At 42.2% G+C, this 53,885-nt stretch overlaps 1 protein-coding gene across 1 annotated transcript; it reads right to left on the bottom strand.

The window, feature by feature from the left end:
• Positions 1-15,687: 15,687 nt before the first annotated feature.
• LOC142143176 (putative cation-transporting ATPase 13A4) lies at positions 15,688-31,487 on the bottom strand. The gene is made up of 4 exons (XM_075200884.1): positions 31,297-31,487; positions 23,546-23,719; positions 18,050-18,184; positions 15,688-15,699 (listed from the first exon to the last, which is right to left on the bottom strand). Exons 1-4 carry the CDS (start codon positions 31,357-31,359, stop codon positions 15,688-15,690), a joined length of 384 nt encoding a protein of 127 aa, XP_075056985.1. The 5' UTR covers positions 31,360-31,487.
• Positions 31,488-53,885: the final 22,398 nt, after the last annotated feature.

The raw sequence follows: 53,885 nt of genomic DNA, 5'->3' as shown, positions 1-53,885 counted from the left end.
GAAAGTTATGTCTCTGGGAGATATCTGAGGAAAGCTAAGACCGGTCAAAACTTAGGAATAGTTTGAACAAACTTGAGGTGACACCCGGGGGACATTTCCTCCCCCACATTAGCATTCACACTGCCCTTGTGAATGCCGTCCCATTTGAGTTTGCTTAAAAATCTGTGTTCTGGAAGGAAAAATTGTCAGCATCTTGGGGAATCAATCTAATTGAAGGAGTGTCTTTCCTGCCTGCCCCAGGCATACAAATTATTATTTGTAAGTAATGCTCTGTACTTTCATCCCATTTGTTTTATAACGGTTTGCAATTTTTTAATTTGTATGTCAAATCTTTATCCAACTGTTTTTATTATCTGTAAGCATTGTACTTTTTGTATATTAAATCTAAAATTTAATAGTTCTGCCCTTATAGCTGTAAACGAATCCATTGCCTGTTTAGAAGAGATAGATTGCTTGGCTGGATTAATTCGTTAGATACCAGAGTGAGAAGAGTTAACTATTTAGCTACCGGTGCACAGAGTGTGCGCAATTGGGTGATTAAGTCATAGGCTTGCTACGGGCCTTATTCGTAGCTGGTGGCAGTTGCTGAGAGGTGTGAAGCCTGCGTTTGTGTTGGGACGGGATCAGCGAAATCTGTAGCCTTAGAGAAAGAGGTGAGTGTTAGATTTGGGTCTGGAATCCTGTGTTCCCTTACAGTAAGCTTCCAAGTCACAAGTGCGCAGAGTACGGTTTGTGAACGATAAAGGGGTTCAGGAGCAGTTTCCTGACAGAATAGAGGGGATATATTGTATGACTGTTGGAATATAAGATAAGGTATATAGTCAGGGAGTAGCTAGAGTGGCTTATCCCTGACAGGGGAGATAAACACAGGATGTATTGTAAGTGTAGGAGGGGCTTCTGAAGTCTGGCATAAGAATATAATTAATGGTGTTAATTAGGTTAGTGGGCATCATAATGGGTGCAGTAGATGAAAACTCAGAAGTTGCCAACACTGCTTAGTTAGAAAAGTGAGGGACAAATGTAAGGAAACTGCATATATAGCTGGATACACTTAGTTTACACGCTGTAAATTTACTACAAAAGCTTTATAATTAGGTTGTAATGCAATTACCCATGTGTATGATAATAACAGTTTTTTGGTTTTTTTTTCATAAGGACTTAGAAGTTCCAACTACAAGGAAATGGCAGGCTGATATAGACATCCCAATTAAAGTGAATATTGATTTGAATTAGGGATGTGCACCGGCGACTTTTGAGGTCTCGTGTTTTGTGTTTTGGATCCGGATTTTCGTTATTTTTGGGGTTCGGATTTGTCTCGCAAAACACTTGACGAAAGGTCTCGGTTCGGATTTAAGGTTTTGGATTCGGATTTTTTTTGAAAAAAACATAAAAAGTTTAAAAATCAAGTTTTTGGGCTTATTTTCACTCCTAGGCTATTATTAACCTCAATAACATTCAATAACAAGCATTTCCACTAATTTACAGTGTATTCTGAACACCTCACAATATAGTTATTAGTCCAAAACGTTGCAACAAGGTATCTTTCTGGACTGCGTAGAGGAGTGGGTCACCACAATATATATTAAAAACCCTGAACTTTTATGATTCGCACCAATAAATGTACCTGGACTGCGTAGAGGAGTGGGTCACCACAATATATATTAAAAACCCTGAACTTTTATGAATCGCACCAATAAATGTACCTGGACTGCGTAGAGGAGTGGGTCACCACAATATATTAAAAACCCTGAACTTTTATGAATCGCACCAATAAATGTACCTGGACTGCGTAGAGGAGTGGGTCACCACAATATATATAATAAGAAAACCATCAACTTGTTTGATTCGCACCAATAAATGTACCTGGACTGCGTAGAGGAGTGGGTCACCACAATATATATAATAAGAAAACCATCAACTTGTTTGATTCGCACCAATAAATGTACCTGGACTGCCTAGAGAAGTGGGCACCACAATAAAATATATAAAAAACCTTCAACAGGTCTGCATTACACTACACATACGGCTGCTCCTCCATCCTCTCCATCATATACATGTTGGAGTTTTAGCGTGTGACAACCTCTTGTTTTTGATAATGTCAGTGCATTTTGAATATTTTTCAATTTGGCCCACACCACTGAATGTACTTTATCTATGATACGCATCTATCTATCTTGACTGCGTAGTGTGGTGGCCCCGGTACACAATTTGGTACCGAGGCCACAATATAATTAAAAAACCCTCCACGTGTCAGAATTCCACCAAACAAGTATCTGGACTGCGTAGTGGGGTGGCCCCGGTACCCAATTTGATACCGGGGCCACAATAAAATAAATACACCCTCCACGTGTCAGAATTCCACCAAACAAGTATCTGGACTGCGTAGTGGGGTGGCCCTGGTACCCAATTTGATACCGGGGCCACAATAAAATAAATACACCCTCCACGTGTCAGAATTCCACCAAACAAGTATCTGGACTGCGTAGTGGGGTGGCCCCGGTACCCAATTTGATACCGGGGCCACAATACCTCCTCCAAACATGGTACAGACAATTCGTCATTGAGATCCCATCAAGTATGTTAAAGACAGACAGGGTCCAAGTGTTATTGGTTGACTTTGTAAACCAAAAAACTGTCCCTGTTGCACATAGTCGTGCAATGAAGACTGACTTTTTCATTTAAAGGCACCATCTTTCAAGTGTAGTGTTTGTAAGTCTAAGTCATATTATACTTTTGGTAAAATTGGTTTATTTTGTTCCTCTTTATGGTAACTACTAATAGAATTAAAGTATTAAATAGAAGCGGCAGTTCCTCTTTATGGTAATTAGTAATAGAATTAAAGTATTAAATAGAATTAAAGTATTAAATAGAATTAAAGTATGAAATAGAATTAAAGTATTAAATAGAATTAAAGTATGAAATAGAGTGGTATAGAGTTGTAGTGTGGTATAGATAGAGTGGTCCCCACAATATAATAATAAAACTCTCAACTGGTCTGAATTCCACCAAACAAGTATCTGGACTGCGTAGTGTGGTGGCCCCGGTACACAATTTGGTACCGAGGCCACAATATAATTAAAAAATTGGGCATCAACTGTCACCGTTGTTTAATATCTGATACACCTAAATATGGACTGCACAGTGGAGTGGCCCCGGTAGTAAATTTGGTGCCGGGGCCACAATACCTCCTCCAACTTCCAAGTGTAGTGTTTATAAAATATAAACAACAATACAGTAGTTTTAGAGCATGTCAATACCTCTTGTTTTAAATTATGACAGGGCATTTTACTTTTGGTTTAATTTCTTGAATTTTTTAAAATTTGGTTTTACTTTTTGAACATGGCAAACGACTGTTGATTGGTCATATAATGCCAAAAAAAAAGTTCCAAGATGGAATTGTCCTTGGGCCCTCACACCCACCCTGATGTTGTTGAAATAGGACATGCACACTTTAACAAACCAATCATTTCAGCGACAGGGCCTACCAAACAACTTTGGCTGAAATGATTGGTTTGTTTGGGCCCCCACACCAAAAAAGCTATTCATCTCTCCCTGTACAGACTAAACAGGCTCTACTGAGGCAAGATGTCGTCCTCATCCTCAACCTCTGATTCCTCTCCCCCTACAGTGTGTACTTCCTCCTCATCACACATTATCAATTCGTCCCCGCTGGACTCCACAACCACAGGTCCCTCTGTAGTATCTGGAGGGCAGTGCTGTACTTCATTGAGGAATTGATTATTCATTTTTATAAACATCATTTTTTCAACGTTGTGAGGAAGCAACCTCCTTCGCCGCTCACTGACCAGGTTCCCCGCTGCACTAAAAACTCTTTCCGAGTACACACTGGAGGGGGGACAACTCAGGTAAAATAGAGCCAGTTTGTACAGGGGCTTCCAAACTGCCTTTTTTTCCTGCCAGTAACAATATGGACTGTCTGACATGTCTACTTGGATGGTGTCAGCAAAGTAATCATCCACAATTTTTTCTATTGTGACAGCATCCAATGCAGCAAGAGTAGACATGTCTGCAATGGTTGGCAGGTCCTTCAGTCCGGACCAGATGTTATCAGCATCCCCGCCAGTGCCTCTTTTGGGAAAACTGAGCTTTTTCCTCGCAGCCATAGATGTGGAAGAAAATGAGGGTGGAGCTGTTGGCATGTCACGGTCCTCTTCAGAGGACAATCTCCTGACCAGCAGGTCTTTGCACCGCTGTAGACTTGTGTCCGCCGGAAACAGAGACACAACATACGCTTTAAACCGAGGATCGAGCACGGTGGCCAGAATGTATTCCTCCGACTTTAAAAGAGTGACCACCCTCGGATCCTGGCAAAGCGTACGAAGGGCTACATCCACAAGAGCTACATGCTTGGTGTAATCGCAATGGCTTACCAGCTCCTCCCTCACTTTCTCCAGCTGCTTCTGCAACAGCCTGATCAGGGGAATGACCTGACTCAAGCTGGCAGTGTCGGAACTGACTTCTCGTGTGGCAAGTTCAAATGGCTGCAGAACCTTGCACAACACGGAAATCAGTCTCCACTGCGCTTGACTCAGGCGCATCCCCACTCCTTTGCCTATGTCGTAGGTTACTGTGTAGGCCTGAATGGCCTTTTGCTGCTCCTCCATCCTCTGCAGCATATAGAGGGTGGAGTTCCAGCGCGTCACAACCTCTTGTTTGAGGTGATGGCAGGGCAGGTTCATGCTTTTTTGATGTGCCTCTAGTCTGCGGTAGGCACTGGCTGAATGCCGAAAGTGTCCAGCAATTTTGCGCGCCACCGCAAGCATCTCCTGCACACCCCTGTCACTCTTGAGGTAATGCTGCACCACCAAATTAATGGTGTGGGCAAAACATGGGACGTGCTGGAAATTGCCCATATTTAATGCCCGCACAATGTTACTGGCATTGTCCGACACCACAAATCCCCATGAGAGTCTAAGTGGGGTAAGCCACTGGGAGATAATTTCCCTCATTTTCTCTAATATGTTGTCAGCGTTGTGCCTCTTATTAAAGCCTGTAATACACAATGTTGCCTGCCTTTGCATGAGCCGCCATTTTGTAGATGCTGCTACTGATGCAGCTGTTGCTGTTGCTGCGGAAGGGGATGCATCTACCCAGTGGGCTGTCACAGTCATATAGTCCTTCGTTTGCCCAGAACCACTTGTCCACATGTCCGTGGTTAAGTGGACAGTGGGTACAACCGCATTTTTAAGAGCACTGAGGACACTTGATCGTACTTCTCTGTACATTTTTGGTATCGCCTGCCTAGTGAAGTGGAATCTCGAGGGGATTTGGTACCGGGGACACAATACCTCCATCAACCCTCTAAATCCCACTCCACTGATGGCGGACACCGGGCGCACGTCTAACACCAACATTGCAGTTACAGCCGCAGTTATACGCTTTGCAATAGGGTGACTACTATCGTATTTTGTGGTCATGGCAAACGACTGTTGGACGGTCAATTGTTTTGTGAAAGACTTAGCGGTCTTACGACTTCCCCTCTGGGAAGATGACCGACTAACAGCAGCAACAGCAGCAGTGGCAGTAGTAGGCGTACCGCTGCAGGATTCCTCGGATGAATCCCGTATTGAGGAGGACTCAGTCTGGCTGCTGACTTGGGCTGCAGGACTGAATCTGATGGAGATTGTGGAGGAAGTTGACGAGGAGGGTGTTGCTGGTGTGTATCCAACTGGACCACGGGATTTAGGTGTCCCTGTACCGATGAGGGTCCTAGCCCCAGTTCCTGAACTAACCACTGAACTATGAAGGTTATTCAGGTGACGTATAAGGGAGGATGTTCCTAGGTGGGCAAGATCTTACCCCTGCTTATTTGAGCGTTACATAAGCTACATATGGCCATACATTGGTTGTCTGGATTTGGATAAAAATAACTCCAGACCGAAGAGGTGCATTTTTTGGTCTTCTGACCAGGCATGACGATGGGCTTTTTCATCCCATGGACATCAGCTGTTTCCCCCCCTGGTGCCTCATTTACAATAACCACATCACCATCCTCATCATCAAGTTCCTCCACAGCGCCAGCTACATCATCAATAGCCTCCTCCCGAGCCACCTCTTCCCGTACAGTGATGGGAAGGTCAGGCTTGACAACCACCAACATCCTTGGACTTGCCTTGTGGATTTGTGATAATTTCTCTTTAGAAGGCAGAGTTGTTTGCTGTTTTGTTGCTGACAGCATAACTCTCTTCAATTTTTTGTAGGGGGGGGAGGAGGAGGAGGGCTAAGATCCGTGGGTGAAGCTGAACCACTAGTCATGAACACGGGCCAGGGCCTAAGCCGTTCCTTGCCACTCCGTGTCGTAAATGGCATATTGGCAACTTTACGTTTCTCCTCAGATGATTTTAAGTTTCTCTTTTTGCTACTTTTTCTTAACTTGGGCTTTTTGGATTTTACATGCCCGGTACTACGAGATTGGGCATCGGGCTTGGAAGACGACGTTGATGGCATTTCATCGTCTATGTCATGACTAGTGGCAGCAGCTTCAGCATTAGGAGGAAGTGGGTCTTGATCTTTCCCTACTTTATCCTCCAAATTTTTGGTCTCCATTATATGTAGCACAAGATACTGCAGAATGTGTGAACTTGGTAATATTGCAGTACCAATGGACTTATACTGCTGGATTGGTTTTGCAAATTTGGTTATAATTATTATATTTATTTATTTATTTTTTTTTACTTTTTTTTTATTTTTTAAAAACTTGGGAATAATGGGGAAATAACTATGCCCTTAGAAGCACAGAGCACAGGACACAGCACCACTGGACTGAACAGGACACGGCACAGGACCCAGCAGCACTACGGAACTCAGCAGGACAGAGCACAGGACACAGCACCACTGGACTGATACTGCAGAATGTGTGAACTTTGTAATATTGCAGTACCAATGGACTTATACTGCTGGATTGGTTTTGCAAATTTGGTTATAATTATTATATTTATTTATTTTTTTTAAAAAAATTTTTTTACTTTTTTTTATTTTTTAAAAACTTGGGAATAATGGGGAAATAACTATGCCCTTAGAAGCACAGAGCACAGGACACAGCACCACTGGACTGAACAGGACACGGCACAGGACCCAGCAGCACTACGGAACTCAGCAGGACAGAGCACAGGACACAGCACCACTGGACTGATACTGCAGAATGTGTGAACTTTGTAATATTGCAGTACCAATGGACTTATACTGCTGGATTGGTTTTGCAAATTTGGTTATAATTATTATATTTATTTATTTTTTTTAAAAAAATTTTTTTACTTTTTTTTATTTTTTAAAAACTTGGGAATAATGGGGAAATAACTATGCCCTTAGAAGCACAGAGCACAGGACACAGCACCACTGGACTGATACTGCTGAATGTGTGAACTTGGTAATATTGCAGTACCAATGGGCTTATACTGCAGGATTGGTTGTGCAAATTTTGTGGTAATTAAAAAAAATTAAAGTAGTTTTTGGTATTTTTTAAAAAAACTTTTTTTTATTTTTTTAAACACAGGGGAATATTGGGGAAATAACTATGCCCTTAGAAGCACAGAGCACAGGACACAGCACCACTGGACTGAACAGGACACAGCACAGGACCCAGTAGCACCACTGACCTCAGAAGGACAGAGCACAGCACACAGCACCACTGGACTGATACTGCAGAACACAGCACAGCACAGAACTAAACAGCACAGCACAGCACAGCACTAAACAGCACTAAACAGCACAGCACAGAACTAAACAGCACAGCACGAGATCTACCAGGACAGAGGACCACCTAAGACACCCTCCCTCTACCCTGATCAATGCCCGAGTGAAGATGGCGGCGACTAGCGGGGAATTTATAGGATCCGAGTATCGCGAGATCCGACAACGGGATTATGAGTCAGAGCCTCAGTTTCACATTTGAATTTGGCGCCAATACCCGGATCTGTCTCGGATCCGACTCGGATCCGCAACGTTCGGGTGGGCTCGGATTTCATAAATCCGAGTGCGCTCATCCCTAATTTGAATATACTAGATGTCCCTAAATAATGTGCACAAAGTAACCCTACTGTACAGAGCCTACATAATACTTTATAGCTAGCCTCTGTACAATAAAAAGAATGTAAAATACCATTTAGACATATATTAGGTTACAAAGACATTGTTTATAACATGCAGCTCTACATGAAATGTGCCTTTTGGAATATTTAGAGGTGGTCAGAGTAGATAGACTTGTTACACAAGCCATTAGGGTAGTTCAATATTTTAGCTAGAAAAACTAAACAGCTAGGAAACAACTGTATTACAAAACATGGGCTTACAAAGTTAGGCACTTTAAGAAAAAATGTAATTCATCTTTTTACATGTACAAACAAGCACTTAGTCATTTATCTTTTAAACTTTAACAGTCAGCAGAATATTGTAACATGAAAAATAAATTACAGCATAATCCAACACAAAAATGAAGACCTAAAGTCACCCCCCCTCCCCCAGAATTACATGTCAGAATAAGACAAGTAACTTTGTGTACAGTACTAATAACCCTTTAGGTATATGTTATAAAGAGAAAGTATGCATAATGATCAGTTAATTATAATGAAAATTAGTTTACAAAAGCAAAAAGAATTATATTAGGGGCTAATGTGAATAAGGACATGCATTTTTGTAATTATGGTGTAACTATCTTTATGTAGCAATGTTGAATTTCATTCATTCATTGTCTGAAGACACAGTGTAAGGACTGCCTCCACCCTTTGTGTCACTAGACAGGTATCCCTGCATTCTCAAACTAAAAGACATAAGATGGGGGTGGTGCATACACTCCACTTCCCTGCACTAGTGTGTTACACATAGCATTTAGGGGGAAGCAACTCACCAACCATTACGGGAACTGAAAACTAGCTCTCATTTTGGAGCAGCATGACGTTTATTGCATTGTCCATTTATTTAAAACAATTATTAGTAGATTAGCAGAATGGATTAATCTTTAACATTGTACCAAAACATTTTGGTAAAATGTTAAAGATTAATTACAATGTTGAATGTTATAATTTTCAGCCATGAAATATATATATGAGTATAATATATATATATATATATATATATATATATATATATATATATATATATATATATATATATATATATATATATATATATATATATATATATATATATATATATACACACACACACACACACACACACACACACACACACAATACATACACACAATACATACATATACACACACACAAATACAATAATATACATTTTTTTATTTTTTTTAAACTTATTGTCTGATATTCATTTTCAAACCCTGTAATTAAACATGTAGTTTTGTTCTGGCTAACCAATATGTAACCCAGCTTTCTCATACCCCACACACACCCAAACTCATTTGACAACACTTACTAGAAGAAAAGAAACATTTGTAACTAAAGCTGGGTACACACCTATGCTATCATCAGACAGGTAGATCAGATGATTTACAACTGTTTGGTCAGATATTGCAAGAGTGTGTACGCTCCCATGATCATATTCTATGGTACCAAAAACACACATCGCATCTGTTTATAAAACTTCTTAAAAATTATTATTAACGATGCAAGCTAATGTTAAAGTGTTTACGCACTCATGACCAGCAATGTAGGCAGATACCTGTAGACTGTGTACAGAGTCACAATCTTTTCAGCAGATGTTTATGAGAGATAAAGATCACAGATCTAAAAGGTAAATTGTGTAGATGTATGTGCATGAATTGGTATGCTTACTGGGACTTTGAATTGTTGGGGAAATAGTTACAAAAATTGCACCTGAAATAAAATTGCATAGGTCTGTAAGCAGCTTAACAGCTCATTTGCTGTTCTAAGTTTAATGTCCCTTTAAAGAAAAAAAGTGAGTCATTGAGAGTGAGTGTTGTGCAGGGCCGGATTTACCGCTAGGCAACTGCCTAGGGCCCAGCGGTACCCAGGGGGCCCTGCCAGAGCCGACGGTGAGCGGGGTAGGCAAGGCAGAGAGGCGCTCCCCTCCGCCTGCCATCCCCCTTGGGCCGCCGGCATAAATACACGCTGAAAATGGATTTAAACACAAAAAAAAATAAAAAAATAGAAAATAAGTCAGCTGACCGCTCGTCGGGACCCGACATTCTCCTCTCCTTCTCTCCCACTGAAATTGATGTCGGGCATGATGACGTCACACCCGACGTCATTTTCAGTGAGAAGTCGGTGAGGAGCACTGCCGGAGAAGAGAGAAGGAGCAGCGGCAACGCGCCTTAGACAAAAAGTAATCAAGCCAAGAAGACAGACGAGAGCAGAACAGAAAAAAGGAAAAGGAAATTAAAAAGGTAAATTAATTAACGGAGGGCCCATGCAAGAGAAACTTGGAACAGGCATTAAGGGAGGGGGCATGATGATGACAGAAATATGGAACAGAGGGGCATAACGATAGAAATATGGGGCTTGAGGGGCATAACAATAGAAATATGGGGCATGAGGGGCATAACAATAGAAATATGGGGCATGAGGGGCATAACAATAGAAATATGGGGCATGAGGGGCATAATGATAGAAATATGGGGCATGAGGGGCATAATGATAGAAATATGGGGCATGAGGGGCATAATGACAGAAATGTGAAACAGGCAGTGTGAGGGGAAATAAACAAGGGGAGCAAAAATATGGAGGGCACAGTGTGATGATGAAGGGTGCACAGTGTGATGATGAAGGGTGCACAGTGTGATGATAGAAAGGCAAAAGTATGATGATGAAGGGAGTACAGTGTACTAAAGGGGAAACAGTGTGAAGGAAGAGTCTAATTGATGAAGTTGGGGACATTTTTTTCTCTTCTGTACTTCAACTTATTTGCCCAAATACCTTTTTTGTAGGAGGGAGCTGTGAGAGCTTGCGCAGGCACAGTGTGCTTGGACTGGGCGTGCAGGGACTGAAGTGACATCATACGGAGGATCAAGGTACAGTGCGCAGAGTTGGACCAATAATATCAACCTGCAATAACCTCTCTTTTCATCAGCAAACGTAAATAATGAAAAGTAATCATTCTAAAAAAAAAGAAAAAAAAAAAGTAGTGCTATGGATTGTTTCACGGAGGGGAGCCCCAAACCAGTATCTTGCCTAGGGCCCTATGAGGTCTAAATCCTGCTCTGGTGTTGTGTGTTTAAAAATATGGAAAATGTGTTCATTGTAAACATGACAGCATTGCAAAGTCCTATGTAGCAACATTCCAGATTGCAAAACCTTAGAACTCCAGATCTGTTCAAATCTTGCCCACATTTGTTCAAACCATGCCACAATTGGGAGAGGTAAAGGCATAACCATGACCCCTTATGCCACTCTGAACTTGTATGCCATGGAAAACAGGAAAGCCCTGCAGAATTTTAATTTCTTTGCTCAAGATATAAGGTTGCTCAGCACAGACCAGATGACCTAGTGCGGCGGTTCCCAAACTGTGCGCCGCGGCGCTGTCACTGGGGTGCCGCGGGCCAGCCATAAAAAAAAAAAAAGAACACAGAAACTTACCAATCCGTCGGGCGCCGGACCCAGCAGCCTCCTCTTTCCCGCAGCTGTCACTGAATATCGACATCAGTAAGGGTGACACAGCGTGAGAGAGGGGCAGAGGAGTGGGGACACAGCGTGAGAGAGGGGGCAGAGGAGGGGGGACACAGCGTGAGAGAGGGGGCAGAGGAGGGGGGACACAGCGTGAGAGAGGGGGCAGAGGAGGGGGGACACAGCGTGAGAGAGGGGGCAGAGGAGGGGGGACACAGCGTGAGAGAGGGGGCAGAGGAGGGGGGACACAGCGTGAGAGAGGGGGCAGAGGAGGGGGGACACAGCGTGAGAGAGGGGGCAGAGGAGGGGGGACACAGCGTGAGAGAGGGGGCAGAGGAGGAGGGACACAGCGTGAGAGAGGGGGCAGAGGAGGAGGGACACAGCGTGAGAGAGGGGGCAGAGGAGGAGGGACACAGCGTGAGAGAGGGGGCAGAGGAGGAGGGACACAGCGTGAGAGAGGGGGCAGAGGAGGAGGGACACAGCGTGAGAGAGGGGGCAGAGGAGGAGGGACACAGCGTGAGAGAGGGGGCAGAGGAGGAGGGACACAGCGTGAGAGAGGGGGCAGAGGAGGAGGGACACAGCGTGAGAGAGGGGGCAGAGGAGGAGGGACACAGCGTGAGAGAGGGGGCAGAGGAGGAGGGACACAGCGTGAGAGAGGGGGCAGAGGAGGAGGGACACAGCGTGAGAGAGGGGGCAGAGGAGGAGGGACACAGCGTGAGAGAGGGGGCAGAGGAGGAGGGACACAGCGTGAGAGAGGGGGCAGAGGAGGAGGGACACAGCGTGAGAGAGGGGGCAGAGGAGGAGGGACACAGCGTGAGAGGGGGCAGAGGAGGAGGGACACAGCGTGAGAGGGGGCAGAGGAGGAGGGACACAGCGTGAGAGGGGGCAGAGGAGGAGGGACACAGCGTGAGAGGGGGCAGAGGAGGAGGGACACAGCGTGAGAGGGGGCAGAGGAGGAGGGACACAGCGTGAGAGGGGGCAGAGGAGGAGGGACACAGCGTGAGAGGGGGCAGAGGAGGAGGGACACAGCGTGAGAGGGGGCAGAGGAGGAGGGACACAGCGTGAGAGGGGGCAGAGGAGGAGGGACACAGCGTGAGAGGGGGCAGAGGAGGAGGGACACAGCGTGAGAGGGGGCAGAGGAGGAGGGGCAGCGTGAGAGGGGGCAGAGGAGGAGGGGCAGCGTGAGAGGGGGCAGAGGAGGAGGGGCAGCGTGAGAGGGGGCAGAGGAGGAGGGGCAGCGTGAGAGGGGGCAGAGGAGGAGGGGCAGCGTGAGAGGGGGCAGAGGAGGAGGGGCAGCGTGAGAGGGGGCAGAGGAGGAGGGGCAGCGTGAGAGGGGGCAGAGGAGGAGGGGCAGCGTGAGAGGGGGCAGAGGAGGAGGGGCAGCGTGAGAGGGGGCAGAGGAGGGGGGGCAGCGTGAGAGGGGGCAGAGGAGGGGGGGCAGCGTGTCTGGATGCAGAGGAGGGGGGGCAGCGTGTCTGGATGCAGAGGAGGGGGGGCAGCGTGTCTGGATGCAGAGGAGGGGGGGGCAGCGTGTCTGGATGCAGAGGGGGCAGCGTGTCTGGATGCAGAGGGGGCATCGTGTCTGGATGCAGAGGGGGCAGCGTGTCTGGATGCAGAGGGGGCAGCGTGTCTGGATGCAGAGGGGGCAGCGTGTCTGGATGCAGAGGGGGCAGCGTGTCTGGATGCAGAGGGGGCAGCGTGTCTGGATGCAGAGGGGGCAGCGTGTCTGGATGCAGAGGGGGCAGCGTGTCTGGATGCAGAGGGGGCAGCGTGTCTGGATGCAGAGGGGGCAGCGTGTCTGGATGCAGAGGGGGCAGCGTGTCTGGATGCAGAGGGGGCAGCGTGTCTGGATGCAGAGGGGGCAGCGTGTCTGGATGCAGAGGGGGCAGCGTGTCTGGATGCAGAGGGGGCAGCGTGTCTGGATGCAGAGGGGGCAGCGTGTCTGGATGCATAGGGGGCAGTGTGCCTGAGGGCAGAGTGTCTGAATGCAGAGGGGGATTTTTGCATACAACTAAATTAGTATTTCTGTCATTAAGCTTGCCATTTACTGGAGATAAGGGCCTAGCTCAAACCTTTATCCCTCCTCCACCAAACTTCACAGTTGGCATAATGCAGTCAAGCAGGTAACTTTCTCCCGGCATCTGCCAAACCCACACGACTGCCAAACAGAGAAGCGTTATTCGTCACGCCACAACAAACGTTGCCACTGATCCACAGTCGTTACGATGCAGATACCTGTATCAATCCTGAGTAGCACAGGCAGACCAGAGGAGCGGAGTCCAACGGATTCCTCGTGTTCACCAAGAACCGCTGCAAGGTGGGTTGGCTTAGCTGCCAGGAATCCACAGGTCGTGGCCCTCAGGATTGCCTCAGAATGTAACACTGCATCTGAATACTTGAGTCACTAGAGAACAGCAGATCCGGAACGCCCTGACCGTCGCCTCTCTTCTCCCCTGATCACCTCCTCCCATGCGCGTATGCAAGACTTCGCCCGCGCTGCCCCCCTCCACTGGAACAAGCTCCCTCCCTCTATCAGAACCTGCCCTAATCTGTCCAGTTTCAAACGGGCTCTAAAAACCCACCTTTTTCTTAAAGCCTTCCAGTCTCCCACTTAACTCCCTACCAGATCTTCTGCCTCTTCCCCTTCACTCCCCTTCCCTTATCCTCCTTCTCTCCCTCCCTCGTGTCTCTCTGTCTGTATACCCCACCCCTTAGATGTACGCTCCTTTGAGCAGAGTCATCTCTCCTCCTGTCTTCACCACTTTTAACTCTGCTCTCCATCTACCTTGCCCTCCTCCTCCCCGTTCCCTCTTGCTCCCTCCTCTCCACTCTGGGGGTTTCCCTGCTTTCCGTGCCCTCTTGGGCTCCGCCGTATGCGGGACCTTCCCCTCTCCCCTCCCCCGCCCCTCTAGCTGTGCTTTGAGATCTCGGAGTTACTGTGCATTTTGTTTACTGTATCATGCTGTCTCCACCTTTGTATTGTAACTTTGTTTGTCCCTGTACGGCGCTACGGATACCTAGTGGCGCCCTATAAATAAAAATTAATAATAATAATAATAATCCGGAAGGATGCAGTGAAGGTATCAGTGGAGTCAGACACGCTGGGTACTGGTACACGGAGATCAAGTAGCGGGGTACACAAGGAGGTACCAAAGACTTGGTCAGACAGGCGATATGTATATGGTGATCCAATGGTATAGGTAGCGGCTAGTTAGCAGCTGAGGAGAACTGGCACGAGCAAGTATCAGTGCAGGTTTAAATAGGAAGCAGTTCGAAACTCCCGCCCTGGAGACCCGATCATGTGATCGCACTGATCGCATCAGAACACTACAGACGCTGGAAGGAGTGACAGGTGAGTATCCAATCAGTGCAATTCGAGCCTGGCTGTAGAGAAGTGCCGCGAGAGGCACAGAGAGATCATATTGAGGCATAAACAGCGAGTTTCGTTAAAACAGTCCAGTGTCAGTGTACTTTACACCACTCCATCCGATGCTTGCCATTGGTCTTGGTGATGTGAGGCTTGCATGCAGCTGCCCGGCCATGGAAACCCATTCCATTAAGCTCCCGCCGCACAGTTTTTGTGCTTACATAAATGCCAGTGGAAGTTGGTAACTCTTCAGCTATGCAATTAGCAGAGAGTTGGCGACTTTTATGCACCATGCGATTTAGCAGTCGTTGACCCCACTCTGCGAGTTTACATGGTCTTATGCTTCATGGCAGAGATGCTGTGGTTCCTAAACGCTTCCACTTTCTAATAATATTACTTACAGTTGATCGTTGAATATCCAACAGGGATGAAATTTTATGAATCGTCTTATTGCAAAGGTGGCTTCCTATCACAGTACCACGCTTGAAGTCACTGAGCTCTTCAGAACGACCCATTTTGTATCACAAATGTTTGTAAATGGAGACTGCATGGCTAGATACTTGATTTTATACACCTCTGGCAGCGGGTCTGATTGAAACACCTCAATTCAATAATTAACAGGTATGACCAAATACTTTTGTCCATAAAATGTATGTGGATGAAGCATGCATGATTGACACAATGGTGCACAATTGTGGAGTTTGAACTAAAGCCTGCAGTTATAAATACAAAAATGCTACATAAAAACATATTAGATAATCCCAATAAGGGTTAGGGCGCACACTGGAGAAAAAATAGGGGTTACACCGTAGTAAATATGAGGGAAATAGGAGATGGAGAAACCTAATAATAGGCAGACTTTTCCGCTGCTGCAGACCCACAGTGGGCAGCTCAATCCCACTAATAATAGTAGATAGCACAAACAACAATAAATGAGGGTCGCGCTGCTAAAAATTCAAGTCAGTATTAGCTAAATAAACACCACAGTTTGCGGAGAATCTCCTGTCGGGCAAAATGATTCAATTGACAAAATGCCAGGTAAGTATAACACTGCGTTTAATATAATAGTCAGTAATCCACAATCAATTAGACTTAAAAAAATGCTCCTAGGTCATTCAAATAAACCCTATAATAGGGTATGCCTAATTAAAAACACTGTATTAAAAACACACATATAAGAAAAGACACAACCGCGGCTGTAGAAAAAAAGTTGGTGTACACAGAGAAAAAAACATCCAGATATAAGGTAATCAGTCATAAATCCGGAACATCCAAAGCATTCAATATGTGCTAGTAGAATGCACACTGTTTTATAAATAATGTATATAGTAGCTCATAGATACGGCCTCCTTCGAAATCAGACAGTGTGTGTGGCAAGATAAAATCTCAGTCACCTTATTTATGTGATCCGTCAATAAAGCTGATAATCCGTTTCACAGATGATATCGTTCCCTCCAAGGTTAGCTGGTCTCTATAGCGCGGACTCCGCTGTACAACACAGATCCAGTAATAATGTTGTCTCAATTCCGGCTGGAGCGCGCTCAACTCAATAGTAAAGGCTTCTTGTGGACCAGCAGATATAGTATAATACCCAAGAGTATAATATGAATAATTAAAGATGAATCGCCACTTCAATAAACACACTTGAATGGTACAATCGAAGGCACACTCACATCCATGTATAGGACACACAAACCCCGCTGACGCGTTTCGTGCTTCTCAGAGCACTTTCTCAAACATATTAGATATTGTCTCATTATTGTGTGCAAGATGATTGCGCTTATATGATTACATATTGAGCTTTCTTACCATTTTATTATGTAATGGGGAACTTTTTTTTGGTTTAGCTATTAATTTTAATATGGTTTAAAATCCTAACTTATTTCATAATAACATTTTCCAATTTAAAGTAATAAAATAGCACTACATTAATCTAGTTGGCCCATCGATAAAACATTTGTGGAATGCACTTAATGAATTTATCCTTATTTTTCCCATTTGGACTTTTTTCATTTCACTTGAATATACATTAAGGCAATGTCACGAATTCAGAGTCAGGTGGGACCGCTAGGTCTGTTCAGGTGGTAACTACCCCCAGATAGGTGCAGAGTCTAATGGAAAGAGGTGATCACCAGGGATTCCCGCAAGGGAATATGGACATAACAGCTCTCTAACCTCTAGGGGGCAACAAGCAAGAGGGGAGAAACCAGAAACGAAGACTGGAGAGAAGAAATGTCAGAGCGCTGGAGAAGAGTCCAACAGTCGGTAAGGCAGTGTGTCTGCCAAGTCCAGAATGAGAAGAGGGAGAACTAGGTATGCTCAAGAGAGCAACGGTCTGCAGGGCTCCGAGGTCCTTAAAAGGCCGGATAGCCCTTGCATTGGATCAGTGGGATTGCGCAATGGTCTGCAGAGACACAATGGAGTCCTGACTGAGGAGAAGGAGACTCAGGTATACACATAGAAGAGTAATGGTCTGCAGGATGATGGTGCGCTGAGGTCCTGATGAGCTGGATACCCATGGGCAGGATTAGTAGTAAACGAAGCGGTCTGCAGAGAAATTGCTGAATCCAGAGTACAGTGATGATGGCACCGTAACAAACAGGAGCCAGAGGAGGAAGCATCCTAACAGGTAAAGAGACCTGGACATCTGGCACCTTAGGCTTGAAGGAGGTGCTTTATATAGAGGGAACCAGCCAGAGGACAGCCAAAGCGAATCCAGCGAGAAGTTATAAAAGCCGATCCCGCGTATGCGCAGAACTGCCGGCGGAGGAGCACTGCGCTGCCAGGGAGAGAGAAACTGACAAACGGAACAGGTAGACCCCAAGTGGGGGGGTTAGCTGGTACGATGGGTGACGGGCAAAGCAAACATGTATTTTTATATTTATTTAAAAAAACAAATATTAAAATGTTCTCCTTTTCATTTCAAGTGATTGGAGATATGGTTGTGCGACAAATGTATTTTGTGATGTTTGTAAGCAAATAGTACATTTAAAAGTACTAAATCTATTTCATTGTTGTAGCAATGGGCTGGCACATTTACTATTCCTTACTGCATTTAGTCCTCTTTTACAATACATGATGTATATACAGCATTTTGACACACAAAAAAAAAAAAAAGTGGTTCCAAACTTACACAATGTTCTGGCTCTATCACGGCTTTTTTAATGACTGAATCACCAGCTTTTGCAATGGAATTGAGGGACTTGTACTCAGATCCCGATAACTGGATTGTCAGCACGTTCTTCCATGCATGCTCTTTAAAAGCATCCTAGAGGGAAACACAAAGGATGAATTTACATGGAAAGATTTCAAGGGAAATAATAGTTAACACAGAAATCCATAATCCTCACAGCAGTACATAAGCTCAGTGGCAGCAACAAAGTTCAAATAAATGGTGATGTTGTGCCCCCCCCCCCCCCTCAGGCTTTGCATAATTAGATATTTCACACATTGAAACCAACTTTGTTAAATATTATGAATTTAAAGCAATGCTTAAATAAGGCCTCTATACAGTAGCTCCATCCCCAGACTAGGCCTGTGAACTGCATATTATAGCCTATAGGTGCAGGAAACGTTATGAAGTATACAGTCTTAGGGGCACACTCAATTAGCTTTTCGGTCCGTGGCTGCGCTTGTAAAGTAACAATACGGTACCGCAACAACGCAGATTTCCCTTCCCTGTGCAAGGAAATCCGCAATGTTACAGTATCAGGACTCGTGCAGCCGTGCGTAACTGCGGACCGAAAAGCTAATTAAATATGTCCCTTATTGTCCAAACATTAGGTGCCTTTAACCGTTCCTGGTCTGAGCTTGTCTTTATATTTTACTGGTCACAAAAAAAAGCTTCCCTTATGGATAGAAAAGGTGGCCAGTAAATTGTAAGCTCTGCCATGCAAGAGAGATCCTAAACTACTATGGTGCTATCAGCACTTTGTATTCAATGTATCCAACAAATGCGATAGGACTAAATAAATATTCAAGTCAGTCTGAGTCCAACCAGAGGGAAGAGCTGGAGAGACAGTTTACACAGAATTGCTAAGTGCGTTCATTAGGAGGAACATGTTCTACAGGGGACCTGTGCCAGTGAATATCTGGGTGAGCTCTGTGAATATTTCAAAGCTGGTACGTGGCCAAAGAGGGCGTCTCCTGACCTGGTTGAATTGTGGGTGAGCAGACATTACTGCAAGTAAGAGGAGGGTTGAACCGCGATGATTGATGCTGAGCCCAGCTCAGTGTGCCTGCACAGTGACAGATAAGTGTGCTCACAGTTGATACACATATACACACACCAAGCAGAGACTGAGTATTCTGAATTGTGCAATTGCAACATTACGTATGTTCACTATCTAAAGACTCAAACAAATCTACTAGAGAGATATACATTCACATATTTAAATTAGAGATGTGCACAAACTCCCATATTTTGGTTTTGGATCTGGGTTTGGATTAAAATAAGTATAATCATGTGATTTAGCAGTTTTGTTCCAAAATTACTATTTATAGCATTAACATTCATTTACAGTATACTATAATCTATTTGCTAATGATCTCATCACAATTGTCAATTTTCAACAATTTTGATCAAAGCCTGCAGCGAGCTGGCTGGCTAAAATCAGTGACAGGCCAGCGGTACAAATAATAAAAGACACAATCCCTATGAAACACAGTGGCACAAATATGCAAATATGTGCATAAACAGTGGAATTCCATCTCTTTGCCACTATTTTTTCGGAAGCTGTTGCAATGATCTACAAGCGCTTGCAGAATGCCGAAAATGCACAGTAATTTAGGGCGACAAACAGCATTTTCTGCAAGTGGCCTGTCAGTTTTAAAGAAATTCTGCATCACCAAGTTTATTTTGTATGCAAAGCATGGTATGTGTTGAAATTCACCCACCCGTAATGCACACAAAATGTACGCTGCATATCAGCAATGAGAGATCCTGAGCAGAGTCTTAGTGGGGTGAGCCATTGTTTGACACCAGTATGTTTGTTTGTGAAACAAGAGTTACTGAAAGTAGCTTGCCTGTAAATGACCTGGCATTTTGTGCTAGCACCACCATGCTGAAAGGACGAGCAGGATGATGATGCTAAAGGCTCTGCTGACGATACAGCTACCCAGCAGGCTGCTATGGTCATGTAGTCTTGTTTGACCAGTACCGCTTGTCCACATATCCGTAGTTAAGCGTACAGCTGGTACAATGCTATTTTTTAGAGACCAAATTACTTTTGTTTAACTTTCCGGTACAACTGAGGAATTGCTGTTCAGGAGAAATGGAAAGGAGATTGAATTTGGTAGCATGGACACATGTCCGCAACTAACCTGCTAAATACTGAGCATTGATGGCGGAAATTGGACCCACATTCAAAGTTAACATATCAGTCATGGCTTTAGTGATCCACTGTGCAATAGTGGATGCTCTCATACTTGGTTTCTCATTCAACACCTGCTTTACATTTACAGACAATTGTGTAAAATTATGCTTACTCTTCTTGGTCCCCTTCTGTATAGATTTATCACCCCAAATGTAGTAGCTTTATCATGCAAGAATGTCTATTGGTTATCATGGATTGCATTAGGAGAGTCAGCTGGAATTGGAAAATTCTGGACTATGTACTAATAATGAGTAAGTGGATGATGAAGGTGTTGACTGAAGATTTCATGAGGTGTCCATCCATTCAGCTGCTAGCTGATACTGGGCTGCATGTTACTGTACACAATTTGCCACCTTTTGAAAACCACTTAAAAGAACTAGCTGCATTTGATGTAACAGAGAGGAGGTGCCTAGATGATCAACATCCCTACTTCTACTGATTGTGGGGTCACAAAGGCTACAGATGACTTAAATGTTGGGATACAAATATATCCAAACACAAGAGGTCCTTTTTTGGTTTTAAGCCGTGAAATGACAATGGGCATGAGGTGGTACCACTGGAAGCTGCCTTAAGTCAACACTATCATCATTAACATTTTCAAATCCACAATTACCCCCTTCATCCTCTTGCACATTCGCAATTTCTCAATCATCATTACTACTCATCCTCACTTTTCCAAATGGTTGAAAAATTTGGGAAGGAGGCTGCTCTATAATGTCAATGTCGGAATCTGAAATGTCAGACTCACATAGAGAGCTCTTGGATACCATTAAGCTCTCCTGAGGATTCTGAGTGCCCAAGTTGTTCTTCACCCTCAGTGTTCTTTTCATGCACTGATGTGGCTGTTTTGGAGGTGACAGACCTACACTCTGAGCGAGAAGGTGGTGCATGGGTGGTTAAGGAAGATGCATGACTGTTTTGCAATAGGCATTCTAGAATGTTTACCAGCTGTAGCAGGGCCCCTACTAGCAAAAAAGGGCATGGTCTGAATCTTTTCTTTCCACTGCGGGTGATGTATGAAATGTTAACCATTTTAATTTTTTGGGACAAATCGCCACATTCATCAGAAACTTCTCTCTGAAACCTTACATCAAGCACTGATGTTTTCTTTGAGATTGACAAACAGTATTTGGATTTTGAGCATGTTTTCTTAAACTACCCGCATGACCTTTATAAAAATTAGAGGACATAAAAGTACTACTACCACTGCCAGTACTGGGATGCGCCTGATGCGTAGGCTGATCCATGGTTGACAGGAAGAGTAATGCTACTTGAAGTTGGAGCTACTTGTAGCTGCCACACCAGGTGAACGCCCAATGAGACAGGAAAAGAAGGGAATTTTTACCTTACAATTCTTCTGATAACGCTAGACAATATAATTAAAATTTAGAAAATGGTTTCTAAAAAAAAAAATAAAAAAAAAAATAAATATAAAAAAAAAATGCTGTTCAGAGTCAAACAGCACTGTTTTTTTTCTCCACTAAACAGCTATACTATAACAACCAGTGGCCACTACTCTTCTCTCAGCAATCAAATTGATCAGCACACAATTCTAGCAGACTGATCTCTAAATAAACTGCAGTAAGAATCACAGCTATATAAAATTGCCTCTTTCACCCTGTCTAACCCTCTACACAAGTGATTTTCGTAGCACAGAGATGCAGTCACCCACCTCCCTACATGCAATCACTCTAAAATAACAGATGAGAACAGGGAGGGTGGGAGATAGAGATATATATATATATATAGAGAGCTGTACAGAGAACTCATTCACATCAGTCCCTGCCCCATTGGAGCTTACAGTCTAAATTCACAGAGAGAGCGAGAGCCAGAGAGAGCGAGAGAGACTAGAGTCAATTTTGATGACAGCCAATTAACCTACTAGTATGTTTTTGGAGTGTGGGAGGAAACTGGAGCACCCGGAGGAAACCCACGCAAACACGGGGAGAACATACAAACTCCACACAGATAAGGCCATTGTTGGGAATTGAACTTATGACCCCAGTGCTGTGAGGCAGAAGTGCTAACCAATGTGCCGCCCTTATCTTATATATATAAGATATTGATCCAAAACTCACCAGATCTGACATTTCACTGGAAATTATGTTGTACCTCATTTTTAGATTAAAATTTGGCGCAAGGAACAGTCATGAATATTAACCTGGAACCCCAAAAACTGGATTTGTCAGATTTCTCTGAATCCAAACCACTGATCTCTAGTTTAAATAATCTGTTTATTCACCAAGTGTGCCAACAGAAGTCAATAATTTATAACCGTGATCATATTTACATTAAATAGTCAGTCTGCAAGGCTTGATGCAAGTGTAAGTGTGGTGCTATTGACAACCTATATTCTAATTTACTACTTCAGTATTTACTTTTTATGTTTCAGCGTTTATTGACTGGGCTGTGATGACTAATTAGCCCCTTGCGTTTTCCACATGCATTGCTATAGTTATCTTAAAGGGTTATCCTGAACAAGTTTACCCAATTAAAGTATTTTCTAATATCATCAAATGTATTCTGTCCTATTGATTCACTGTTCTTTTATCCAATCTTATTCTAAGTGAGCAGTGATTCCTGACAACCAACCAGATTTAGTTTAGGTGCGGCAGGACTGTAGGAATATTTCATCTGTATAGTGAAATGTGTCTCAGAATAGTGAGGTGATTAACAATTTACATTATTACAGTGACTGTTAGTTGTATTTGATATTAAACTCTATATTACATTTTGTACATTGCAACCTGTGCCAACAGTGCCACCAGTTAAATTCCATTTTCCAGTTGACCCTCCCATTTAATAAATGTACTACAGCGATTTTTATTTATATGCTGTATTTATTATTTTCAAGAAGTCTGTGTGAATTCAAGAGTCACATATACTAATTAGATTTGTTAAAATAACTTGTACCTAGTTTTGGTGGCCTACATTCTTTAAAGAGATTAATATCATAAGTAAAATAAAAAATACCCCAGTTATGTCCCTCTTTTATGCAGTGGCAAAAAATTAACATTATTATGCTTTTATCTCCCCTTCTGAATCACCTATACAAAAAGACCACCTTTTAAGAGCAATGTAAGATCCATTTACATTTAACACATCATACAAAGTTAGATTATAATTTCCATTTGCACATCACGGTATATGATTCGTTGTACTATGGACTAGGCTCTATGGGCTAAGATTTGTAATTGTTTTTTCACATTAATGCTGCTTAACAAAATTTTTAAAACATTAATAAGAAATCTCACTGTGGTCCTGAGCAACACAACGTTGGCTTCTCGCAAGGAACATGGGATACAATTGGCCCACACATGCCATTCTGGTTTCCAGTAGAACAGAAGCAACAGAAATCCAAGGGAGAATATATATCCAATAATGCACACAACTGTACGGCAGGTACTGGTCCTATAGCCAAAGATGTCCTATTAAAAAAACAAGAAAAAAAATATATATATACACGTTATTCATATTAATATGCCTGTGCATGTAGAAATTTTCTGACCCCATTTACAAACATTTATAATGATCCTTTTCATTTCAATAGGATTGCTTTTTGACATCATGGTCATATTAAGGCTATATAAACTGCTGTAATCAGGTCAATTGCCCAATATCAACTGCAACAGTGGGTCCAAGGCACAGCTAGATCCTTATGTACATAGTTAGTTAGTCATAGGAGTCAGCTCTGCAAGTGCTGTGGGTGAGCACCCGCAAAATTTGTGCTACCATCATCCGTGTTTTTGCAAAGCATTTTTCATCTGAATGGAAGAGTACCACAAATCATTTAAAATTTTGCTCCTATGGTTCCAGCTTGCTGTTCTAGCTCATACCTGTATTGGAGGCAGTGTAGTTTTGCACTAAAATGCATCTATGAAAAGGTATTGCCTTCTAATAGAACAAGTAGAGATGTGTGCTGACCCCCATGTTTTGGTTTTGCTACAGGATTTGGCCAAAAATCCTGAAAGGTTCTGGATTTATTGAACATTGTGAAAAATAGGCAAAATGATATGACCATAAAGAGGTCAAAATCACATTACTAATTATAGCATTAACATTCATTTACAGTCTATTTTCTAATGATCTCTTCACAACTGTCCAAATTTTCATTAATTTCGGCCAAAGCCTGCAGTGAGCTGGCTGGCAAAAATTAGTGACATAGTAGCGACAACAATACATGACAGTTTACTGACAGATACAATAACCACTTTCTTTTAATTCAATTCCATACCTCACATAATAATTCAACGTTTCTGTCCTACCTTTGGACCTTTGTCAAGACAACCACATAGAACAACAGAAAACACATATATTAAAAAACAAATGTAGTTACATACTTGGCTTCTTATGCAATCCCAGACTGTCCTTCGTTGCAAATCATGATTTATCAAAAAGGTCACAGTCTGCATTTCATTGTAAAATATATGAGACAATGACTTCCATGTATTCTCCAAGAGGCACTCCAAATAATATGCATTCCACCCAGAAATGCATAAACTGGAAGTGCATAAACCGGTTTTTACTAGAACAACTAAACACAGCGATTCCTAGGGATGTCACTGGGACACCTGCCTAGCAGGTATGTATTCCAAATGAGTACCTAAGACATGTACCAAGAAGGTGCAATAACGTTCCTCCACTATCAAATGCAGCGTCGGACTGGCCCACCGGGATACTGGACGAATTACCGTTAGGCCCCAACGCTTTAAGGCCACGCCCCCTTTTTGAAGAGGGAGGGGCCAGCGACTTCCTTCCCTTCTCTCCCCCCGTGCGTAACTTATTTCATTCAGGAGTCACATGGGACGCGCACCATGTGACAGGTGCCGTCCCATGTGTGCACTGCAGGAAGCGCGACAATGTAAGTGTTTGTTTAATGTGTGATACAGTCATCATAACTGAGTAAGAGGAAACCTATATTCTGCTGCAGTGTTTACTTGGTTGTCAGCAACAACAAAAGCTTCTGTCATTTAATTTTTATTCTAATCACCTGTCACATAGTAGTGGTTTGTTCATTAGCATAGATTTTGAGCTTTATATAATGATACATCTTTTCATAGTGCCATATGGAATGACATATAATCAAATTATTTCCATTTTTGAGCAGGGCTGTATTATATGTAATAACTAAATATTATATATGGCATCACTTTGCTCTCATTTTTTTCTTTGGTAAAAGATATTTAATTTACATAGTAATATATCCACTGGTATGTATAAAAAAAATCATGTATAGTGAGTATTGAATGTATGTGGAAATAAATATAAGACCTATAAAAATTATCAGGTGAGCACTGGCGTTTCCAATTCTCCTGGGACCAGCCACCTTACTGCATGCAGACATGGGTTGGCCTGACCCATTCCTCTCCTCTCACTGTTGACAGCATGTAAAAATACTTTTCACATTATCTCTATCACTGAATTCCGCAGTTTATGTTACACGTGAAATACAGCTTGTAAAGTTTGCTAACAATGGTACTCTAAAAGTGACATAAATCTGCATATTTTTTTTTCGAGGGCCACTTTAAGTTCATAATCTGCCCCTGCCCTTTTCTATGTCGGTGGGGCCCCCCTGAATCAAAAATTTGCAAAGCGCAAGGCACCTGCACCTTTAAGAGTAGCACACGTCATGACGTTGGACCGTGCCCAACCGACCAGAGTGGAGATGAAGCAGAGGTAAGTCACGTTTATTTTATTGTAATTTTTTTATTTGTTTTTTGTTTTTGTTTTTTTTAACTTTACAATGTTCCCTATTTACCTGGGGGTGGGTAGCATGTTCTTGGCATAATATGGATTGGGGGCAGTACTCTGTGAAATAATTTGAATTGTGTCATAAATTGAACAATGTGGTATAAATTGAACTGGGGCACTACTGTGTGGCATAAAATGAACATTTATTTGTTCCATTATTACTAATATATATATATATATATATATATATATATATAATCTCTCGTCTATCTAAATGCACAACTGGAACACCTGGGCTTGACTAGATTTTAGCCAACCGCTAAACGTAGTGAACGCTGCAAGAACAGGTAGGAGAGAGCAGGACAGTCTGCCAACTGTTCTGATTCTAGTAGAGCAAGACTTTGTCCTGATCTAAGAAGCGGGCCTAGGCTATGCACTCTTTATATACACTACATTTCTTGATATACTACATTATGTTCGCTGTGTCTGTAATGGGCTGACCACTCCCCCTCTAGTGTCTGGTCTCGTCTCTATGGTGATTGACCACACCCCCTTTGGTGGGCCCCTACCTTTGCAGTCCCCTGGTGGGCCCCTCATGCCCCAGTCCGACACTGATCAAATGCACACTCTGGCGGTATGCATTTCAGCTTGGAACGCATTAAACGAAAGTGCAATGACATATTTTCTGTATAACATGCGCTTTGGTTCTATATTGTCCTGGAGATGATGTTTTGCCTCGTTTTCAGATCCCATTTTGACATGAAGAATAAAGGCTTGTTTTGCATCTACTCGGATCTGTTTGATTTCTCTGAATCTTAACCGCTCATTTCTAGAAGCAAGTAGGCCTTTAGTCAATGAGAGGTATTTACAACCATTGCTTAAAGGTACAAATTTTCGTTAACCCATGGCAAACAGCCAGCTTTTTTTGCATACCTCCCAACTTTTGAAGACTTGTTAGCTCTCACAATATGTAGCATGGCCACACATCTCAGGGTGTCCAGCACTTCTGAAAGCACTGTAACCCACCAGCCACTTTTCCATCCCCTAAAAACAACCCTTCCGTGTGCATGCAAGACATGTTCACCACTACGCAGAATAGCACTGAACAGGACATACCTCCCAAACTTCAGGAACACGGGTCAAAGCTGTCCCAATTGGGATGGAGGAAAGAGTCATCTAATTGGGACAATTAAGAGGTATGTTTGTGTTTAGAGCAAGTTACACAATTAAAGTAAAACTCTTGATTGCTATGATTCCCTGCAGATTTGCACCATTAAGCAATGGCAGCACGGTGGCTAAGTGGTAAGCACTTCTGCCTTACAGCACCAGGGTCATGAGTTCAATTCCCGACCATGGCCTTATCTGTGTGGAGTTTGTATGTTCTCCCTGTGTTTGCGTAAGTTTCCTCCGGGTGCTCCAGTTTCCTCCCACACTCCAAAAACATACTAGTAGGTTAATTGGCTGCTAAAAAAATTGACGTGTGTGTTAGCGAATTTACACTGTAAGCCCCAATGGGGCAGGGACTGATGTGAGCTCTCTGTACAGCTCTGCTGAATTAGTGACGCTATATAAATAAATGGTGATCATGATGATGAATGTTAGTAAAAAATAAAACAGAAAACATTAGCTTGTAAAAAGAATTGCTGTTGCTTTCCCTTAATCTAGACGGGATGCTATGGAATTATAATGATTGCCTGAGTCTTTTCTTAGGAGTAGGTAAATATCTCCAGACAATAAAAAAGTAGGATGTTCATGTCCTATCTTGTGAAAGGAGAATACTTGTACCAGTATTCTCAGTGTATCATGTTTACAAGCTGCCTGGGGCAAACATTGATCACTCCAAATTGAAGTCTCAAGGAGTACTAACCAGACCTCATTCTTAACCTCTGGGTATACCAGTCTTTCATCAGCATACAGTCATGGCTAAAAGTTTTGAGAATGACACAAGTATTGGTTTTTACAATGTTTGCTGCTTCAGTGTTTTTAGACAGTTTTGTCAGATGGTGTGATGGTATACTGAAGTAAAATTACAACCATAAGTGTCAAAGGCTTTTATTGACAATTACATTAAGTTTATGCAAAGAGTCAATATTTACAGTGTTGACCCTTTTTGAAGACCTCTGCAATTCACCCTGGCATGCTGTTTCCTGACCATGGACCCAAAATGTCAATGTTTTGATCCACAAGACACTTAGTTATCACTTTTGCCTTATAGCAAGGTGCTCCATCATGCTGGAAAAGATATTGTTCGTCACCAAACTATTCTTGGATGATTGGGAGAAGTTGCTCATTGGAGGATGTTTTGGTACCATTCTTTATTCATGGCTGTGTTCTTAGGCAAAATTGTGAGCAAGTCCACTCCCTTGGCTGAGAAGCAACCCCACACATGAATGGTCTCAGGATGCTTCACGGTTGGAATGACACAGGACTGATGGTAGCGGCCAACTTTCCTTCTCCGGTCAAGCATTTTTCCAGATGCCCCAAACAATCTGAAAGGGGATTCATCAGAGAAAATGATTTTACCCTAGTCCTCAGCAGTCCATTCCCTGTCCCTTATGTTTTTCCTGGAGAGAAGTGGCTTCTTTGCTGGCCTTCTTGACACCAGGCCATCCTCAAAAAGTCTTCGCCCCTCTGTGCGTGCAGATGCACTCACACCTGCCTGCTGCCATTCTTGAGCAAGCTCTGCACTGGTCGTGCCCTGATCCCGCAGCTGAACGAACTTTAGGAGATGGTCCTGGCGCTTACTGGACATTCTTGGGCACCCTGAAGCTTTCTTCACCACTACTGAACCTTTCTCCTTGAAGTTCTTGATGATCAGATAAATGGTTGATTTAGGTGCAATTTTACTAGCAGCAATATCCTTGCCTATAAAGCCCTTTTTGTTCGAAGCAAAGATGACTGCATGCATTTCCTTGCAGGTAACCATGGTTAACAGAGGAAGAACAATGCTTTCAAGTACCACCCTCCTTTTAAAGCTTCCTGTCTGTTATTCTAACTCACTCGGCATGACAGTGATCTCCAGCCTTGTCCTTGTCAACACTCTCACCTGTGCCAACGAGAGAATCACTGACCTGAAGTCAGCTGGTCATTTTGTGTCAGGGCTGAAATGCAGTGGAAATGTTTTTGGGATAAAGTTCATTGTCATGGCAAAGAGGGACTTTGAAATTAATTGCAATTCATCTGATCACTCTTCATGACATTCTGGAGTATATGCAAATTGCCATAATAAAAACTGAGGCAGCCTTTGTGAAAAATATAATTTGTGTCATTCTCAAAACTTTTGGCCATTACTATACACTTAATAAGGCAGGCAGCTTAGTATATAAAATCTGAACACAAGTTAATTGCCTAGTCAGAATTCTAAAGCTAGGATGCTGCATGGGTTTATAGTACAATGTGATTTTCTTCTTTGGGTTATTATAGAATGACCAAATTGAAAAGTGTATTATAATACATGAGTGCTCTGAACACATATCTGTAAATAAAAAAAATATATCCTTATCTTTGTGGACTTGTGATAGCAAATATATTATCTTTAACTACGGTGGTCATGTCATACTTTATTCATGCCAGAGGTGTGACAAAGATAATAGTTCACATGTTTTTACACAGTTAATAACAATAATATTTGCAGTCTAGCAGCTTTCATTCTACCTCAGCCAGATAGGACACTGTTCACCGAAGGCATAGCATATGGTAGCTGATGCCGAAGGAACTAGTGTCTATAGGTCCTCTGTGGTACCACGGCTGCAAATAGGTTTGTGAATATTACAAGACGTTCACACATTGGGTCAATTTCTATATTGTTTAATGAGTATTTCAAATTGAGCAGGGCTTTATTTGCCTCTACATGCATACTGAAGTGCACCTGTTTTTATTGATGTTCAGCTAGTTGGAAGAGGAGTGAACAAAAGGAGTGAACAAAGTAATTGCAAGTTCAATAACAGTGATAATTAAAACCTTTGCAGGAGATAAGGCGATAGGATGCAGTATGCATTATTTTTGAATTAGAAAATATCAGAAAACATCTCAAATCAAATATCAAGAAACGTCAACCTAAATTATTCGATTTGGGAAAGATTTGTCTGCTTCAGAATTTAGCAATGACATTTTCTTGAATAAATCTGGGCTCAATTATTCAATCTAAAACAAGCCTTTCACCTTACATAATAAATGAGACCAGCTTAAGGTTCTGTCAAGAGAGCGTTGTAGCACAAGACAGACTGAAAATTTCTCAGTCTAATAAAGGAGTAAATGGGGAATGCTGTATCACACCATAAAGATTTCACTAACGAAGCCTACAGTGCTTTCATACAAGAATTGCTATAGTGAGACAAGAGATCAGCATTCCTCATTTACTTCAATGCTATGCAGAGTCAGCGTACATAAATGTCTTGCCCAGTAAACAATAGCAGTGTGTCACACAGCAACAACAATTTTCCTGAATTAGGTCTAAGCTTGGGAGCTGACAAATACCACCTGTACGGAATGGGCCAAGTTGAGTTCTACTAAGGAAGAAAGGTTTTGCAAGTGCATAGATGGGGATAATTATTTTCTAACAATTCCATCAGTACAGAGCTGCTGGAACTGAACAAGTGTACCTGGCCACGCTGACAAAATAATATGGTTAAAAGGACTGTAGAGACTGATTAATCTTAAACTGGTCTACGGTGTTTCTGCACAGGTAAACAGAAAGAAAGTAATTCAAATAAACAAAAAACACAAAAAAAATTTCAAGTACAAAGTCTACTCCAAAAATGCTGTTTCTATAGCAATGGCTAATAGGTTTAAATACTTAATAAAATCAGTGTTTTCATAGCAGTAACAAACATTAGACTGTAGGTCAAGTATGAGATATTTGGATAACCTTAACCCAGCTTTCACATTTACCAGCAAGCAAGATCACTCGTCCTAGTCAACCTCCTCAAGCAGACTTGGATCATGACAGGGTCAAAATGCCCAGTGGTGAGTGAATATATTGAAGGAAATATGTAATTATTTTAAAATGCAGTAACATATTGTTGATTTGAAAGGGAAACAACTTTTAACCAATATTTTACAGTGTTCAGCATAATATGCAAGTTGATAAAAAAAAAATCATTCCATACTGGAAATTACAAGTATATTCCTGCATTAAAAGAACCATTAGTCAGCTGTAAATGTAAAGAGCAAAGTCTAATATATTTCCAAAGCTATACTCCACTAAACATATATAAATGTAACTCTTACAAGTGTTGCCAACAAGGTTTGTTTTATCCTACAAAGGATTGGGGAATCCTCTGAGTAAGTGACTCTGTAAACACTTCTAACTTACCATCTCATTTTCTTCCCCTTGATTAAGCAAAGCATGATTTTCTTTCTTCAGTGTTTCACCCATAAATCCTAAGAAAGTTTTCTTATTGTGCACTCAGAAAACCCCCCTTATGTAGTTTTAAAATCTCTACACACCTTGCTGAATAGCTACAGAGGCACATACACATTTATCCTGTGAAGGAACTGCCTGCTGGCTCCTCCTTCTGGATCAGCCAGGTGATGTAACCCTTTACATGTCAGGTAATTTTGTGGTCATGTGAAAAAAAAAAGTTGCTATGTACAAAGTGAATTACATGAACTGAATGCAAAACCAGCAATCATAATCACTACTTTTAAAAGATAATTCAATCCTTATAATTATGTAATACCACTAATGTTTGTCTAAGAAATGTGTATGTGTTTTTTATTTTTTGTGACCCCATTTGTATAGAATAGACCTGGACAACATGCAGCTCTCTAGGTGTTGTGATACTCAAGGCCTGATTAAGGGTTCAGGCCGCCCTAATACGCTAATAGCGCCCCCCTCGCCTTCCAAGCCAGGCTAAAAACTAACTTGTCCTTCATTTAAAATACGGATGCCTTCACCCCACCACTAGTGTTTACATTTGCATGTTTTTGAAACTCACTCCACTTGCTTTTTAAATGGGTCACAGAAATCTTTGTCGCTCATTTCATTTAAATTAGAACTGAATAGCAGAACGGAGGCATGAACGAGAGCTAATGAGGGTGATAATGTAAAGGTGGAGGGAGGGACCTGTCTCTTGCATCTGTCGCTGTCCTTGACTCTCCAACTCACTTATCCTCAAGCACCCATCTGAGGATGGCTCATTATCTTTAGTCTTTCCCATGGGAATATGCCAATATTAAACACTTACTACATTTTTTTTTCATGTTTTCTTTTTACTTTGGAGAACAACTACTCTCTTATATTTTATAATTAATTTCAGTTTATACCTCTCCCTGCCACAATTTTGCAGCCCCAAATATGTTGTGTCCTCCAAAACCTTGCGCCCAAGGCTGCAGCCTAGTCAGCCTATTGGATAATCAGGGACTGGTTAAACTACAAGTACCAGCATGCTTTGCCAGCCAATAGCTGGCACGGTACATTGGGACTTGTTGGTTCACAACATATGATGAGCCACAGGTTGTCCAGGCCTGGTATAGGTGTTTCTATGACTCCCAGTAATAGTCTTCTAGTTTTGTATTTTATACAAATGTGTGTGGCCCTGACCCCATGTAGCATAGGTACTAGCGATGAGTCAAATTGAAACTGTTCTGCAAAATGTACCCTTTTTCCACATCTACCAGGTTCACTTTGAATATTTCATGGAGGAATATGGTCTTAACTGTTCCCACTCCTACTCCACCCATATCAAACAGCAGAATGATAAGAATGTAGTCGTCCCAGCTCTCTTCATAGACTATAAATTATGTGAAGTACGAATCTACCAGTATAGTGTAAAATAGAATTCTGTGGAGTGGCAAAGGAAAAGCGGAAATCAAAGATTGTAGAGCTGGAGATTCGCACCTCAACAAAATGGCCTGTCCCACCATAAAACTCACTTTATGTGAAATGTTGGCAAAAATTCACTTATCTATACTATATGTCAATCTATATCATAGCTATTTTTTGTATTATCTAGATGCGGGCTGTATCCAAATTTATTGTTTTTGGTGAAATTAGGAAGTAGGCTGTAGGATATGAAAAACAGGCATTAATGAAGTGGGCAAGGAAAGGCCTTGATGATACAAATTGGAAATCCCAGGGGAAAGGCTAAAAAATTAGACAAGTATTCTATAAGACAAATATTGTCCCTTTAACTTATGGCTGACCCAAAATAAAAATGAATTCACCACATAATACCAATGTACCAATAATGCCGATCAATAATGCAACATATGTAGAAACCTGCGGTTCTGCCAAAAGTGGAGAGGGGATTAATTTTTAAAAAAATGTCTGAACCGCTTCTTCAAAAACTACTGTCTTAATTAGGGAATTTGTACTAATCAACAATACCTACTACATGTAAAGTGCTGTTGGGATTTCCTAGCATAGCAATGCAGACTGTGAACAATCCTGATTCTAATCTCACTTATAATTATATGTAACCTGATCCACTGACCATATATGATTGTATTGGCAATCTCATGGGCTGCTGGCCTGGAAGGGAGTCCTTCTACTTTTGCTGGTAAATATATTAGACGTTTCTTTAGAAGCACTAAAATATATTTTATAACAATACCTTACTTAAGGTGGACCCTTCATCTACATACTGTTAATGCAGCCATTGTGTGGGCTGATCAAATATAAATACTGTACTACCAAGTTAGCTAATGGGATGTATTGAAATCTCATGTATCACCTGGTTAGTGCTAAAATGTGATGTGTGTGGAGATTTCTTTTGTACTGTTCTGTTCCCTCTAGGATGTGTTCTCTGGTAATGAAAGTGATCAATGTTATTTAAATAAGAACACTACTTTAAGGGGTTGCATTTTGAAACTATTAGAGTTTTCATAAAATTGTAGCAGTCATTTTCTTAACGCACAGATTCCTGAAAAGCAAATTGTATCACTATTCATAAAGCACTGTCCATAGAGCTAGACAAATCCCCCACTTGTTTCTCTCAGTCTGTGGAATACAAACAAAGGTTAATTGTTTTTCCATTTCAAACACTTTAAGATTGATTTAATATCAAGCTGATACAGACAATGGGGCCTGTTTATTCATGTTTGCATTTTTTCCCTTTAAACTAGCATCTCTTAATGTAGCTTTACATAGCAATTTATCATAAAAGCCATGTCTCAGCGAAGACTGTACACTGAAGTGTTAGCGTTTGCTGATCACACTGACAAAAGACTTTGTTTCCAGCTGAGCTAACCTCGCCTACATGCCCCCCAATTCATAGATTCATTCATAGACAGATGCCCTGAGTAGAATAGATCAATATATGCCAACATAAAGAGGGTTTTTAGCATAAATAATAGATGCCCATATAAAAATAAATATATACAAGTCAAATCAAAGGTGATTTGGGGGATTCAGCAGTAGTTTGCTTACCCCAGAAGATATCTACAATATCTCCTGCGTTAGACATTTGTTAAATTACTCTGATACTTGCAGACATTTCCAGATGATTTAAGGATTAAATACAGTTGGTGAAATACTTCTTGTTGCTGCTTAAACTAAATGCAAGTATCTACTGTAAACCACACCTATGGTCTAAAACATCCATGTAGGTACTTTAAAAAAGTCCACTAATTTTAATGGGAACACACTGCGAACATAACCGCTTGTATTTCAACATGCATTTGGCTAAAGGAAGGTGAAAACTTCCTGCTTCATTCCATGTGCATGTTAAAAAAACACAGAATGAACACATATGAAATCACATGTCAACCACATATGAACACTATTAAAAAAAAATAATCACAATTTTACTTTTGTAAACGCAAAGAAACGCTATCTCTACTATCCAGACTCCTCTGTCATCAACAACTTGCTGTACGGGTAAATACTAGTGTCAAATATTTTTATTGTACTTGGGATATCCATTTCCATATTTGGAAAATATTTAGAGATTAGAAGATATTTATATATGGAGTGTATTTGTTCATTAAATAACAGACTTTGCCAAAACAAAGTCTTTAATGAAGTATGCTGTTTTTGCGGTGAAGCAGGTCATTGGAAGGCTGAGTGACTGAGTGTTCTTACTGGAAAACCCAGTACTGAGAAAACTCTTATTCTAACTCGTCCCTTCCCCCTCCACCCCAACAAAAATACTGACTAAATTCTGATGAATGTGAAATCTTCACAGCCCTACTAATCCACGTGTATCAGTCAGGTTCCATGGTAACTTGCACAGTGCCTATTAAATCAATTTAATACCTCTGCCTTGAATACATCAGATTTTTCCTCTCTCACCCTCTCTTAGATCAGACTGTTACAGCAGTGGGTGTTTTTAAATTTACAAATTGATTTCGTCCAGATGACAAAATGTTGAAACTTTGGAATATGTTTTGGCAAATGTGTGTATGTATTTGGTACAGATTGAGGTCTACCTGTGTGCCAAAGCAGACACTACCAAAGTAAGTAAAAATTTACTCCTAGGGCTAGATTTACTAAACTGCAGGTTTGAAAAAGTGAAGATGTTGCCTATAGCAACCAATCGGATTCTAGCTGTCATTTATTTAGTGCATTCTACAAAATGATAGCTAGAATCTGTGCAGAAATAGCGTTGAAATGGCCTAATGCTTTATGATAGCGTTAATGAGCATGAGATCTTCTATTACTAGAAAGACTGGACTGAGCCTTTATGACTTACAACTGACTGATTAACTTATCCTGGACTATTTAAGGTACTAGTGAAATGTATTAAGTATTTTCACACAGACTCAAGGAAAGGAACCAGATCAGTTGTGTCACTCAATAGAGTCTGGAGACCAGGTCTACATCAAGGTGCATCAAAGAAAGTCTTCTCTACAGCCAAGGTGGACATCCACCTTGGCTTCTGACCACACACAGAGTAAAGTACAAGGGACATAATACTTGGATACATGCATCACACTGTAGAAAGACCACTGTTCCCTTCCCAGACAAGGCTCCTTTTCAAGGGGGTAAATGTATCAAGCAGAGAATTTTCCGTCGGGTTTGAAAAGTGGAGATGTTGCCTATAGCAACCAATCAGATTCTTGCTATCATTTTGTAGAATGTACTAAATAAATTATAGCTAGAATCGGATTGGCTTTTCAAACCAGCCGGAAAACTCTCAACTCTCAGCATTTATCCCCAGGAGTGTAAAGTACCATCTTCCTGACTGCTACCAGTACTTGGGGATTCACTTCCGCTCAGGCATCTGCTTTCTTAATGTGCACTGGTAATGAGGTGAGAAACGTCCGTGCATAGAGCAGTAGGCAGCACTAGACACAGTTGGGCTCACTAAGACTCTTTTTTAATTTCTACCAAACACATTGTAATCTTAGGAATCAAAGTGTGAATAGGACATGTATCTTACATACTTTCTGCAGGTAATTTCATCAGGTATTGCTCATGCCTATGCTCAAAAATCTTTATGGACACTATGTTTCAATATACCAAAGACTTTAATCAGACAAAATGCTGGATCTGTGTTCATGTTCCCAATCACTCCAAATGTGGCATACAACTGTTACCCCAGCCTTTTTCAAAGACAAACTCCTTTCCCAAGAGGACAACTAGTTGGCATATAAACACAATCTAGAATGGAAAGGGAATCCTGGACAAAAGCCAACTACTTCACTGGCATAGTATGTCTTCAGTTAGCTACTATTGCCATGGGTTTAATTTGCGTTCATGTGAATAATGGCACACAGTCACTGAAATGTCTCAGTAGGTACTCATCTTAATGTTACACTTTACAATATCAAGATACATATTAATTTTAATTTGATACATAGGTTAAGCACTTACCAAGGAATTATTTTGTGTGTGGAGTCAAAGCATATGTCTACATAAAGACTAGTCAGTAAGTTGTTATTTGGGATATATGCTGCCTACCATAAGAAAAATTAAAAATTTAAACCCTGCCTTCTGAGAGGATCAAAAATGTTTAAAGGTCATTTACATGCTGGGAACAGGCTTTGTCTTATCTAAAAATAGTTTATGGTCCATATCATACCATTGTAGAGTTGCATCAGCTGTCTGGTATATTAGAGAGGGTCCGTAATAAAATGGATTTTTCCCTGTCAAATATCAGGGAAGAACACAATCAGAATGGTTGGGTTACAAAAGAGAATGACTATAGATTCTCTGCTGGCAAGCAGGGGAGGGACCTGTGTAATTATAGGTAAGGATTATTGCAGATTTCTCAACAAATCTTTGATTGCGCAAAACACATTTTGAACATCGCTGCCGTATTGTACCAGCTTCTAGAGCCTAATGGCGCGGTTTGGAGCAACATGAACGCAAATATTATACTGTTGTCACACGCCAGCCTCCCATAACCACCACTCGAGGACCGGTGCGCCTACACTCCATCCTGATCCTTCACTTTCCTCGTTGGCTGTCATGTCAACGGCGGTCCTGCGCAGACCGTCTCACCTGTTCTACCTGTCCTGTTCTCCCATTGGTTGTACTTTCCTGACATCCCTTTATAAGGCTCCTCCCCTCACCTATCAGTGCTGGTTCTTCGTGTCAACTTCAGGCCTGGAAGCAGCTCTCTTTCCTCCGCAATGTGGATCATCACCCGCTACCTATCCAGTGTTCTGCCGCTGATCTCCGCTTACCTGGTCCACTCGTTAGTGGTAATTTCTGTGGTTCATCACCTGCTACCTATCCAGTGTACTGTCGCTGATCTCCACTTACCTGTTGCATTTGTTATTGGTAATTGCTGTGGAACATAACCCGCTACCTATCCAGTGTACTGCCGCTGATCTCCGCTTACCTGTTCCACTCAGTGGTAATTTCTGTGGTTCATCACCTGCTACCTATCCAGTGTACTGCCGCTGATCTCTGCTTCCCTGTTCCACTTGTTAGTGGCAACTGCTGTGGATCATTGCTCTCTCCTCTCTAGTGTGCTGCCGCAGATTGTAATTCACCTGCTCCACTTGTTAGTGGTAACTGCCGCAGATTCCTGCTTCCTACTTCTCCTAGTATATTGTCTCCAAGCATCATCTCATCCTGCCCCTAGTACTACTTGGGAATTACCCTCATCTCTCATGCCAGTTCTCTATCACGTCTCACTGGGAACTTCCCCAGAGGGCAGCGACCTGCAGGGTGGAAGCTGGAAAGCCCAAATTCCCTTGCGGGGATCCCTGGTGAAAACCTTCCACTCTGTTCGACTCTGCACCTCTGGGTGGAGTCTAGCCAATCCCAGTCGAGAGCAGCAGGATCTCACTCATCCTAGCGGATACCTGACAACTGTGTTATGTTTTTTGTTTGCACTGTAGTATATATATATATATATATATATATATATATATATATATATATATATTAATAGCATTCTTAAAGAGTTGCTTTAAAATGATAGGCAATAAACTCAAAGTCTGAAAGAAAAAAATACAGTGCTGGGAACAGATCGCCTATATATTAAAAAAAAAATCAAATTTACCGTGGTAGTCCCCTCATTATAACCAATTTTATTTTACAGGGTTGAAAACATTCGAACATATAAATATATGGTTGTTTTCTATCGTGCAAAATAAAAAAATGTTTTAATTAGATGACTACTACGGTAATTTGGATGTTTTATTACAACTGGTGGGTCTATTCCCAGCTTTGTATTTTTTTCTTTTATATTTTGTCTATATTAGGAAAGTAACAGATTTCTTTTACAGCTGTGGGACTCAGGGCCGTCTTTCCCATAGGGCACAATGGGCAGGTGCCCGGGGGCCCTGCAGCAAAGGGGGGCCCGTCGGAGGAAGCCCAAAAAAAAAAAAACCTGTAAAAAGAAAAGAAAAAAATACTTACCCTGCTGTCAGCTTGCGATCTGGCTCCCTCACTGGTCTCCTCCTCCGTCGCGCTCCGCAATGGATGTCGGGCGGGCGTGATGCCAGATCGCAAGCTGACAGCAGGGTAAGTATTTTTTTCTTTTCTTTTTACAGGTTTTTTTTTTTTTGGGCTTCCTCCAACGGGCCTATATATATAATCTTTTTTTTTTTTTTTTTTGTATCTATAGGGGCCCCGGTGCACTGCTGTGCCCGGGAGCCCAAGATGGTCTTAAGAGGGCCCTGGTGGGACTACAAACACCTATTGTTTTGAACAACCTTTACACCACAAAGAGTTTTCCCTTTTGTGCCTTTATAATAAAATCAGTCATTAGACTGATGTAGATTTGATATCTCATACTAAGTATCAAGTAGCTGTGATTTACATGTTTATGCAAAAGAATAAAGAGTTGAAAGAGTTGAATGAAAGTGAAATAAATGAACATGAATAGGATATGTTATAGTATATTGTGCTTTGAAAAGTTACAATAGGAGGAAGTGTAAAGGATAATCACATATATCCATTGATTTTATATATTTGTATTAGCTGAATGAAAACACACTTTTAATATTATATGTATTGGAGTGTGTTGAATTGCAAATGTCAAGGAGAGATACATATGATCTTGCTTCACACAGACACTAGATTTAGGTTAGCATGCAACTGTTCATTATTCAAATTGTTCATATTATTAGCAAAATATAGATATATACCGATATTGGCACTTACACAGCACCTTTAAAATGTTTTGTTGCACAATTTATATCTATACTATTTTCATCATTTGATCTGTTATAACTGCATATTGTAATTTTAGGTACCCTTAAAAAGTGTTCTGTTTCAATGTACATCAACTAAAGTGAGCCTGTCTCATCTTTTATTTGCATTTTATTTTATTTTTATATATTCCTTTTCCCTAGCTCCATTCACATACATGGCTAACTATTATGCGGTACATTATGATATCACATTATAGTAATAGCTTATATTTAGCTACTCATGAGAACCCAGGAAAGCTTTAACGTGGGAGCTCTGTCAAATACAGTAAAATCCCACTACTTACAGCCAGTACTATACTTTACTATTAGGATAGGTTAAAATACATTTTGGGTGGAGAAACTTAAATATTTTCAAAGGTAACTTTTAGTAATTTTTTTTTTTTTATTTCTGCCAAGTTGACTGTTACTGTAAAATGAAAAACATTCAAAATAATCAAGTGTACAATAATGTAGTTACTACTCACATTTGGTTCCTAGACTCTAACAGAATGGAGCAGGGGGGCTGGGTTTGTCTTGAAGACTCACATCTTCATGGTCTTGGTTTTCAGCTGGGCTCTTCCTCTCATGAAACCCTGCCTATGAGAGCTGGCTGATGACAGAGGTCTCCAGGGGTTCCTGATTGAGTGATGTGTTCACAAAGTTGACAAAAACTCGGAGGTCTGTGGACTACACAGATGCCCGTGCCAAGGCAATGTCATATACAACTAGTGTCTGCCCCCCTGCTTCCCCCATATCACAGGCCAGCCCTCTCCTGCTGTAGACAATATTGAAATTGATTTGAAGCTATGCTTGACTGAAAGTATGTGTGTACAGGTCCAGTTGCCTACACTATTTGTTGGATTATCAGCATCAGCTGCCTTAATTAATGTGCATTGAAAGCCTGATCATTCTAGACCTTTATGGATACATTTTATCTACAGAGCTCAAATACAAAAGATTATTATTACTTGCAATTTGAGTGATATTTACCACTATTTGGTACTGTACTATTACTGCTTGCTCAGGAGTTGGAGTTTAGGAGATAAACCTCTTTATGACCAACCTCAGCAACAGTGACACTTCTCAATTTATAGTCAGGAAGGAGGAGATCATACCGCACAAGGTATATCATCAATTATAGATCCCTATATGAGGGGATGAATATACCACCGCATATCCCAGAGTACTTAATTATAGAGGAACTGCTGAGTGCTGTACCCTAACACTGTAAGAATACTCATACACAAAGAAGGGAAAGACATGGTAAAAAAGGGGCACTCAGAATCTATAAGTGGAAAGGCAAATAATGAAATAAAACATAACCTTTATTATTATCAGTAAAATATAGTGTGCTTCTCCTGATGGAGAAGCACAAAGGTTATGTTTTATTTCATTATTTGCCTTTCCACTTATAGCTTCTGAGTGCCCCTTTTTTGCCATGTCTTTCCCTTCTTTGTGTATGACTTCTCAATTTATAAAAACAAACAACTCAAAATATCATAACAAGGCAAAATGGACCAATGTATAAACTACACAATATATACTTTAAAACATTTCATTGCACAATTCAAATATATATTTTTTACAATAAAATCAAAACTGTGTCTACATCTGGATCGACACAGCCCCAGCAAAGCAGTTGCAGAAATACTTTCCCTTGACATTTTAGTTCCCCCAAGGGGAGGCCAAAACCAGGTCTTGGAGTGGGGCCTTAATAAGCCTTGCTTGTAATAGGGTCTTCTGCTCACCCTTTTTTTTTGTGTTTACCTCTGCACATGCTCTCTCAAAGAAACAGCTTTCTTTTGGGAGGGGATCATTTGCCTTCTCACTCGCTAATTCTCAGTGCCACTTCTTGGTCCAGCAGGCCTGGATACAAGCAGTCGACACATTTCAACGGTGCTTTGAAGGGCTCCAAGGTGACTTTGGCCTGTTCCTGAGTCAGAGCCATTAGTTCTCTCAGCTCTCTCTCGCTTTTGCAGAAAATAGAACATGCTGTGTTCTCAAACTGGCCTGGCCTTGAAATTAGGTACACAGAATTTCACATTTAAAATAACCTTGAAGACAAAGTAGAAGATAGCAAATTATATTATATAATATTGATAATCATATTAAAAAGCAGATAAATTAATCATGTTAAATAGCAATTAAAATCAAAGTAATTGTTAGTTGCACAGGGCTAATGGTCATTAAAATTATTATACTTTTATCAATGTGTGATGCATCATTCTAAAATTATCAGTATACTGGAGGTTGAAGCGGAAGGTTTCCCTCTACCCACTGTACTGTAGGTTTAGCTATGCCTTCTATAGACAGCAGTTGCAACATTGACATCTGGTGGATACTCACAGTACTCCACTTACACAGTGGTGAAAAAATAGTATTATCAGTATTTTTATTCAAGTTTCAATCGATAGATAACCAAGCAGACTAACTTCCACTGGGAGAAAAATGTAAACACAATGATATAAAAAATGGCACCAATGTAAGAACCAAAAAGTATAAGAATGGACAGAAAAATTAGAACAATCATTATAGTAATACAAATAAGTAATATCTTTAATCACATGTTTATGGTAGAAAAACAGCAACAGAAGACTGTGCTTTATATTCTGTATAAATAAATTTAGTATGTATGTGACTGGATCACTGATAAATAACTTATGGTATAAATTTATTTAAAGGAAATAGCGCTTATTTATATAAATTGCCAATGCACTTATTTTTAATATTGTGTATATTTTGAGATAGGAAATCTTTATTTCTGAGACCAAGGTAGAAAATGTGTTTTTTTCTGTTTAGCCTTCCTAGAGGAAATGCATTATGTCTGATGTATATATCTGATACAATGAGCCTTTGCTTACCAAGCCTTTGGTGTATTGTGAAGTGGGGAAGTGGCTTATTTTGGTTTTTTTTTGTTGTTCTGTGGGAATGCGTATTTGGCGACTGTCTGAAGTATTCATGCCAGTCAGACCTTTTGACTTGCTAGTGGGTGTCTTGCCTCTGAAATAAGAGCCAGGAAATCCCAGCAAGGTTTTTAAGAATTTCATAGCTAAGTGTAAATATTAGTGACTTTGCAATGCATGTAAATCCATGTTTTGGTAAACGGGTTACATCCAGATTCTAAAAATAGCCTGTGTCCAAATCTGTATGAAATGCACTGACTTGTACACTGAAATTTTTCTTCTGATTTCAACATTTGACCTGATCACTGGTACCTCTAACCAGTGAGAGCAAATAAACATCTTGCTTCAAAGACCTGCTTGAAAACATCTTCAATATTGCTGTATTCCTGTGACCTGCAGATTAGACCCTAACTCTAGTCCATTCTCCGGCTGTCTCTGAGGTTTGGACCCAGCTCTCCAGTACCTGCCTGCTACACATGCAGCCATGGTCAGTGTGATAGGCCAGCGGGGATCCATCAACAGCAACCCTGATCCATAGTAAGAGGTCAGGAGTACCAGCTCAAGAACATCAGCAACAAGGTACGCTAGAAGCATCAGTTACCCAGAAGGAGCGTGGTTCTGAGTGCCATAAAAGGAGCTCAGTGGTGGCAACAGGCCCTTCCCACTGCGGCAGGAGGGGCATATTCGGAATAACGAAAGGGGACAGTGGCAAAATAAGCCCAGCCGGTTCCCAGCAACAACAGACAGGGTGGCATAGGCGTTCCATCCTGTCACAGATGCATAAAATCAATATTACACAATATATAATATACAATTAATAATAGTATTATTTTAATATTAAGTGGAGGAATATAGTCATAGATTTGACTTAATTAAACAAACAGTAATAGTATTCCTCAAATAGGATAAAGTCAATAGTGCATGGAGATGGTTCCTTATATAGGAAAGCTCATTGAGAAAGTAAAGAATTCTTTCTTACAATATCAAGATTTGCCAGCTTTCAAAGAGAGGGACATGCTTATCAATAATAAGGAAGAATGTGAAAAAAAAGTTTAATTGAAGGGAAGAACAGAAAAGTAGATCATATAAAAAGAGAAAAATGATAAACTATCCATTAAGAGTAAGTTGAACACACCTACATGAACACAAACTATGAGAAGGGATTTGTCATAATTTAATGAATAGGGGTACCTGCTAACGTTGACGCAGCTCAAGTAGAGAGTGCGGAGTCTAACGCGTCCCTTGGTCTTCTCCAGGAACCCACACAAGAAGGTATGGGTTTTACTGCTGTGAGCGCGCAGGTCGCGGTCCCTTACTGAGCTGTATAGCGAGGTACAAGAAGGGTAGTCAGCTAAGCCTGTCACGTGTTGGCAACGGAGTAGCGGAGGGGAAGGACTGATGGATTTGTGATCACAAAGTGGGTCTCTAGAAGGAAGACTATAGCTGCTTTCAATTTTTTTAAATGCAAAAGGACAATCGTGTGCTTTTTGGTCAAGTTAAGACCATTAATCTGTAGAGAAAGAAAATCCTCAAACTCATGAAGGATGCAGTGTTTTACATCAAAAGAAAAGTGGGCATATAGCTGTTACAAGCTCCTCTGGCCACATAGGTTGGGGTAGGGGGGAGAACTAAGGGTGTTTGAACATTTATACATAAAGTGGCATACAAAGAAACACAATAACATAAATACATTACTACACATAGGAGACAGGTGTGGGGATGGCAGATGAATAGCCGACTAATGAGATTGTAAAAGGAAAGGGAAATGAAAAGGGAATATGCCATCAGACCTCCCCATATGTCCTTTACATGCCCATCAGACCTCTGCACATACCCACAGACTCCTACACATGCCCATTGTAAATGTGATGTCACATCACACCATCACAAGTCACTGGTGAGGGGTAACCAGAGCAAATCTCCAAACCGAAATCTGAGATGCAGGACCTCAGTCCCAAATGAATGCAGGGTGCTGCCCAGCAAGAGAATAACACTTCTGCAGGGCAAGAGACCTTTTCAGCGGTTAACACTGAGAATGAATGCAATAAAAATTGGGTGACACTGGAGTGAAGGGGACAGGAAAGAGGTGGGATCCTGGAGAACAGGTCCAGAGAGACTAAATGGGGCGAAGAAAGGAGGTAGCAGTGGAAAAGCAATGAGGGAGAGGATGTTGTGCAAACAAGGAATTAAAACAGGGGGACACCAAAGAGCTACAGCAAGCACTGCCTGAGAGATATGTCTTCCTGGTGGAGCACTGCTTCTTGGTCTGTGATTGTGATTGTCCCTGAGGCACGATAGCACTACGATGAAGTTAATGAGATCAGATCTGGTGAAAGCACCGATTCTACAGAAGGCAATGGACCTTTTGAAGGAAACTGAACTTGTCTGACATGGATAGCCAATGCCAGGAATAAGATTCTAGCTATGACTCAAATCCCAATTTTTAAGACAGTAAAAATTTGTATAGTTGTTCTTCTTGAGAGGAATGATTAAATGGATTTAATAGTCAGCCATGTCTTAGTTGCGAGACATGTCTCCATAGTCACAGAAAAATGGATTTTGTCGAATTAATAAACCAAAATTGCTGCTGTAAATCAGTGCTATAGATTGAAGTATTTTAGTTGTGCACAGAACATCTATAGGGTTTTAACCTAGGTCCACTGCACAGTCAGTATCAGAGTCTGCTAAGGCAGCTTACAGCAACCATCACAGGTCATCGATGTATTTTGAGCAGCAGCCTAGTACACCATACATTGTAGGAGCTGCTGAAATGACACAGAGTTCTGAAGGTGTTACGTATATGGGTCTGAGCATAAGTCTGATACATCATCAGTAATGGCTCCTTCCCAAAGCATTGTGGCTGCAAGCAGGAGTTCACTTGACTGCTAGCAGTGGACTTTGTAAACACAGCCCAACCACCATTCTCAGGCTGTCCATTGGGAGACTTGTACATGAGACTAGTGTACCTTTTAGCAGTGAGCAAAGATCTAGATGATAGTGTGACCGATTTGAGGAGTTGGACTCCAATTATCCTGTCATCCAGTAATCTAGAACGCTGAGGTCCAAAAATGACTAAGACTAAGGAATCCAGATTGGAAAGAGACATTGGCTGTACTGTCAACGACAATGTAGCAGGTGCAGTTTTATCATTTCCAAGTGATAATAACTTTGACAGCTAGCATAAAAGCTTGCATGGTCCTGCAGGGGAAAAATGAAATAGATAAACCTCAGTAAACCAATTAAAGGTACTGTGGCAGTGCAGATAAGCACTACTTTTGTCTTCAAACCCAGTGAACATTAATGATTGTAGGTCCAATGAACAGGAAGCTTTGTGGTTCCAGGAAGTCATGGATTCTGTGAGCTGTGACATAGACTCCCCACCGCCTTGAAATGTTACTGAAAGCTTGGTCTGGTGCCAATACAATTCTTTTTGCTGGGACGCTATGGCCTAGGCAATTATTTTTCTGTCCAAACTGGTTAAATCATGCTGAATGAGATAATATGCTTAAAACCTAAATCCGCTGGAAAGAGGTCCTTGCCAATAATATTTTAAAATGTTAAAACCGGTAAAAGGTTCTATTTGTCACAATTATGTAGCGTGTACAACAATGTAGCAATGTAGGTATTAAATATGGAGTACTTGCCTTACTCTAGATCAGCGCTGGTCGGCCGGTGGTGCGGAGTCTAATGAACCCCCTGGTGTTCACCAAGAACCGTCGCAAGGCGGGATGGCTTTGCTGCGGAGGATCGCAGGTCGCGGTCCACTGGTCTGCCTCTAGAGGTAAGGATGTAGGCGGTAGCCCACGATAACACTGGAACTGGAAGAGAGTATCAGGATAGTCGCGGTCTGGTACACTTGGAGTGGAGATAATACGTTGTCAGCAAGCCTGGGTCTGGTACACTGGAGTGGAGATAATACGTTGTCAGCAAGCCTGGGTCTTGTACACTGGAGTGGAGATAATACATTGTCAGAAAGCCTGGGTCTGGTACACGTGGAGTGGAGATATATACGTAGTCAGCAAGCCTGAATCTGGTACACTGGAGTGGAGAGGATGTCTGAGAAGTCTGCAAGGAACTGGCACACGGAGAGACACACGAGAAGCACCTAGTCAGGGAACATAGGAAGTTGCTCTGACGCTGCCCAGGCGTCAGAGCAGGTCTTTAGTAAGGTTGCAAGTTTGAATTCCCCGCCCCGACTGTCACGTGACAGCGCCGCCGCAACCCGGAAGAGAGAGAGGATCGCGGCGCTGGAGCGAGGACAGGTGAGTTGTAACAGTACCCCCCTCCAACAAAGGTGGACTCCGGACACCTATACCGGCTTGGTGGGGAATTTCTTATGAAAGGCTCGCAGAAGTCGTGGAGCATGCACATTAGCAGCAGGAACCCATGAACGTTCTTCGGGACCGTATCCTTTCCAGTCCACTAGAAATTGCAGAACTCCTCTTGATCGACAGGAATCCAGTATTTGTTTGACCTCAAACTCAGACTGTTCTTGAATGACCACAGGAGGTGGAGCCCTCTCTTCAGTAGAGAATTGATTGTTAATTACAGGTTTAAGGAGAGACACATGGAAGACACTAGGAATACGTAATGACGAAGGAAGCTTTAACTTAAAAGCCACCGGATTGATAACCTTGGATATTTCAAAAGGGCCGATGAATCTAGGAGCCAATTTCTTGCTAGGAACCTTCAAATGGATGTTACGGGTGGATAACCACACTTTGTCCCCTGGGATGAATTGAGGAGCTACCCTCTTCTTCTTGTCATACGCCTTCTTAGCGCGGATAGCGGATCTCCTCAGGCTGGTTTTCACTAGATCCCAGATGTTAGAAAACCTGCGAAAGAGAGAGTCCACCGCTGGTACCTCTGAGTGAGGAAGAGAAGAGAAGGCTGGTAGCCTGGGATGACAACCATACAAGATAAAGAAGGGGAAATTGGAGGCTGCTTCATGGTAATGGTAGTTGTGAGCGAACTCTGCCCAGGGAAGGAGGTCAACCCAATTATCTTGATTGGCAGAGATGTAAACCTTAGAAACTTCTCCAATTCTTGATTAGTCCTCTCAGTCAACCCATTAGTCTGGAGATGATATGCAGATGAAAGATCCAGTTTGGTTCCTAATTTTTGTCAAAAGGCTCTCCAGAATCTAGATACAAATTGTGACCCACGATCAGATATTATGTGTGCAGGACAGCCATGAAGTCGGAATATCTCTTTAATAAAAAGATCCGCTAACACAGGAGACGAGGGGAGTTTCTTCAAGGGAACAAAATGTGCTACTTTAGAAAACCGGTCAGTGATGACCCAGATGACGGTGTGCCCTTTAGAACTTGGAAGGTCCGTGATAAAATCCATTGAAATATGAGCCCATGGAATATCGGGAACAGGTAAAGGCATGAGTGGACCGGTCGGTCTCTGTCTGGGATCTTATGCTGGGCACATCTTGAACAGGCAGAGACAAAAGACTTAACATCCCTACGTATGGTAGGCCACCAATATTTTCGGGAGACTAATTCCCAGGTCTTCCGCATCCCCGCATGTCCAGAAAAAAGAGAAGAGTGAGCCCAATGCAATAATTCCACACAGAGGGGTGGGGTTACAAAGGTTCAACCTGGAGGACAACCCTTCTTGGTCAATGGGGACAAAGCCAATATACAGTTGGTATCCAAGATTGGTTTGTTTTTCTCTGAGGCTTTGGTATCGGTAGCATCGAATGAACGAGAAAGGGCATCCGCTTTGACATTTTTTGAGCCTGGGCGGAAGGTAACATTGATATTGAAGCGTGAAAAGAAGATGGTTCATCTGGCTTGACGAGGGTTTAGACAATGTGCAGTCCGTAGATAAAGTAAATTCTTATGATCGGTGTATACTGTTACCGGAAACTGAGCACCCTCAAGTAAATGTCTCCACTCAGAGAGAGCCAATTTGATTGCCAAGAGCTCCTTATCACCGATTCCATAATTCTTCTCTGCAGGAAGAAACCGGCGAGAAAAGAATCCACAAGGATGATATTTGCCACCTGAATCTTTCTGGGATAGTACCGCTTCGACCCCTACGGAGGATGCGTCCACCTCTACAAAAAAGGGCCATTGATAGTCTGGTTGAAGAAGAATGGGAGCTGTGGAGAATAAGGTCTTGAGATCCTTAAAGGCTTGCACTGCTTCAGGAGTCCAGATTTTAGGATTGGCGGATTTACAAGTGAGGGTTGTAATGAGAGCTACTAATGAAGAATAACTCTTAATAAACTGTCTATAATAATTAGAGAACCCTAGAAATCGCTGTGTCACGACTAAGTATAGCATACCTGCTATTGTTGGCACTACTCGGAGGAAGGTGCGGAGTCTAACATGCCCCTGGTGTTCACAAGGGACCCCCGCAAGGAGGTATGGACTCAGCTGCAGGGAACACACAGGTCGCGGTCCTTCCACGAGTCAGATAGCGAAGCACGAGAGAAATGTCAGACAGGCCGGTTCGGCAATGGTGTGGGCAATGCAGGTACACAAGGAGAATCCGTAGGGGTGGTGAGTCAAGTCGGGTCGGTAACGTTCTGACAGCGAGGTACAAAAGGGAAATCCAATAGAGTAGTCAAGGCAATCCGGGTCACAAGGGTCACAGGCAAACAGCAATAATCAGGAGGCAGGCAAAGGTCAGGAGATGGGTAATCACAGGAATAAACTAGAAACGCTGGAGGACAGGGGGACCTGAAACTCTGGCACAGGAGGTGGGATCCAAAGAGGCTTAAATAGTGCTGCTAGCCAATAGCCTCAGCACCTGTAGTGCTGTCATGTCCCTGCGCCGTAGCGCTACCTTCATACAGCGTCCCGTTGCCTAGCAACGGGAACGCTTCCAGATCTGTAGCCGGGCGGACGAGCGGAAGTGACGCATCTGGTTGCCTAGCAACCAGACGCGCTATGCGGAAGGGCAGGCGGCCGCCGAGCGGCGCCTGACACACTGAGTAGCTTTAAGGCCTGATGGTTGTGGCCAATCCAGGATGGCTTTAAGCTTGGATGAGTCCATTTGAAGGCCAGTCTTGGATATAATAAATCCTAGGAAGGGAAGACTCTCTTGTTCGAACACACATTTTTCGAGTTTGCAAAATAATTTATATCTCCGAAACCTGCTCAATACTTCTTTTACATGTCTTCAATGAGATGCGAGAGCTGGGGAAAATAGAAGGATGTCATCTAGGTAGATAACTACAAATTGATAGAGTAAATCTTGGAAGATCTCATTCATAAAGTTTTGGAAAACAGCAGGGGCATTACACTGCCCATAGGGCATTACCAAGTATTCAAAGTGTCCATCCCGTGTATTAAAAGCTGTTTTCCACTCATCCCCTTCCTTGATTCTAATTAGGTTGTATGCACCTCTTAGGTCCAACTTAGAAAAAATAGAGGCCCCCTTTATTTGATCAAAGAGCTCAGAGATCAAAGGTAGAGGATATCTGTTCTTTACCATAATAGAATTGATAGCACGGTAATCAATACAAGGGCGAAGGCCCCCATCCTTTTTCTTTACAAAGAAGAGGCCTGCCCCTGCTGGAGATGATGATTTTCGTATGAATCCTCTCTTCAGATTTTCTTGAATGTATTCAGATACTGCATTGGTCTCTGGAACAGACAAGGGAAAAATGCGTCCGCGGGGAATAGGTTTACCAGGTTGAAGATTAATAGCACAGTCCCAACTCCTATGAGGTGGAAGTTTAGTAGCTTCCTGTTCACAAAAGACATCTGAAAAACTTTGGTAATGAATTGGCAATAATTGGGGGTTGCCCAGTTGAGCACTAATCTTGGAAAACACAGGGGTTACTTTAGTCAAACAACTGCTGTGGAAAGCCGAACTCCAGGAAAGAATCTCACCGGAATGCCAGTCGATTCCAGGAGAGTGGCCTGACCAGACAAGATGGATTTTATATATGCTACTTTTGCCTTTTCAGAAGGAAAGTTTCCAGGAAGAAGCTCAAATTGTATAGCACATTGGTTTAAAATTCCCCTAGATAACTTAGGTTCCCCATCAAACTTAGGTGGGTTAGGAATACGCAAATATGAGGCTGCACCTGCAGGTAAAGGAGCAACTGGAGGAGCCTGAACGGGGGCTGATGCCATACCTGATGCCGCTAAAGTTGTCTGCAAGGTATCCATTCGGGCTGATAGTCCTTGTAAAAATTTTAGTAACTGATCCTGATTGGCCTCCTGTTTTTCTACTCTTCCTAACAGGTGTTGGAGCAAATCTCTAGGGGAGGGATCTCCTGAAGTATCCATATTTTTGGTCAGAGCAAACTGTCACAATTATGTAGCGTGTACAACAATGTAGCAATGTATGTATTAAATATGGAGTACTTGCCTTACTCTAGATCAGCGCTGGCCGGCTGGTGGTGCGGAGTCTAACAAACCCCCTGGGGATGGGCTTTGCTGCGGAGGATCGCAGGTTGCGGTCCACTGGTCTGCCTCTAGAGGTAAGGATGTAGGAGGTAGCCCACGATAACACTAGAAATGGAAGAGAGTATCAGGATAGCCGAGGTCTGGTACACTGGAGTGGAGGTAAAAAAGTCTCCTCTCCACATCGGTAGTAGAACTTACCCGCTGCAGACTACTCTCGCTACCTCCGTTACCTGCCTGCTCCTGGACAAGTATCTCCACATTGGTAGTAGAACTTACCCGCTGCAGACTACTCTCGCTACCTCCGTTACCTCCCTGCTTCTGGACAAGTCTCCTCTCCACATCGGTAGTAGAACTTACCCGCTGCAGACTACTCTCGCTACCTCCGTTACCTGCCTGCTCCTGGACAAGTCTCCTCTCCACATCGGTAGTAGAACTTATCCGCTGCAGACTACTCTCGCTACCTCCATTACCTGCCTGCTTCTGGACAAGTCTCCTCTCTACATCGGTAGTAGAACTTACCCGCTGCAGACAACTCTCGCTACCTCCGTTACCTGCCTGCTCCTGGACAAGTCTCCTCTCCACATCGGTAGTAGAACTTACCCGCTGCAGACTACTCTCACGTTGCTCCGTTACAAGCCTGCACCTGGACAAGTTTTCCCTTCACATCAGTGGTACAACTTGCCTATTGCAGACCACTCACGTTACTCCGTTCCACGCCTGCACCTGGACAAGTCTTCCCTTCACATCAGTGGTACAACTTGCCTATTGCAGACCACCCACGTTACTCCGTTCCACGCCTGCACCTGGTCAAGTCTTCCCTTCACATCAGTGGTACAACTTGCCTATTGCAGACCACTCACGTTGCTCCGTTACATGCCTGCACCTGGACAAGTCTTCCCTTCACATCAGTGGTACAACTTGCCTATTGCAGACCACTCACGTTACTCAGTTCCACGCCTGCACCTGGACAAGTCTTCCCTTCACATCAGTGGTACAACTTGTCTATTGCAGACCACTCACGTTACTCCGTTCCACGCCTGCACCTGGACAAGTCTTCTCTACACATCAGTGGTAAAACTTGCCTATTGCAGACCACTCACGTTACTCCGTTCCATGCCTGCACCTGGACAATTCTTCCCTTCACATCAGTGGTACAACTTGCCTATTGCAGACCACTCACGTTACTCCGTTCCACGCCTGCACCTGGACAAGTCTTCTCTACACATCAGTGGTAAAACTTGCCTATTGCAGACCACTCACGTTACTCCGTTCTATGCCTGCGCCTGGACAAGTCTTCCCTTCACATCAGTGGTACAACTTGCCAATTGCAGACCACTCACGCTATTCTGTTACACACCTGCGCTGGACAAGTCTTCTCTACATATCCGTGGTGAAACTTACCAGCTGTAGACCATTCATGTTTCCTTGTGATATAGCTACTACTCTGTATGGTACCTATTAGCTGGACTAAAGTCTACAAGTGCCTCTGTATTGAAGCTGCAAGTCGCTGACTCTTCTACTATATTGTTGATTGGTCTTTGCCTAACGTTATCCAGTACTGGCCTGCTATATGCTACCTGCGTGCTAAGGCACTTGGACTCTTTCCTCATTTTATCCTGTTTACTAAACTGCTGTACCATCACAGTTCCACGGTGCCAAGACTCAGCATTTATACTATTGACATTCCTTTCCTCTATTCTACTGTATGGTTCCACTGATTCACCACACTACCCAGAGGTCCGCACTTCTGGTAAGTGTAGCTACACCTGGTGAATTCTGGGTAAAACTCCTAGTACCAGTGACAGTACTTAATTTATATAAAAAATTAGATTGTTTATAAAGCAGTAAAACTGCAGGCCAGCAGAGAAAATGCAGATCATGCTATTTTTAGATGAGTGTCTATTTACAAAGGTAAACACACAGCTTAGTGAATGTAATGAGAAGAGAGAAAGTGAGTCAGGCATTTGTACACTAATCGCTCAAGTAGTTTCGAGGCAAAGGGGAGGAGAGAAATAAGGCATTAGTTGGAGAGAAAGCCTGGATCGAGAGATGGTTTCTTTAGAATAGGTGAGATAAGCGCATGTTTAAAGGAGGATGGAAATGTGCCAGTGGAGAGATACAGGTTGAAGAAGTGAGTTAGAGGTCGGCATGCAGTGGAGGAGAGGGAGCGGTGTAGTTGGGAGGGAAAAGGGTTGAGTGGACAGGTTGTAGGGTGAGATGACAAGATAAGTGCACAAACTTAAGTTACTGGAGAGAATGGATTAAGGGTGGATTGGGGAGTGTAGGTAAAGGTGGGTAAAGTGAGTAGAATTTCGCATGAGGAAATATCTTGTGGAATGGTGTCAATTTTGTCTTTGAAATAGGTGGCAAAATCATGGGCAGTGAGGGAGGAAGGAGGAGGAGGTGCAGGTGGGCAGAGAAGTGAGTTGAAGGTGGCAAAGAGGCAATGTGGGTTAGAAGACTGGGTGGATATTAGAGATTTGAAGAATGTTTGTTTAGCAATTGAAAGGGCAGTGCTCTTAGATGAAAGGATGAATTTATAGTGGAGGACATTGGGATAGGAATGAGATTTCCTCCAGTGGCGCTCTGCAGGGCAGGAGTACTGTTTCAGGTAGCGGGTCTGTTTGTTGTGCCATGGCTGGGGTTTGCATTGTCGGAGACTATATGTAGTAGCTGGAGTTGCGTTGTCTAGGGCTGAAGTGAATGTTTTGATATAGAAAGAGGCAGCCTGATTATGACAAGACAATGTAGTCACTGGAGAAAATAGTTGTTTTAGTGAAAATGAGAAGTGGATTGGGTTAAGAGTACTTAGGTTTTGTTGAGTATGTGTGTATTTGGTTGCATTTGATATACTTCCAAAGGTCAGAAAGTAGGTGAGCACCACATTATGTGCATGGTTTCCCTCTGTTTCTTTATAGCCATGTGTTTATATAATTAGGCGGAGAGTTGATTTTTAGTGCCGCTGGATGCTTTATCCTAATATCTGATCTGAGTTAATTATCCCCATCATCCAGTTATCTGTTATGTGCCACAAAACTCGACAGGAGAGGACATTCAGAAATATAAATTGCATATAAGCCAGAACA

The sequence above is a fragment of the Mixophyes fleayi genome, chromosome 3, assembly GCF_038048845.1.
Source record: "Mixophyes fleayi isolate aMixFle1 chromosome 3, aMixFle1.hap1, whole genome shotgun sequence".
NCBI classification, from domain to species: domain Eukaryota; kingdom Metazoa; phylum Chordata; class Amphibia; order Anura; family Limnodynastidae; genus Mixophyes; species Mixophyes fleayi.
This window is presented reverse-complemented; position numbering and strand designations above follow the sequence as displayed.

Coding starts and splice junctions, on each gene's coding strand:
- LOC142143176 (XM_075200884.1), bottom strand. CDS start 31,359: ATGGGTGAAACACTGAAGAAAGAAAATCATGCTTTGCTTAATCAAGGG. Junction 23,720..31,296: donor AAGGGGAAGAAAATGAGATG/GTAAGTTAGAAG, acceptor TTTTTTTAATAG/GACATCTTTGGCTATAGGAC. Junction 18,185..23,545: donor TTGTGTTGCTCAGGACCACA/GTGAGATTTCTT, acceptor GTTTCCCTCTAG/GATGCTTTTAAAGAGCATGC.